The sequence below is a fragment of the Capricornis sumatraensis genome, chromosome 3 (genome assembly GCF_032405125.1).
Source record: "Capricornis sumatraensis isolate serow.1 chromosome 3, serow.2, whole genome shotgun sequence".
NCBI classification, from domain to species: domain Eukaryota; kingdom Metazoa; phylum Chordata; class Mammalia; order Artiodactyla; family Bovidae; genus Capricornis; species Capricornis sumatraensis.
Window position 1 is genome coordinate 110872999 of NC_091071.1, and position 72089 is coordinate 110945087.

Consider the following 72089-nt stretch of genomic DNA (forward strand, 5'->3'; position numbering starts at 1 on the left):
GCTGGAGCCAGATCAAGAAGGATTTTGTTTACACTATCAAAATTCATTATTTACATTTATGATGAGTCAATTAATGGGTTTAAGTAGAAGAGTGTCTCAATATAATCTGTATTCAGAAAGCTCATCCTGGTTACAGGATACACTATGGATAAAAAAGAGGCAAAGCTTGAAAGAAAAGTGTCTTAATTTTTCTTGTGTTGGTTATTTTTCACTATAGTCCTAAATAATAGCTAATAATAAGTTTATATCTGCCAAGAATTTTACAGCAATTCTACTTAATCTTCATAATAATTCTTTAAGGTAGTTAGATCAGTATTGCCCTAAGTACTCTTAAGAAGTTGAAGTAACTTGCCCAAGATTGCATAGGTGGTAAGTATTGCCATCAGAATATGAACTCAGTTTGGACTCTTACCTGCTGGACCACTGCCTCCACCCTAGAGGAGGAAATGGTAGCTGGAAAGCAGATAAGGCCACACATTAGAGAGCCATGAACATACTAGGAAGGGCAAGTCTTGGTGACTGCTTGAAGGTAGAAGATAGGAGGTGGGGTATTGTAAGGGAGACAGTATTAAGAAGTATTAAGGTTGACTCAGGGTCACTAAAAGTTTTGCTCGCAACTTCAGTTGGACCTTCTTCAGTTGGACAATCTTTTCATTGTTTTCTGACCACACCTCTTCTGCATCAAAACAACCATTTCAAGCCTTCTCCATTCTTCTTCAAACACTGAGCTGTTCCATCTTGCCTCATTCTCAGTGGTTGTTTACAATTCCTACTTGTTTCTTGGATCTTTGGCTAAGACTAGGGATAATGTCCTTTTTTTGTCAGATCCAAATTAATTAACTGGTTCTTTATTGAAACGTTCAGAACATAATAAGAGACGGAAGTCAGCAAAAAACAAGATGTCTTTATTTCCTACTAGTAAGCGTATCAAATAAAAGCACCTATTTCTAGCCATGGTTTTTCAGCCTTTTGCCAGAGATGTTTCGTTCTTTTGTTTTGAATATCTGAGCTGATAAGGATTCTAGCCTCAGGAGGGATAGATAGGGGAAAAAAAAGTGCATCCGCAGTAGAATCTTGCAGATATGATGTGGTCACTTCTTTTTTCCAGAAACTGCAAGAGGCTGTTTGAGCTTCTCCTCTATATATTTTAGGTAATTGACAGTAATGACATCTGATAATAACTTTTATTTTCTCTTTTAAGGCCAGAAAGGCTAGCTTTTATTCTTTTCCCAACAGAACTGCTATAAAGTAGCAAACATCATTATTCCAGAGAAAGATGTGGGGGCTTCCAATTCCTTTCATAGGCATAACTTTTGTAAATTATTAAATACATGGATAAAATGGACAATGCCTTGTGGTACCACACTTTAGGAATATTAGTTGATTTAGCCAACCTCTTCTCAGATGCAGGAAGAATTATCATAGGCAAATGCTTAAGCATCACAGAAACAAAGCTAGTGGAGCTGATGGAACTCCAGTTGAGCTATTTCAAATCCTGAAAGATGATGCTGTGAAAGTGCTGCACTCAATATGCCAGCAAATTTGGAAAATTCAGCAGTGGCTACAGGACTGGAAAAAGTCAGTTTTCATTCCAACCCCAAAGAAAGGCAATGCCAAAGAATGCTCAAACTACCTCACAATTGCACTCATCTCACACGCTAGTAAAGTAATGCTCAAAATTCTCCAAGCCAGGTTTCAGCAATATGTGAACTATGAACTCCCTGATGTTCAAGCTGGTTTTAGACAAGGCAGAGGTACCAGAGATCAAATTGCCAACATCTGCTGGATCATGGAAAAATCAAGAGAGTCCCAGAAAAACATCTATTTCTGCTTTATTGACTATGCCAAAGCCTTTGACTGTGTGGATCACAATCAACTGTGGAAAATTCTGAAAGAGATGGGAATACCAGACCACCTGACCTGCCTCTTGAGAAATCTGTATGCAGGTCAGGAAGCAACAGTTAGAACTGGACAGGGAACAACAGACTGGTTCTAAATAGGAAAAGGAGTACGTCAAGACTGTATATTGTCACCCTGTTTATTTAACTTATATGCAGAGTACATCATGAGAAACGCTGGGCTGGAGGAAGCACAACCTGGAATCAAGATTGCCGGGAGAAATATCAATAACCTCAGATATGCAGATGACACCACCCTTATGGCAGAAAGTGAAGAGGAACTAAAAAGCCTCTTGATGAAAGTGAAAGAGGAGAGTGAAAAAGTTGGCTTTAAAGCTCAACATTCAGAAAATGAAGATCATGGCCTCTGGTCCCATCACTTCATGGGAAATAGATGGGGAAACAGTGGAAACAGTGGCTGACTTTATTTTTGGGGGCTCCAAAATCACTGCAGATGGTGACTGCAGCCATGAAATTAAAAGATGCTTACTCCTTGGAAGAAAAGTTATGACCAACCTAGATAGCATATTCAAAAGCAGAGACATTCTTTTGCCAACTAAGGTCCATCTAGTCAAGGCTATAGTTTTTCCTGTGGTCATGTATGGATGTGAGAGTTGCACTGTGAAGAAGGCTTAAGAATTGATGCTTTTGAACTGTGGTGTGGAAAAGACTCTTGAGAGTCCCTTGGACTGCAAGAGGATCCAACTAATCCATTCTGAAGGAGATCAGCCCTGGGATTTCTTTGGAAAGAATGATGCTAAGGCTTAAACTCCAGTACTTTGGCCACCCATGTGAAGAGTTGACTCATTGGAAAGGACTCTGATGCTGGGAGGGATTGGGGGCAGGAGGAGAAGGGGACGACAGAGGATGAGATGGCTGGATGGCATCACTGACTTGATGGACGTGAGTCTGAGTGAACTCCGGGAGATGGTGATTGACAGGGAGGCCTGGTGTGCTGCGATTCATGAGGTCACAAAGAGTCAGACACGACTGAGTGACTGAACTGTACTGAACTGAAGAAGGTCTTCAAAAATATTTAACCTTCCACTTTTTGCTATTATGTGGAACAGATGGAAATACTAATCTTTGTGGCATGGCACATGCATTGCTTTGCTAGAGCTGTCATAATATTATAACAAAATGTCTGTGTGGCTTAAACAACAGGAATATATGTTCTCGATTTGTGGAGGATGGAAGTCCAAGATCAATGTCAGCTGGTATGGTTTTTTCTGTAGCCACTCTCCTTGGCCTGCAGATGGCTGTCTTCTCCTTTTGTTCCCACATGATCTCTTCTTTGTGAACTCCCATTCTTAGTACCTCTGCATCTTCTCATAAGGACAAGAGTCAGATTGGATTAACACCCACCCTAACAGTCTTCCAATATCACAGTAATCCAAGTCTATGACCCAACTAGTATCACTGAAGAAGCTGAAGTTGAACGGTTCTAAAAGACTTACAAGACCTTTTAGAACTAACACCCCAAAAAGATGTCCTTTTCATTATATGGGACTGGAATACAAAAGTAGGAAGTCAAGAAACACCTGGAGTAACAGGCAAATTTGGCCTTGGAATATGGAATGAAGCAGGGAATATGGAATGAAACAGTTTTGCCAAGAGAACACACTGGTCATAGCAAACACCATCTTCTAACAACACAAGAGAAGACTCTACACATGGACATCACCAGATGGTCAACACCGAAATCAGATTGATTATATTCTTTGCAGCCAAAGATGGAGAAGCTCTGTACAGTCAGCAAAAACAAGACTGGGAGCTGACTGTGGTTCAGATCATGAACTCCTTATTGCCAAATTCAGACATAAATTGAAGAAAGTAGGGAAAACCACTAGACTGTCAGGTATGACCTAAACCAAATTCTTTATGATTATAGAGTGGAAGTGAGAAACAGACTTAAGGGACTAGATCTGATAGATAGAGTGCCTGATGAACTATGGATGAAGGTTCGTGACACTGTACAGGAGACAGGGATCAAGACCATCCGCTCGGAAAAGAAATGCAAAAAAGCAAAGTGGCTGTCTGAGGAGGCCTTACAAATAGCTGTGAAAAGAAGAGGTGCAAAAAGCAAAGGAGAAAAGGAAAGATATAAGCATCTGAATGCAGAGTTCCAAAGAATAGCAAGAAGAGATAAGAAAGCCTTCCTCATGGATCAATGCAAAGAAATAAAGGAAAACAACAGAATGGGAAAGACTAGAGATCTCTTCAAGAAAATTAGAATACCAAGGGAACATTTCATGCAAAGATGGGCTTGATAAAGGACAGAAATGGTATGGACCTAACAGAAGCAGAAGATATTAAGAAGAGGTGGCAAGAATACACAGAAGAACTGCACAAAAAGATCTTCATGACCAAGATAAACATGATGGTGTGATCACTCACCTAGAGCCAGACATCCTGGAATGTGAAGTCAGGTGGGCCTTAGAAAGCATCACTATGAACAAGGCTAGTGGAGGTGATGGAATTCCAGTTGAGCTATTTCAAATCCTGAAAGATGATGCTGTGGAAGTGCTGCACTCAATATGCCTGCAAATTTAGAAAACTAAGCAGTGGCCACAGGACTGGAAAAGGTCAGTTTTCATTCCAATCCCAAAGAAAGACAATGCAAAAGAATGCTCAAACTACCACACAATTGCACTCATCTCACATGCTAGTAAAGTAATGCTCAAAATTCTCCAAGCTAGGCTTCAGCAATACGTGAACTGTGAACTTCCTGATGTCCAAGCTGGTTTTAGATAAGGCAGAGGAACCAGAGATCAAATTGCCAACATCCACTGGATCATGGAAAAAGCAAGAGAGTTCCAGAAAAACATCTATTTCTGCTTTATTGACTAGGCCAAAGCCTTTGACTGTGTGGATCACAATAAACTGTGGAAAATTCTGAAAGAGATGGGAATACCAGAGTACGTGACCTGCCTCTTGAGAAACCTATATGCAGGTCAGGAAGCAACAGTTAGAACTGGACATTGAACAACAGACTGGTTCCAAATAGGAAAAGGAGTACGTCAAGACTGTATATTGTCACCTGCTTATTTAACTTCTATGCAGAGTACATCATGAGAAACGCTGGGCTGGAGGAAGCACAACCTGGAATCAAGATTGCCGGGAGAAATATCAATAACCTCAGATATGCAGATGACACCACCCTTATGGCAGAAAGTGAAGAGGAACTAAAAAGCCTCTTGATGACAGTGAAAGAGGAGAGTGAAAAAGTTGGCTTAAAGCTCCATATTCAGAAAACGAAGATCATGGCATCTGGTCCCATCACTTCATGGGAAATAGATGGGGAAACAGTGAAAACAGTGGCTGACTTTATTTTTCGGGGCTCCAAATCACTGCAGATGGTGACTGCAGCCATGAAATTAAAAGACGCTTACTCCTTGGAAGGAAAGTTATGACCAACCTAGATAGCATATTCAAAAGCAGAGACATTACTTTGCCAACTAAGGTCTGTCTAGTCAAGGCTATGGTTTTTCCAGTAGTCATGTATGGATGTGAGAGTTGGACTGTGAAGAAGGCTGAGTGCCGAAGAATTGATGCTTTTGAACTGTAGTTTTGGAGAAGACTCTTGAGAGCCCCTTGGACTGCAAGGAGATCCAACCAGTCCATTCTAAAGGAGATCAGCCCTGGGTGTTCTTTGGAAGGACTAATGCGAAAGCTGAAACTCCAATATTTTGGCCACCTCATGTGAAGAGTTGACTCATTGAAAAAGACTCTGATGGTGGGAGGGATTTGGGGCAGGAGGAGAAGGGGATTACAGAGGATGAGATGGCTGGATGACATCACCGAATTGATGGACTTGAGTTTGGGTGAAGTCCAGGAGCTGGTGATAGACATGGAGGCCTGGCGTGCTGCAATTCATGGGGTCACAAAGAGTCGGACACGACTGAGTGACTGAACTGAACTGAACTAAGAGTCTCATTTTATTTATTTATTTTTTTACTTTGCAATACTGTATTGATTTTACCATACATTGGCATGAATCCACCACAGGTGTACATGAGTTCCCAATCCTGATCCCCCCTCCCACCACCCTTCCCATATCATCTCTCTTGGTCATCCCAGTGCACCAGCCCCAAGCATTTAACTTAAGTGAAAGTGAAGTCGCTCAGTCATGTCTGATTCCTTGCGATCACAAGGAACTGTAGCCTACCAGGCTCCTAGATCCATGGGATTTTCCTGGCAAGAGTACTAGAGTGGATTGCCATTTCCCTCTCCAGAGGATCTTCCCAATCCAGGGATTGAACCCGAGTCTCCACATTGCAGGCAGATGCTTTACCACCTGAGACACCAGGGAAGCCCCATTTTAACTTAGTTACCCCTTTAATGGCCCTATCTCCAAGTAGAGTCACATTGTGAGGTACTAGAGGTTAAGGTTTCAACATACAGATTTTGAAAAGACACAATTCAGTCCATAAATTCCATCATCGTATTTATTTTTATTGTTATCCCCAAAGCAAGGAACCCCTGATGGTTCAGTGTTGAAGAATCTGCCTACAATATAAGAGACCACCTGCAATCAGGAGACACAGGTTTGATCCTTGGGTTGGAAAGATCCTCTAGAGAAGGAAATGGTAACCTACTCCATATTCTTTCCTGTGAAATCCCATGGACAGAGGAGCCTGGTGGGCTACAGTACCCAGATCACAAGATTTGGACATGACTTAGTGACTAACCCACCACCACCATCTAAAAACAGCATGAAAAGAAAGTATGCAGGAAAAACAATTACATATATATATGTACATATATATATATATATATATATGTATATATATATATATAACTATTATGATAATGACATTCAGTTTGATCACATTTCCAAGCTTGGAGTCCAGAGAGTTTTTAGTGCTTGCAAAAGGCAGGGGTGAATTTTTTTCTGGGCTAGCCCTATTTTGGAATCCTTAGAATAAGCAAGGATCCAGAAGTTTCAAGATGCCAAAAAATGTGAAATTCTTTCAATTTTCACTTTCTTCATTCTCTATTCTAGGAGATAATAAACATACTGACTATCATCGATGTGGGTTGCATCCCTCAGCTTATGAGGGGTTTTATTATTATTATTAATGTTCAATCAAATCAGCTTTTCATGAGGGCTACAGAAGATTTTACTTATAAGTAGGCATCATCATCATCATAAAGAAAAATATCCTGGCTGTTTCATAATCTTTCATGACACTTTCCAAGATGAACTCTACAGATATGTGAGTTGCCAAATAAAAATATCTGAATATTTGAGAAAGAAGTACACAAATCCTGCTCAAAGCTACAGTTTGTTAATTATTTATTCATAAGATAGGTAAGAAATCTTTAACTAGAGAGTTTATTAGGGCCTCTTAGGACTCCCAGGTGGCTCAATGGTAAAGAATCCACCTGCCAATGCAGGAACTGCAGGAAATGTGGGTTTGATCCCTGGGTTGGCAAGATTCCCTGGAGGAGGATATGGCAAACCACTCCATTATTCTTGCTTGTATAATCCTATGGACGGAGGAGCCTGGTGAGCTGCAGTTCGTGGAGTTGCAAAGAGTTAAACTGAAGTGACTGAGCATGCATGCATGCGGGACTTTAAAAGGAAGTTTTGTCGATGTTTACCCCACATATATAACTACCTCCCAAAACCTTTCTAGTTCTACCTATATATTTCTTTCTCCACTTCAAGTGTGGGAAGTAACCTCTTTGTCCTTCTCAAGTTTTTTTTCAACTATTCCCCCAACTCCACTGTCTTCTGCTTCCTCTAATATTTTGTATTTTCAACTATCTCCTCTCTAAGTAGCATCACATACATCACTCCACTGGTCTCCTCTTCCTACCTGAAGCATGCTTATGCCTGCTCCAAATTACATAATGCAATAAGTCTATCTACATGTCTGACTAAATTTTGAATATTTCAAGTGCAAATTATATTTTCCTGCGTCTCCACTGCCTAGCATGGTCTTTTATTTTTGCTTCTTAATAAATACCTGATGCATGAATGAATGAACACATGAATGAGTGAATGAATTAATGAGCATTTTATGGGGCAAAACATCCAGGCAAAAGTTGAATACTCAGTTGAACATGTTTTAATGATGCCAATTAATTGGACAGTATTAATATTTAGAAAAATAAAATGAATTTTAATGTCTGATCTCCTGAAGGACAAAGCCTTTAACACCAGAGAAATTTGTAGCTAATTATATTGATAATGAATTTTCCAAAAACAGCCAAGATGATAATTTGAGTCAGGCTTACTTTCCCCTTCATTTCATCTGGGCAGAAGTGGGGACTTAACTGATTTGCAAAGAGCATTCAAGTTTTCTCTTGCTTTTGGCTAACATGATATTAATACATGGTGCAAACTGAGAAAATAAAGCCTAAACATTTTAATGTAGTTTATATATATATTTCTGTTCAGCTAGATTCATGTCATACTTTAGAAGCCGTCTGGCTTTGAGAGACTCTTCCAGAATGTTCAGGATTATATTTAACAATATCCAAGTAGATGAAGGACTTCGTTTGGTGGCTCAGATGGTAAAGAATCCACCTGCAATACAAGAGACCCAAGTTCAATCCTTGGATTGGGAAGATACCTTGGAGAAGGGAATGGCTACCCATTTCAGTATTCTTGCCTGGAGAATTCCATGGACAGATTGCCTGGTGGGCTGAAGTCCATTGGGTCACAAAGAGTCGGACACAACTGAGTGACTTTCACTCTCACTTATAATTTTAGGCTGGATGACTATCTATTGAGTCAATCTTTCAATCATGAAGTGTTTGCTGAGCTCTCACTAAATGCACAGATACTATGTCAAGTATTACAGAGAATATGGAAATGTGTATGAATGTACCTTTCCTAATTGTTTCCATCTTCATTGATTAACAAGAGCAAGAAATGTGAATTAAATTGGAAATAGTAGAAAAGAAATGATTATGGTCTTTAGGAATTGTTTCAGACTGAAATAAATGAAGCAAAAGAGTATTATTTTCTGCCCAAGTGGACTAGGACAGGTGTTTAAAATATGTTAGATGTTAGTTGTTTCCTGCTTATCTAACTCAACTCATTGGCATTTACTCAGACAAGTCTCCACAGAGCAGGGAGAATTCATAAGACCTTGTCGTCACCTAACCTAAATGGAAAGACTTGAGCCGTGATCTCAGCTTGAGAATATGTATAGGCATCTCCTCCATCAGTCTGGTCGCAGAAGACATCTTTCAGTTTAGTACACGTTTTTAAGGAAGGATGCAGTGGTCTGTGAAAATGCTAACATTTCTGCAGTCGAGAGAAATCCGCCTGACAGATAAACATCCCTCCAGCCTTTCTCGATCCCTATTGGTAAAGGAAACTTGATGGAAAAGGAAATCTGTAAGACTTCAAGGAGAAACAGTCGAGAGATAGAATCAATAGGAGTCATCCTTATTCCCATCTCAGGAAATCTGAGATCAGTGTTCTTATTTCAGTAGGCTGCCATCCAAGAAACTCACATGGTTACTGGCAATTACTGAAGCCCCAAAGGACAGCATGGGGCAGTGCTAAAGGCTTGAGACAAGGAATCAGGTGACATGGGTTCTGCTTTCACCTCTATCAAGGACTAGCTTTATGACCTTGGGCAAGATACTTAAGCCTGTGTCCTTAGCTATATGACACAGATTACTTTATTCAGCGGGAAAAGCTTTTGTGAGAATAGAATGACATAAAATATGTAAAAACACTCAACACAGTACTTGGCACATAATAAAAATGAAAACAGCAATCATAACTAAATGCTTTTTCTCATGGATGAGAAGCTGCCTGCCTGGATGGCTGTAAGAAGGCTGGGAAGCCCCTTACCCACTGCTTTCACTCTCGTTGCTATGGTACAGCCCTAAAACACATAGCTTCTCAGCTGATGGCTCAAATGTTTAAATAAGGGTTGTTGTTTAGTCCCTAAGTCATGCCTGACCCTTTGTGACCCCATGGACTGTAGTCTGCCAGGCTCCTCTGTCCATGGAATTCTCCAGGCAAGAATACTGGAGTGGGTGGCCATTCCCTTCTCCAGGGGATCTCCCCGACCCAGAGATCAAACCCAAGTCTCCTGCTTTGACAGGTGGATTCTCTACCACTGAGACAACAGGGAAGCTTCAATAAAGGACAAAGTATTCCACCCCCAGTGGAAAAAGATAGAAAACTGGGGAGAGTATGGTTATATAGCACAGGGTTAAAAGGGGAACTTGAGCAAATGACCTGTGCTACAATCCCTGTTCAATTACTACCTAGCTGTGCAGAATTAGGAGTGAGTTCTTTTTTTTTTTTTTTTTAAATTTATTTGGCTGAGCCCTGCTTTAGTTACAGCAGGTGGGATTCTTAGTGTCTGCATTCAAACTCATAGTCGCAGTGTGTGGGTTGCGGTTCCCTGACCAGGGATGGAATCCTTGTCCCCTGCATCGGGAACAAGGAGTCTTAGCCACCAGACCACCGGGGAAGTCCCAAGTTCACTTTTTCTCAACCTCAGTTTCCTTATCCATAAAATGAAGAGGGTAGAAATGTCAGGTAGATCATTTGAGAAGGACTAAGATGGATAAGGAAAAGGATGGGTAGCTGCCCATTGACCCCTTTTATGGCTGCTATGCCCATGAACCACACTTTCACAACGTCTGATGGGGAGGCATGGACTCATTAATGCTTGTGTTAATTTCCCCGAATCTCTCCGCTAGTCCTTTTTCTCTTCTCTTCAAGTCTGGTCTTTCCTCCACATGTGTAAGATGCTCAGAAACCCAAGAACTCACCCTTGAGGCCCTCAGCTATCCCAACGCAAGGCAGATCTCCTACTTTTATTTTATCCTTACAAATACAGTCTCCTCTCCAACTTATACCCTGTTTAGTTTCCCTGTTTCCTAATTTGAGGTTTTCAGGATCTCAATGTGTCAGCATGATTAAAATATCAAAGTAACTTAATCCTTTGTTGACATCTGATAAATAGTTGTCATGCTATAAAAGTTATGTGTATGTTAAGAAAATGAACATTCATCAAAATAAAGGTATTTTCATAGGAGAAATTCTTTGACAAATTTGGGTGTAAGAGTCTCTTTCCTAACAACCCTTTCTTTCCCTTTTCCACCAGTTCATAAATCCTTTTAAGAATAAGAGTGACACAAATGATTAATTGTACAAATAGCAACTGAAAGTCAAGTCAAATCTCTGTTCTTAAAATGACAGCATAGTATATATCTACCCGTTTTACCTGCCAGGTATTCATTTACCTTCCTCTAGTGAAAATACCTAGGCTTCACTGATGGCTTAGCAGCAAAGAATCCACCTACAAATGTAGAAGATGTGGAATCAATCCTTGGGTAAGGAAGATCCCCTGAAGAAGGAAATGGCAAGCTACTCCAGTATTCTTGCCTGGAAAATCCCAGGGACAGAGGAGCCTAGTGGGCTACATCCGTGGGGTTGCAAAAGAGTCAGATATAACTTAGTGACTAAACAATGCCAACATGGTGAAGAAACTTAGGTTGTCTTTTGGGGATCTTCTCCAGTGCCTGCAGTCTTATTGAGACTGTCAAACTAAGATCCTGCATTCTTTGGATAAGGCATGGGAGGAGCTAACTCAGACTATCTCATTTCAAAATAATATATCTGTCTTGAGCCAAAATGGCACCAGGTTGTTTAATCATTGTGAAGGCTTGGATGTACATCTCTTCTTGATGCCCAGGTATTAAGCCATATCATGTTCCTATCCTTTCTATGATCACATTGTTCAACAGATCCTCTGATTCTGTGGGCTACCTTCTTCCTTCCAGTAAATTTATTTTTCACCCATAAACTCGAATGCACTTCCATTGTTTACAACCAAATAAGTTAAATGATAGATTTAAGGAAATTGCAGCATATTTTTGAAGGCATCATGTTAGAAGCAGGGATAGACTATGTCAATGGGTTTGCCATACATTAACCAGATAATCATGATGATGTGATCACTCACCTAGAGCCAGACATCCTGGAATGTGAAGTCAAGTGGGCCTTAGGAAGCATCACTATGAACAAAGCTAGTGGAGGTGATGGAATTCCAGTTGAGCTATTTCAAATGCTGAAAGATGATGCTGTGAAAATGCTGCACTCAATATGCCAACAAATTTGGAAAACTCAGCAGTGGCCACAGGACTAGAAAAGGTCAAGAAAGGCAACACCAGAGAATGCTCAAACTACTGCACAGTTGCACTCATCTCACATGCTAGTAAGGTAATGCTCAAAATTCTCCAAGCCAGGCTTTAGCAATACATCAACTGTGAACTTCCAGATGTTCAAGCTGGTTTTAGAAAAAGCAGAGGAACCAGAGATCAAATTGCCAACATCTGTTTGATCACGGAAAAAGGAAGATAATTCCAGAAAAACATCTATTTCTGCTTTATTGACTATGCCAAAGCCTTTGACTGTGTGGATCACAATAAACTGTGGAAAATTCTGAAAGAGATGGGAATACCAGGCCACCTGACCTGCCTCTTAAGAAACCTGTATGCAGGTCAGGAAGCAACAGTTAGAACTGGACATGGAACAACAGACTGGTTCCAAATAGTAAAGGAGTACATCAAGGCTGTATATTGTCATCTGCTTATTTAACTTACATGCAGAGTACATCATGAGAAACACTGGGCTGGAGGAAGCACAACCTGGAATCAAGATTTTTGGGAGAAATATCAAGAACCTCAGATATGCAGATGACACCACCCTTATGGCAGAAAGTGAAGAGGAACTAAAAAGCCTCTTGATGAAAGTGAAAGAGGAGAGTGAAAAAATTGGCTTAAAGCTCCACATTCAGAAAATGAAGATCATGTCATCTGTTCCCATCACTTCATGGAAGATAGATGGGGAAACAGTGGAAACAGTGGCTGACTTTATTTTTCTGGGCTCCAAAATCACTGCAGATGGTGACTGCAGCCATGAAATTAAAAGATGCTTACTCCTTGAAAGGAAAGTTATGACCAACCTAGCATATTCAAAAGCAGAGACATTACTTTGCCAACTAAGGTCCGTCTAGTCAAGGCTATGGTTTTTCCAGTAGTCATGTATGGATGTGAGAGTTGGACTGTGAAGAAAGCTGAGTGCTGAAGAATTGATGCTTTTGAACTGTGCTGTTGGAGAAGACTCCTGAGAGTCCCTTGGACTGCAAGGAGATCCAACCAGTCCATTCTAAAGGAGATCAGACCTGGGTGTTCATTCGAAGGACTGATGTTGAAGCTGAAACTCCAAAACTTTGGCCATCTGATGCAAAGTGGTGGCCCATTTGAAAAGACCCTGATGCTGGAAAGATTGGGGGCAGGAGGAGAAGGGGATGACAGAGGATGAGATGGTTGGATGGCATCACTGACTTGATGGACATGAGTTAGGGTGCACTCTGTGGGTTGGTAATGGACAGGGACCCCTGGCATGCCTGTGGTTCATGGGGTCACAAAGAGTCGGACATGACTGAGTGACTGAACTGAACTGAACTGAATTAGGATCTGTATCAAAGGAACAAAAGCTTTTTATCCAAAAATTTGATGCTAGGTCAGCTATTTAAACATAAGGTTCATTTCCTTCATGAGCTAGTTCTGCATATGACTTCATGACACTATGGAATCTGGTCATCTTCCACAATTCAAATTTTAAATAGTTCAGAGTTTCAAAATTAAAAAAAAAAAATTGCTCAGAGTTCCAAATTAAAAGATTAATTTGCCAAGGGATATCTGGACACCAAGTGTTTTATATAGTGGGACATTTTTATCATTACAATAATTCTGTAAGGTGATCTCATCTTTATTTTTATGTTATGAAGAACTTGAAGTTCAAATAGGCAAGAATTATTGAGCTTATAAATAGAGGATTTGGATAGGAATCCAATTTTCTTAGATCATAAAGCCTGCACTTGCCCGTCTAACAGAAGCTACTTCCAGGCATCTGTGGCCTTTTTTACCTGATTATAGTAGAAGAGAGGAGTATCTGCGGTTATCAGAAGAAATAATGATAATCTGAGTCATTTTCCATAATTATTTTTGTAGTCCAGTCCAAGGTGACTTCTGGGCAGTAGCAAAGGCCAGGAGAAAAATGGAGGTAAAGAGCAGGATTGGCATTAAAGGCTATAAGAAACAGTATCAAGGGGAAAGGTCTTGACTAAGGTGTCTTGCTTAAAATTTCTGAAGGACAGTCCAGCCTGTTCCTCACGTTGGCCTATGAGATCAGGAAAAAGTGAGTAGAGATGTCTAAACGTTTCTTTTTTTCTTTTTTTAATGTTTGATTGTACCCTCCCCCCCCCCACCCTGCCAATATATATAAAGAGTTTGTTGAAATCACAATTCCCAATACCTGTGAATGAGACCTTATTGGAAAATAGAGCCTTTGTAGGCACAATCAAGTTCACCTTAATTAGGATGTACCTGAATCAAACATGACTTTTTTCCTTATGGAAAGAGGAGAACATCAGGGTAAGAGAGAGACACATGGGGAGAATATGGCCATGTGAAGACAGAGGCAGAGATGGGAGTTACGCTGCCCCAAGCCAAGGACCACCAGAAAGAGAAAGAGACAAGGAATCACCCACTCCTAGAGGCCTGAGAAGAGCCTGGCCATGCGGACACCTTGATTTTGGACATCTCTCCTCCAGAATCATGAGAGTATAAGTTTCTGCTGTTTTAATCACTTAGTCTATGCTCCTTTGTTACAGCAGCCTTAGGAAACTGATACACTCCTTGTTAGCATTCCTTTCTCATCCATTATTAATTCTGTACCCCTCTCTGTACCTACTGAAGTATTAAAGAAGGGTCCGACATATAAGCAGCCAAGGAGAAAGGGAAAGCAAAGAAAAAGAGATCTAGCCACCCCCAAGGCGTAAGTTTCTTTTGGCTCTTGAAATAATATCTGGAACCCGACTTAGTCCATTCAATGACACACAAATCAAGATAAGCATGCAACTTCTTCAAGCTGATTTTTCTTTTTCAAACTTGCTCTTGCAGTGTCTATGCCAAAGTATGATACATCAAAAATGGATGAGTTAATATTGCCTAAAACCTCAGCATATTTGATTTTAGAAACATGGCCAAACCCAACCAATGTTTATAGGTGGTTTCTAGGATACTTACTAGTGATTCCCTATCCTTCAGAAAAAGAGCAACTACATGTTGTGGGTCTTTAGAAGAACAGAAGAGGACCACAACAAAATGGAATGTGTTTTAATATTTAACAGTATTTTAAATATCTAAACCTACAAATTGGATGAAAATGGGAAAAGTTAATTTGTAAAGTTAAGAATAGGGCTAAAGGAAGGCAAGAGGGGATTTTTAAATCTTGGGGAAAAACTATTTCAGTAATAATCCAGTAGAACACTGTGGAGTATGTTGTAGATTTCATCAATAATTCTATTCCTGTCTCTTTTTTCCTGAACAAATGCATCCAATAGCAAAACATCATAATTTTGAGCAAGGAGATGTCCTAAAAGCATAAATACAATTATTACAGTCTCTATAAGTAAAAAGAAGCAAAATCTATTTCAAATTCCACAAACTGTAAATCCTGTAAAAGTGTATTGAGAGATGGTCCAGTGTAGAAGCTAAGAGCTCAGGCTCCGAAGATTTGGGTGTCAGCCCTAAGATCAACTAGTCATGTGACTCCTCTGTGTCCACTTCCTTATCTATAAAATAAATACTATGCCATCTATTTTGTTTGTGCATTTATAAAAATGTAGCTGTAATGGTTGAATTATTTAATACTTATGTGTTAAACATAAAGTTTGTACTACATAGTATGTGCTTGATAAATATTAGCTTTTGATAGTCATGTCTCCTATAATAGGATTACTGTTCTAGGCCTTGGCAGTGCTTATAATAGAATTTGATCTTGTCCTCAGGTTGTTTAGACTGAAGGTAATAAGTAATCTATGCAAGACACAAAGTTTTAGAATACAGGTGGAGGAAAGTCTGCCTCTGTCCAAGGGGAACCTAAGATGCTTCCTGAAGATTATAGCATTTGAAATGATCATGAAGCAAACTGACATTTAACCAGAATTTAGGATGCATAAATGGACTAACACAATTCATTCACAGAACAGTGTGAAGATTATGGGTTGACTGGTCATAGGATACACAGAGATCAATTGTTGGATGTGCACATAGTTAGACAAGTCTAATGACAGCCATGCCTTGCTTCCAAGTCTGAAGATTATTTCCATAGGCAACAGAGTCATAGGAAATGTTTGGACAGAGTGACAAGATCACCTGCAAAAACGTCGGTAGACTATATTGGAGACATGGGAGGCTACAGAAAGAGAGACCCATGGTTGAAAACAGAGCATCAGTTTTCAACAATCAAAAGAGACAAAATCAGTGAAGACTGAGGTGTAGTTGAATTAGCTGATAGAAGAAGTCATGATTTGCAAGTATCAGTCGTGGAAAGGGCTAAGATGGCAGTGATTAGGAAAGGGACATCCTGTGCAGAAGTGGGAGAAAATGTTCAGGAGAACTATCTACACTGAAAAATAAATTTAGGATAGAAGCAGTTGTGCAGAGAATGCAGGCTAAGAAAAGATTTTTCATGTAGGAAAGGGATCAGCAAACTGGTCTATTTGCCAAATCCTGTCTGATGCCTGTTTCTGTAGAGTTATTTTGGAAGAGTCACTCTCATCATTTTGTCTCTGTCTTTGTACTACAAAGGCAGAGTTGCATAGCTCGGCTCCAAAATCTGAAATAGTCACTCTCTGGACCTTTACAGAAAACATTTGCTGAGCCCTCTTTGAGATTATCTAATATTGAGATAAATTTCAGAAATGGAGTTAGTTCACCTAGCTATTACTTCCTGGGGTGTTTCTAAAATTTCAAAGGCTTGAATTAGAGGCTTAGGAATTTGCACTTTTAAAAGAAAAATGCGGAGGAAGGACACATCTGCTTCCTACCAGCGTTTTCTACTTTCTGGACCAGACTGCCACATAAAAATATGCAATAATGGATTTGGTTTTGTTCTGCTAGGGAGAGGAAAAGGAAAAGAACACATGAAAATATGATTTTAATTCAACCACAGAATGTTTTAATCGAACCTGAACTCTAGTCTGTGTCAGTTCAGTTAAGTTCAGTTCAGTCGCTCAGTCATGTCCGACTCTTTGCGACCCCATGAATCGCAGCACGCCAGGCCTCCCTGTCCATCACCAACTCCCGTGTAGGTGAATACATATAGAATATTTTTTAAAATGCATGGCATGGTGACTGCCCTTTTGTTGTTGTTGTTGTTCAGTCGTTAAGTCATGTCTGACTCTTTGTGACCCCATGGACTGTAGCACACCAGGCTCCTCTGTCCTTCACTATCTCCCAGAGTTTGCTAAACTTCATGTCCATTGAGTCAGTGATGCTATCTAACCATCTCTTCCTCTGCCACCCGCTTTCTCCTTTTGCCTTCAATCTTTCTCAGCATCAGGGTCTTTTCCAGTGAGTCGGGTCTTTGCATCAGGTGGCCAAAGAAGTAGAACTTCAACTTCAGCAACAGGCTGCCCTTCAGGAAATTTAAAATCCCCATAAGTCTATATATGAAAAACAAATGAAAGCAATAGAAGGCAACATTGACTCTATGGTAGGAGAATGAATGTGAGCATTAACTTCTACTTTTCTTTCCTGCTTTCCCTTTTTCGTAGTTAGCAGCAAAACCAAGTGTCCACAGAAACTAAATCATGTTTTGGAAATCAGGGCATTTAAAATCAGAATCCTGAAGTGGGGTTTTTCTTGAACTCTCAGAAGATGTGGCAACACTGGGCTTGCTGACATAGCTGTTCAGGCAGCCCCTTGGAGCCGGTTGGTGGCCATCTCAGCTCTTCACTGCGAAAAATGCTTTTCTGTTCACACAGTTCCTGCCATTCCTTCTTGTCTCTTGCTGAGCCAGCCCCGCTTATTTATATTACCCATTGGTCTGTCAAAGCCAGTGATTGCAATTCTTGGCTAAGAAACACTTTGGATTTCTCACTGGTGACTAGCAGAAGTGAAGGGAGCCCCCACCCCAGCCCCGAAATGTGCTGCTGTCAGGTCTTCACCTCCTTCTGTTCCATCTCCCTCACCCTCCCTTTATTTCTGCTTGTCTTTATTTCTCTCCCTTTTTCTCCACCAGCAAGAAAGTGACCAGAGAGAACTGGACCACTGTGTCTCCTCCCCAGTCTCCATTTTTTTTTTTTCTTTTCTTCTCTCTCATTCTATTTTCTCTTGTTCTGATCCTTACCCAAATGTTTTGTGAAATGTCAATAAAAATAACCATGGTGACAACATAGCTCAATAGACGTCCCAGGGGTTCAAAGAGCAGAGTCCTCTTTGGCTTTATCCACTGGGTTCTTTTTCTGCTGAGCCAGGGATATTGAATTCACTCATTCGTTTGCTCTGACCCCATTATCAGTCTTTCTTTTTTTCCTTTCTTCCTCTGCTCCTTGATCTCTCTCTCTCTGTATAAACATACACACACACACACACACACACACACACACACAAATATATATATATATAGAGAGAGAGATAGATAGATAGATACCTCTCTGGTGGCTCAGCAGTAAAGAATCCATTTGTAATGCAGGAGACGCTGGAGATATGAGTTTGATCCCTGTATCAGGAAGATCTCCTGGAGGAGAGCATGGCCACCCACCCCAGAATTCTTGCCTGGAGAATCCCTATGGACAGAGGGGTCTGGCAGGCTGTAGCCCATGGGGTCACGAAAGAATCGGACATGACTGAGTGACTAAGCAAAAACAGCAACATACACATATATGCTTAACAATTTTAAAAGGGAATTTAAAAGTTAGTCAAAGAAATGAGAGAACTAAAGCCCCAGATAGATAAGTGACCTTCCCATTAATATAGAATTTTGCCATGAACCATCTCTCCTCAGGAGAGAGAAGCCTGTGGAGCCCAGCATGTTTTGTCTGGAGCCCGGGCTGGTTGCTGAGAAGATGACAAATGCTTCCAGAAAGCTGCGGAGGGTGGTCATGAGAGTGACGCTAGAGACACTGGCCAGAGCTTCTTCCAACCTCCTCTGTATTTGAAGAGCAAATCCTGAAGGAGCCAGGAGAGACATTTCTGTTTAGAAATTTAAATAAGGAATCAAAGCAAACTACTTGAGGAGTTTTCCAATGACAAAACAAAAATGGGAATGTGTATGAGATTCCCAAGAAAAGGACCCTTATATTTCTCTAGCTGCTTCATGCCCCTCATCATTTAAGCAGAAAAATGGGTAAAAGTCAGTAAAGAAAAGCTGAACTCACCAATAAAACATTGTTCCTGAAACTCAAGTTGTAACATAAAAGAGACTTCTTAGGCTAATAACAATATGTATGTGCTTATTTTGCAATAAAGAATTCATGATCTGAGCCACAGTCAGTTCCCCGTCTTGTTTTTGCTGACTGTATAGAGCTTCTCTGTCTTTGGCTGCAAAGAATATAATCAATCTGATTTCAGTATTGACCATCTGGTGATGTCCATGTGTAGAGTCTTCTCTTGTGTTGTTGGAAGATGGTGTTTGCTATGACCAGTGTGTTCCCTTGGCAAAACTCTGTTACCCTTTGCCCTGTTTCATTTTGTACTCTAAGGCCAAATTTGCCTGTTACTCCAGGTATCTCTTGACTTCCTACTTTTGCATTCTAGTACCATATGATAAAAAGGACATCTCTTTTGGGTGTTAGTTGTAGAAGGTCTTGGTAGGTCTTCATAGAACCATTCAACTTCTACTTCTTCAGCATTACTGGTTGGGGTATAGGTTTGGATTACTGTGATACTGAATGGATTATCTTGGAAACAAACAGACATCATTCTGTCATTTTTTGAGACTGCACGCAAGTACTGCATTGTGGACTCTTTCATTGACTATGAGGTCTACTCCATTTCTTCTAAAGGATTCTTGCTCTCAGTAATAGATATAATGATCATCTGAATTAAATTCACCCATTCCAGTCCATTTTAGTTCACCGATTCCTAAAATGTCGATGATCACTCTTGCCATGTCCTAACTGCAAAATTCAGACTTAAATTGAAGAAAGGAGGAAAACTACTAGACCATTCAGGTATGACCTAAATCAAATCCCTTATGATTTTACAGTGGAAGTGAGAAATAGATTCAAGGGATTAAAACTGATAGAGTGCTTGAAGAACTATGGATGGAGGTTCATGACATTGTACAGGAGGCAGTGATCAAGACCATCCCCAAGAAAAAGAAATGCAAAAAGGAAAAATGGTTGTCTGAGGAGGGCTTACAAACATCTGAGGAAAGAAGAGAAGCTAAAGGCAAGGGAGAAAAGGAAAGATATACCCATTTGAATGCAGAATTCCAAACAATAGCAAGGAGAAATGAATGCAAAGAAATAGAGGAAACAACAGAATGCAAAAGACTAGAGATCTCTTCAAGAAAATTAGAGATACCAAGGGAACATTTCATGCAAAAATAGGCACAATAAAGGATGGAAACAGTCTGGGCCTAACAAAAGCAGAAGATATTAAGAAGAGGTAGCAAGAATACACAGCAGAATTATACAAAAAAGATCTTCATGACCCAGATAATCATGATGGTGTGACCACTCACCTAGAGCCTGACATCCTGGAATGCAAAGTCAAGTGGGCCTTACGAAGAATCACCACGAATGAAACTAGTAGAGGTGATAGAATTCCAGTTGAGCTATTTCAAATCCTGAAAGATGATGCTGTGAAAGTGCTGCACTCAATATGCCAGCAAATTTGGAAACCTCAGCAGTAGCCACAGGACTGGAAAAGGTCAGTTTTCATTCTAATCTCAAAGAAAGGTGATGTCAAAGAATGTTATAACTATGGCACAATTGCACTCAACTCACACGCAAGCAAATTAATGCTCAAAATTCTCCAAGTCAGGCTTCAACAGTATGTGAACTGTGAACTTTCAGATGTTCAAGCTGTATTTAGAAAAGGTAGAAGAACCAGAGATCAAATTGCCAACATCCGTTGGATAACTGAGAAAGCAAGAGAGTTCCAGAAAAACATTTCTGGAACTATCTCTGCTTTATTGACTATGCCAAAGCCTTTGACTGTGTGGATCACAACAGATTGTGGAAAATTCTTCAAGAAATGGGAGTACCAGACCACCTGACTTGCCTCCTGAGAAATCTACATGCAGGTCAAGGAGCAACTGTTAGAGCCAAACATGGAAAAAGACACTTGTTCCAAATTGGGAAAGGAGTATGTCAAAGCTGTATATTGTCACCCTGTTTATTTAACTTATATGCCAAGTACATCATGCAAAATGACAGGCTGGATGAAGCATAAGCTGGAATCAAGATTGCTGGGAGAAATATTAATAACCTCAGATATGCAGATGACACCACCCTTATGGCAGAAAGTGAAGAAGAACTAAAGAGCCTCTTGATGAAAGTGAAAGAGGAGAGTGAAAAAGCTGGCTTAAAACTCAATATTCCAAAAACAAATATCATGACATCCAGTCCCTTCACTTCATGGCAAATAGATGGGTAAACAGTGGAAAGAGTGGCAGACTTTATTTTCTTGGTTTCCAAAATCACTGCAGATGGTGATTGCAGCCATGAAATTAAAAGATGCTTGCTCCTTGGAAGAAAAGCTATGACAGCATATTAAAAAGCAGAAACATTACTTTGCTGACAAATGTCCTTCTAGTCAGAACTATGTTTTTTTCAGTAGTCAAGTATGGATGTGAGAGTTGGACCATAAAGAGGGCTGAGCACCAAAGAACTGATGCTTTTGAACTGTAGTGTTGGAGAAGACTCTTGAGAGCCCCTTGGACCATAAGGACATCAAACCAATCAATCCTAAAGGGAATAAGTCCAGAATCTTCATTGAAATGATTGAGGCTGAAGCTGAAACTCCAATACTTTGGCCACCTGATGTGAAGAACTGACTTCTTGGTAAAGACCCTGATGCTAGGAAAGATTGAAGGCAGGAGGAGAAGAGGACAACAGAGGATGATATATTTGGATGGTATCACCAACTCAGTAGACATGAATTTGTGCAAGCTCTGGGAGTTGATGATGGACAGTTGCTGCAGTCCATGAGGTTGCAAAGAGTGGACACGACTGAGCAACTAAACTGAGCTGATATGTTTTTATATATGTACCATGTGCTCAGTCCTCTCTGACTCCTTGTGTTGCCGTGGACTGTAGCCCACCAGTCTCCTCTGTCCATGGGATTTTCCAGGCAAGAATAGTGGAGTGGGTTTCCATTTCCTCCTCCAGGGGATGTTCCCAGTCCAGGGACTGAACCCACATCTCCTGTGCATGTATATATATATATATATATATATATATATATATATATATAAACCTGTTTTTTTTTTAATTTGTTGAAGTATAGTTTATTTACAAGATTGTATTACTTTCTGCTATACAGCAAAGTGAATCAGTTGTACATATACATGTATCCACTCTTTTTAAGATTCTTTTCCCATATAATTCATTACAAAGTATTGAGTAGGGTTCCCCATGTTGTACAGTAGGTCCTTATTAGTTATCTACTTTATGAGACTGACATATACACACTACTATATATGAAACAGATAATAGGTGTATATATTCTAAGTGAGAATGCATTATAAATAACATATAGTTAGTTCTAATACCATACAATCCAGGCATTCCTCTTCAGGGTATTTTTCTGAAGGAAACAGAAACATTAATTTGAAAAGATACATGAATTCCTATGTTCATAGCAGCATTATTCATAATAACCAAGATATGGAAGCAACCTAAGTGCCCACTGATATTTGAATGGATAAAGAAGATGTAACACACACACACACACAATGGGATATTGCTTAGCCATGGAAAAGATTAATATCTTAATGTGAGACAAGATGGATGAACCTAGAGGGTATTATGCGAAGTAAAATAAATCACACAAAAAAGGCAAATTCCATATGATGTCATTTATATGTGGAATCTAAAAATCAAAACAAATGAACAAATATAATAGAAACAAACTCATAGATACAGTGAACAGACAAGTAATTGCCAGAGGGGAGGGGCTCAGGACCGAGTGAAATAGTGAGGAACATTAAGAAACAAATAAGTATGAAATGAAAGAGTCACTGAGATGAAATGTACAGCATGGGAAATATAGTCAATAATATTATAAAATCATTATTGCATGGTGACATAGGATAACTAGACTTATGCTGATCATTCTGTGATGTTTAGAAATATCAAACCACTCTGCTGTGCACCTGGAACTACCGATGTTGTAGGTCAACTGTGCTAAACACAGGGACTTCCCTGGCAGTTCAGTGGGTAAGACTCTGTGCTTCCACTGCAGGGGGTATAGGTTCTATCCCTGGTTGGGGAACTAAGATCCCACATGTTGCAAGGTGTGCAAGAATCAATATTTTTTTAAAAGATAATAATTGCTTTCTTAAGTATAAAAAATAAATATTAAATAGTTCTGCATGCTTTGCTATGTCATCATAACGTAAAGGTTAAGTGAAGGAGTGATCCCAATTTCTTTCATTAAACAACTGAGATATAAATACAAGAACAATGGTGGGAGGGTGGTAAGAACATTTTTTACCATCCCTTTTTCCTGGCCTTTGGATGTTAGTCACACACAGCCGGTATTATTCCTTTAAGATGCATCTTACTTGACAACTTTCCTTTAAGAATAATAAACTATGTCCTTTACTAGTAAGAATGCTTCTTTGGCCTGTCTTTGTTTTTATCCATCCTTTATCCTTTGTAAGGGTGATAAGTATGAGATCCTTTATTTAAGGGCTGTTGAAAGGAATTTTAGACAAAAATACTGTACTTTTAAGATGTGAATGTACCAAAGTTACCTACAATGTACATTTTCCATCACTCAGCTGCATTCAGTTGTGTGGATCTAGAAGCACTTGTCATTTGCAGCCTCATAGCAAGTATTAGCATACAGGTTATGTGTAGCATTTTTAATGTGTAGGGTATGTGGACAGAGCTACAAAAAGTATATGAGTGCATTTTAAAAAAATGATTCTAAGGCAAAAGCCTATAAAACCATTGCTAGGTCAAGAAATAGAACATTTTTGGGGAAAATGTAGAATGCTTTATGAGTTTGCATGCATGCTTGTGCAGGTTGGTTCTCTTTTCTCTGGATCACTGCAACCGTCAATCGCACACTTTCCAGCCTCACACGTTTTTAGTTCGGGTCCTGACTAATACTGTTGCACTTGGTTTTTCCACTGTTACCGAAAATACTTACTTTGACTTTGCTTTCCTATTCCAGCTTTTCTAGGAAGCCTTTTTCCCCACTCAAACCCTGGACTATCTCCTTTAGCTAATGCATCTCCTGGAGAATTTGCTCTAAACCAGTGCCACTCAAATTATGGTCCATCAGTGCCGAGCTGTAAACTGTTAGTTACTGCCCTGCTATGAAATTGAGTAGAGAGATTGAGAGTAAGCTTTTAAAATATTTATGTCAGTTTGTCAAAGAAATTTTATGATTCTTGAATCTAGTAATAAAAAAAATGGGCCTTGCATTTTATATGCCATTTTTATTTCATTTTTCTAGAAATTCTTTTTTTATACTATTTTAAAAAAGTATATATCCATGAAAAATTGGAAGTAAAACAAAATGGAACAATCAAAAAGTTGGCCCTTCACCGAGATAGTTCGGGAAGTAGAGCTAGAAAGGGACCAAAAGTGCTTGGAAAACACTTTTCATCTGTGGTATCCTGTGAAAAATGAATATCTTGGGCATTTAAAATTCTCTAGTTTGGACAATGAGAATTTTCCAATCTGAGCAGAAGATCTTGATGTTCAAACCATGTTTTCTTTGAGGACTCAGCTTCCAGAAAGAATGGATTGGCTCGTTTTTACTAGTGTGTTCTGTGCCTCAAGACCACCAACCCATTAGTGATGGTAAAGAACTACAAGATTTTTTTTTAATATAAATTTATTTATTTTAATTGGAGGTTAATTACTTTACAATATTGTATTGGTTTTGCCATACATCAACATGAATCCACCGCAGGTATACACGTGTTCCCCATCCTGAACCCCCCTCCCTCCTCCCTCCCCGTACCATCCCTCTGGGTTGTCTCAGTGCACCAGCCCCAAGCATCCAGTATCATATAAAACTCCTAGATGAGAACATAGGCAAAACACTCTCTGACATAAATCACAGCAGGATCTTCTATGACCCACCTCCCAGAATATTGGAAATAAAAGCAAAAATAAACAAATGGGACCTAATTAAACTTAATAGCTTCTGCACAACAAAGGAAACTATAAGCAAGACGAAAAGACAGCCTTCTGAATGGGAGAAAATAATAGCAAATGAAGCAACTGACAAACAACTAATCTCAAAAATATACAAGCAACTCCTGTAGCTCAATTCCAGAAAAATAAATGACCCAATCAAAAAATGGGCCAAAGAACTAAATAGACATTTCTCCAAAGAAGACATACAGATGGCTAACAAACACATGAAAAGATGCTCAACATCACTCATTATCAGAGAAATGCAAGTCAAAACCACAGTGAGGTACCATTTCACACCAGTCAGAATGGCTGCGATCCAAAAGTCTACAAGCAATAAATGCTGGAGAGGGTGTGGAGAAAAGGGAACCCTCTTACACTGTTGGTGGGAATGCAAACTAGTACAGCCACTATGGAGAACAGTGTGGAGATTCCATTAAAAACTGGAAATAGAACTGCCTTATGACCCAGCAGTCCCACTGTTGGGCATACACACTGAGGAAACCAGAATTGAAAGAGACACATGTACCCCAGTGTTCATCGCAGCACTGTTTATAATAGCCAGGACATGGAAGCAACCTAGATGTCCATCAGCAGATGAATGGATAAGAAAGCTGTGGTACATATACACAATGGAGTACTACTCAGCCATTAAAAAGAATACATTTGAATCAGTTTTAATGAGGTGGATGAAACTGGAGCCTATTATACAGAATGAAGTAAACCAGAAAGAAAAACACCAATACAGTACACTAACGCATATATATGGAATTTAGAAAGAACTACAAGATTTATGCTGATGGATAAACAAGGACACTGATCTCAGCTCTATTTTTAATAGCAAACATAGTAAAGATACGTAAACACCAAAGAATAAGAAATTAATATACTAGACTATGGTAAATAGCAATGATGGCACATCTTCAGCCAAACATACTTGTGGTAAAATAATCCTTATTTGGCATGAATGCTCTCCATATTGTTCTAGGGAAAGAAAATAAGGTACAAAGAAGTATATTTAGTATGACACATTTTAGCAAAGAAAACATATGTAGAGAGAAACATACATAAAATTGTTCTCAATAATTATACTTCATGGTAAAATTATTGTTTTTTCTTTATGCTTTTTTTATTTTGTATCAAAAATGCATTTTTTTTTCCATTTTGGCATAAAGTATTTTAAAGAAATTGGGTGAGTAGAGCCACTCAGTCTTTTCTGACTCTTTGTAACCCCATGGACTTCATCAAGCCAGGTTTCCCTGTCCTTCCCCACTCCCGGAGCTTACTCAACCCATGTCCATCGAGCCGGTGATGCCATCCAGCCATCTCATCCTCTGCCATCCTCTTCTCCTCCTGCCTTCAATTCTTTTTCAAAGAGTTGGCTCTTTTCATCAGGTGGCCAAAGTATTGGAGTTTCAGGTTCAGCATCAGTCCTTCCAACAAATATTCAGGACGGATTTCCTTTAGGTTTAATGTCCTTGCAATCCAAGGGACTCTCGAGTGTTCTCCAGTGTCTCGATTCAAAAGCATCAACTTTTTGACACTCAGCCTTCTTTATGGTCCAACTTGCATCCATACATGATTACTGGAAAAAACATAATTTTGACTATACAGACCTTTGTTGGCAAAGTAATGTCTCTGCTTGTTAATATGCCATCTAGGTTTGTCAGAGATGTTCTTCCAAACAGCAAGATTTTTTTTTTATTTCATGGCTACAGTCACCATCTGCAGTGATTTTGGAGCCCAAGAAAATAAACTCTTGCACTGTTTCCATTGTTTCCCCATTTATATGCCATGAAGTGATGGAACCAGATGCCATGATCTTAGATTTTTGAATGTTGAGTTTTAAACTAGCTTTTTTCCTTCTCTTCTTTCACCTTCATCAAGAGGCTCCTCAGTTCTTCTTTGCTTTCTGCCAAAATTGTGGTGTCATCTTCATATCTGAGGTTATTGATATTTCTCCCAACAATCTTGATTCCAGCTTGTGGTTCACCCAGACCAGCATTTCCCATGATGTACTCTGCATGTAAGTTAAATAAATAGAGTGATAATGTACAGCTTTGATGTACTCTTTTCCCAATGTTGAACAAGTCTGTTGTTCCATGTCTGGTTCTAACTGTTGGTTCTTGACCTGCATACAGGTTTCTCAGGAGGCAGGTAAGGTGGTCTGGTATTCCCATCTCTTCAAGAATTTCCCACAGTTTGTTGTGATCTGCACAGTCAAAGGCTTTAGTGTAGTCAGTGAAGCAGAAGTAATCAACATCCAGTTCCATCACTTCATGGCAAATAGGTGAGGAAACAATGGAAACAGTGACAGACTTTTATTTTCTTGGACTCCAGAATCACTGCAGATGGTTACTGAAGCCATGAAATTAAAAGATGCTTGATCCTTGGAAGACACGCTGTGACAAACCTAGACAGCACATTAAAAAGCAATGACATTACTTTGCTGACAAAGGTCTGTATAGTCAAAGCTATAGCTTTTCTGGTAGTCATGTATGGATGTGAGAGTTGGATCATAAAGAATACTGAGCACTGAAGAACTGATGCTTTTGAACTGTGGTATTGGTGAAGACTCTTGAGAGTCCCTTGGACTACAAGGAGATGAAACCAGTCAATCCTAAAGGAAATCAATCCTGAGTATTCATTGGAAGGACTGATGCTGAAGCTGAAGTTCCAATACTTTGGCCACTGCTGAGAAGAACTGATTTATTAGAAGAGACCTTGATGCTGGGAAAGATTGAAAGCAGGAAGAGAAAGGGAAAAGAGGATGAGATGATTGGATGGCATCACCGACTCAATGGACATGAGTTTGAGTAAGCTCCGGGAGTGGTGAAGGACAGGAATGCCTGGTATGCTGCAGTCCGTGGGATCACAAAGAGTCGGACAAGACTGAGCAACTAAATTGACTGAATGGGAGTAGATAAAAAATCGAATAGTCCAAGATACAGATGTGATGAAGGCAAACTGCTGGGAGGGCTCAATGAAGAAGAGAAAAATAATCTATGCAATGACAGCAGAATTTTGGAAACTTTCTAAAAAAGAAAAAGATTGGGCTCCACCTCAGACCAGATGAATAAGTATTTTAGAGGGAGAGCCAGGCATTAATATTTTTAATACCTTCCCAGGTGATTCCAATGAGCCATCAGGTTTCACAGCTGTTAGGGCCAAGGCCAGTTTACCAGTTCCATCAAATTAGTCTATGATGGCCTGCTGCTTTTCAGGAATAGAAGGTGTATTATTCCAGAGCACAAATTTCGCTGTGAATAAGGGATTTCTTTCCCACAAAAGCACTTTCTCCCCTCAGTGCTAATACCATAAGGCTGAGGATTATTTGTGTGTGATGACAAGTTTTGGAAACACGAGTTGAAATAATCTTGACATTCTGTTAAAAGCTAATTATTTAATGAGATAAAGCTATGATCTGGAAGTTGAATGAAGTGATTGCTTTGGGGTCCACAGAGCTGCATCTAAGTCAATCCTCCTGAAAATGTTAATTAGCACCAAACAAAGAACAATGGAGGATGTTTGCTCTCTCCCTTGGAGACCAAGAATAGGACAAGTCATTTTGCATGTGAGCAGAATGTGGGAATGGCCAAGAGATTTAAATAAGGGATTTTAATAGGTTTCCTCCCACTGGGAGAGACACTTCTGATTATCTATGACCTATACCAATTATCATGATTCTCCCTACTGGCCGACCATAATTTTAATAACTAATCAAATGCAGCCTGCAGGTTATGTGAAATGCCACATATGAACAAGCACTTTTGCTCATTACAAAGCTAGTACTTGCTATCTGACCTTTTCCCCATTTCTCTGACTACTTAGTCACACTCCAGCCACATGCTTAAATGCTCAACGTTGATTTGGTCCTTATTGATCCTAGGCTGCCACCTGTTTGGGCTGAGAAATGACCTTCTGTGGACATCTAGGGAGGTCTGCCCTGTTGTGAAAAGAATTCCAAAAGAAGCTGGGTTGAAAATTTAATTCAAATCCTAAAAAGTGGCTAGTGGAGGTTCATGCAGTGGATTAAGACACAGTAATTCCCTGGTGGTGTTCTAGGCCAAAGCAAGGGCCTAACACAGCAGGGTTGAGTGATGAGCCAGCAGGAGGTAGAGAGAACAACCAGATAGAAACAGGTGCCCCATGATCCCAGCCTTATGCCAGCCTTACTCCTTAGTTTGTAGCTTCAATATTTGCACTTAGGCCAAAAACCACATTAAAATCCCGATCACTTCTCCTGTTCCATGATTTGGCATTTGCATCCTGGATTTTATGCCATTGCTTCTAAAACCTTCATGCACTTTCCAGTCATCTAGAGGTTCGCTTGAAATGCAGAGGATTGGTAGGTCAGGAGGTCTGGCATGGGGCTTGAGATTTGAATTTCTAACAAGCTTTCAGATGATGCCTGTACCATTGTTCCAGGCCATGCCAGGAGGAGTGAGGCCCCAGCAGTGGTTCTCAAACATGAGCATGCGTTTAAACTATTATACATGGCAGGTTTGTTAAAACTCAGGCTGCTGTATCCTACTTCCAGAATTTGTGATTCAGTAGTCCAGGGTAGGGCCAGGGATTTACCTTTTTAAGACATTCCCAAAGGATGTTAATATTTGGGATGCTCAGGTGGAAACCAGTACCTTAGCCTGTGCTGCTCACAGCTGAATTCAGCTGTGACTGAAGGCTGGGTGGCCACGCCTTTCCCAGTAGGTGTGCTGGTCCCCCCTCCTCTGTTAGCAGTTTCAGAGATGTCAATGGACAAATAAGAATCTTCTTACTGTTCAGCTATCTGTAATGTGAGATGAGCAAAACTGTACTATAGTTTGAACATTCATTGGCATTGCCCTTCTTTGGGATTGAAATGAAAACTGACCTTTTCCAGTCTTGTGGTCATTACTTAGTTTTCCAAATTTACTGATGGATTGAGTGCAGCACTTTAACAGCATCATCTTTTAGGATTTGAAATGGCTCAGCTGTAATTCCATCACCTCCACTAGCTTGTTCACAGTAATGCTTCCTAAGGCCCATTTGACTTCACACTCTAGGATGTCTGGCTCTAGGTGAGTGACCACACCACCGTGGTTATCTGGGTCATTAAGACTTTTTAGGTACAGTTCTTCTGTGTATTCTTGCCACCTCTTCTTTATCTCTTCTGCAATGTAGAAGGAAAAAGGAAAGCCTTCCAGGCTTTTAGATACAGAAAGAGGGAAGAAAACAAAAACCAAGCAAAGCAATATAAAATCATGCATCCACTCTGATTAGAACGTGGATGAAAAAACTGATGGATGGCATGTCCCTGGCTCCAATCAGCTCTCAGTCTTTACCACCAGTTCCCACGCTACAGTCATCCTTATGCCCACTTGTACCTGCCTCCAGGTGCGTGCACCAGGTGCATAGATTTCTTACTTACCATAAACAGAGCCTAAAGAGACAGGACTCAAGAGTCTGTCCATAGCAGGGCTTTTCATCCTTTTTCAGGCCTCACAATCCTCTAGAGCACTGGTTCCCAACTTTTTTGACACCAGGGACCAGTTTCATGGAAGACAGTTTTCCACAGACTAGGGTGCAGGTGGGAGATGGTTTGGGAATGATTCAGGTGCATTACATTTGTTGTTCACTTTATTTCTAATTGAATGCCACTGCTGGTCTGACAGGAGGTATGGGTCCATGGCTGGAGAAGTTTGGGGACCCCTGCTCTATAGGGATGTTAAAGCATAGACTGTTGGTCTGAGGTGGGGACTGAGAGCTTGCAGTTTTACAAAGTTCCCCAGTGTTACAATAGCTGCTGATCCCCAACCACACCTGGACAACCACTGTTTTAAGGGATAAAATTAAAGGGCATCCTTATTTTACTTGTTTTCATTTCCTATCAATTAAGAAAAGACAGAGTCTATGCCTCGCCGCCAGCGGCACCAAGTTGCTTCAGTCATGTTCGACTCTGTGTGACCCCATAGGTGGCAGCCCACCAGGCTCCACCATCCCTGGGATTCTCCAGGTAAGAACACTGGAGTGGGTTGCCATTTCCTTCTCCAATGCATGAAAGTGAAAAGTGAAAGTGAAGTCACTCAGTCGTGTTTGACTCTTAGTGACCCCATGGACTGAAGCCTACTAGGTTTTTCTGTCCTTGGGATTTTCCAGGCAAGAGTAGTGGAGTGGGGTGCCATTGCCTTCTCCGAGTCTATGCCCATACCACCCTAAATGTGCCCAATCTCATCTATCTCAGAAGAAAAGACAGGAAAGAAAATTAGAATATCACTTTTACTGGTGAAACTGATATTGAAGGATATGATATAGGTGTCAGTCAGCTATGGTTTTCTTAAGGTTTTCTGATCCCCAGAATTAGACAGATGTGTGCACTCATTCACAGGCTATGTTAAACTCCAGGAACATCCCCTGATGGGGACGTGCCTCTAGAGAACTGATCCCATGGAGAAGCAGAGTAGAATGCATGTTCCCTACAGACAACTAGCTTCTGAAGAAGATGAAAGGAGAGTGAGGGCTAAGTCAGCTCAGTTTCTTCTGTCAAGCCCATCAATCAGGTAAATCAGTCTTCACTCCCAAGGAAATCAGGATATGAGGACATTGAAAAGAACCAGGGATGATGAGCTAATTAGATGTTGTTCCTGCTGTTTAGTCATTAAGTTGTGTCCAACTCTTTGTGACCCCCATGGACTGCAGCCTGCAAGGCTTCTCTGTCCATGGGCTTTCCCAGGCAAGAACCCTGAACTGGGTTGACATTTTCTTCTCCAGGGGATCTTCCCTACCCAGGGATTGAACACATGTTTCTTGCATTGGCAGGCAGATTCTTTACCACTGAGCCACGATGGAAGCCCCATTAATTAGTAATCCTCCTTAAAAAGATAGTAAGGCTTACATTTGCCAACCCACTCTCACCTCAAACCCGAGGCTAACATTCCCCTCACTGTGAGTGACTAATTAAATGACTGCTGCTGCTGCTGCTGCTGCTGCTGCTGCTAAGTCGCTTCAGTCGTGTCTGACTCTGCGAGCCCATAGATGGCAGCCCACCAGGCTCCCCCATCCCTGGGATTCTCCAGGCAAGAACACTGGAGTGGGTTGCCATTGCTTTCTCCAATGCATGAAAGTGAAAAGTGAAAGTGAAGTCGCTCAGTCGTGTCCGACTCTTAGTGACCCCATGGACTTCAGCCCACCAGGCTCCTCCATCCATGGGATTTTCCAGGCAAGAGTACTGGAGTGGGGGTGCCATTGCCTTCTCTAATTAAATGACTAAATTGAGTCAAATTCTTTCCTACTTTAGGCTACTTAGGTAACCTCTCTGAGCCTCAGTTTTACAGCTTCATGGGGAAAAAATAAATCAAATCTCCAAAGATGATCATAAAAATTAAATAAGATATTACTTTACATCGAATAAGGACTCTCTCAGAGCAATTTTCCTTCTCTTCCTTCCTTTTTCATCCCTTAGCCTTGTGACATAATACAATGAAATATTGGGTTGGCAACAAAAAATTATTTGGCTTTTTCCATAGGATATTACAGAAAAACTGAAATGAACGTTTTGATCAACCAGTATTTCATATTGTACTTGGTTGGCCTTGAAGAACTTGTAATCTTGAGGAAAAGGGCATAAATATGAAAACGTTAAATACAGTATAAAGCAATATATAGATGGGCTAAAAAGATATTATTATCTTTTTAGACTACAGGAAGTATGAACTGAAAATTATAACATAGCACATTAGTTTCTCAGTTCAAGATTTTTAAAAAATGTTTACTTGCTCACACAATTATATGTGCTATGTGAAGTCAAGTGGGCCTTAGAAAGCATCACTATGAACAAAGCTAGTGGAGTTGATGGAATTCCAGTTTAGAGAGTTGACTCATTGGAAAAGACTCTGATGCTGGGAGGGATTGGGGGCAGGAGGAGAAGGGGACAACAGAGGATGAGATGGCTGGATGGCATCGCTGACTCGATGGACATGAGTCTGGTGAACTCCGGGAGTTGGTGATGGACAGGGAGGCCTGGTGTGCTGCGATTCATGGGGTCGCAAAGAGTCGGACACGACTGAGACACTGAACTGAACTGATGGTTTGCTTATTGATTGTAATTCAAAATGTTAAAGCATGCTGGGATTCTAATTGTTGGAAATATGAATATCTTCTGTCTTCATCTTTCTAATTAAACATGCTATATATTGGTTTGGCTAATAGCTTACAGAAACCATGAACTAACTCTTTGGTCAACCCAATACTTAGAGGGAATGAGTTCTAAGAGTTCATATTAATAATATTTAGAGAATGAAGACTTATCAAGCCTTTTCTGCCTGCTAGAACTTTCATTCTACCTGAAACTCACCCAGTGTAAGCTCAGCTCAAGTAACATTATAGGGAGACTGGTATGAAGAAGGAAGGTTTCTTGAGCAATAACTTCTAGGCTTAGCTCCTAGAGGCATATACTCCTGGTATATGCCACTTACTACTAATCTTCTTTGGACATGTTGTGGATTTTAGGTGCTGCATGTATAAAAGTGGGACTATAATAATACACAGATTATACAGTTACTCTGAAGACTAAGCATGATGCTGCATATATAGTGTCTGCCCACTAGTCATGTCTCTATTCATGCTATTAGCTTATTATTGTATCTTACACAATCAAGGGTGAGGATCAGGACCCAGACTGACTGAATTCAAATTCCACCTCTCTTACTTACTGGTTGTGTTACTTTAGTTAAGTCACTTGGCCTATCTAAGCTTCAGATTTCTCATCCCTGAAATGGAAATAATAGCAGTAACTATTATAAAGGAATGAAGACAGAATTAAATTATATAATATGAAGAGTTTGAAACAGGATCTGGACCATAATTAATAGAAGATAGATTTAAGAGATAGGTTAGCATTACAGCAAAGAAGTAGTTGCATTTCATGCTTCAGGAAAATAAGCTATGCTCTGTAGGGCTTCTGCTATATTTTTAAAATTCTCTAGTATTACTGATGTTATTTGTGTGTATGCATGTATGCATAGTCGTTCAGTTGCATCTGACTCTCTGTGATCCTATGGACTGTAGCCCGCCAAGCCCAGCCAAGAATACTGGAGTGGGTTTTCATTTCTTTCTCCAAGGGATCTTCCCAGCCCAGGGAATGAATCTGTGTCTCCTGCATTGGCAGGTGGCTTCTTTACCACTGAGCCACCTGAGAATTCTGTTACTGATATTACTTGGTTATTACTATTGCTAATTCATTTACAGCCCATTGATGAACATCTCAATGAACTTAGCATATACCACTATTTGCAATCATGATAAACATAGTCATATTTTGCTTCATATTATTCTCTAAATTTTAAAACTATGTTCAGTATTTTATAAACATATTTTAAATTTTCTTATAAAAAATGTAAGCTGGTATTAGGGTACAAATTTATTTTTCTTAAAATTATTTGAGTATAACACAATTTCCCCAAACCTCCTATCTCTTTATTCAATTTATTTCTCTAATAAGGAAGCATGCCTTGAAATTGCTTTCTCTCATTTTTCCCTATCAGAAGTTCAAATATGTTGCTCTTTAACAAACATGGTAATAAAAGCAAAGCCTCAAGGCTCCACTTACCATTATGCAAAGATTGGTTATAGAATGCAATTCTTGAAGAACATTTGCTTGCCTGGAAACTATTCAGGGCACAGGTAAGAGTGTCAATTTCATCACACTTGTCTCTCGATCATTGTAAAGTATGAACTTCTTGAGGACAGAAATTCTAGTTAATCATCCTTGGAACTCTCATTCCTGGCACAGAATATGACCCACAGTGGGTGTGTTTAATGAATAAATATAAATACTTGATACTTTTTAGTCACTGAATTACTGATGTTCAATTTTCTTTTGTTTTTTGTGGGTTTTTTTTTTTGTGTGTGTGTGTGTGCACTGGCAGATAACTATTTAAAGAACAAGCAATAAAAAATGGGGATTGGATCTGTATGAATCACTCTATGAGTTATTTGTATATGGATTTCAGTACATCTTATAGCTAGGCTTTTGTAGTGATTTTCAAGGGACCTTGGTAAGTTCAAATCCCTAAAATCAGATTGCAAGTCTGTATCGCTTTTTTATGGAAATGCAAAGGTCTTAGAAATGTGCTAAGAATGCAAATGCTTGCTTTGGTTTCCAATTATACTTTGCAAGATAAAGGACATTAATTTAAGACCTGTTATGCTTAGCTCCTTTGGGGAGAGGGTGCGGAAAGAACTAATGTTTATTGATCCTGCATTAAGTGCAAAATCCATTACATATGTTCATTTAGGGAAAAAAAATCAGGTTTATTGAGCTATAATTTACATAAAGTAAAAGACCATGATGAGTTCTGACAAACGTGTACAGTTCTGCAACCACCATGACAACTGAGACAGACAACAAATATATCACTGCCAACTTTTGCTTGTCTCCTTACTACGAACCTCCTATCTATACTGTCAGTCACTGGCAACCATCCACCTGATCTGTGCCTAAGGTTTTGCCTTGTCAGGAATGTCACATTCTTGAAGAAATTATACAGTATACAGTCTTCTGTCTGGCTTCTTTCACCATATGTTCTAAGTATTACTAGAATTCTATGAGATAGGTGTCATTAATCTCATTGTATAGTTAAGAACATGGAGGCTTAGAGAGTTTAAGCAACTTACCCAGGTATTGATCTCTTACCTAAAGTTCTGATTGTCACTGTTGTTTAGTTGCTAAGTCATGTCCAACTCTTTTGTTATGCCATCGATTATAACCTGCCAGGCTCCTCTGTCCATGGGATTTCCCAGGCAAGAATAACTGGGGTGGGTTGCCATTTTCTTCTCCAAGGGGATCTTCCTGACCTAGGGACTGAACATGTCTCCTGCACTAACAGGTGGATTCTTTACCACTGACTTACCAGGGAAGCCCAAAGTTCTGATACAACAATCAGGTTCCATCATTTAGGTATTTGCTCACATTCAGTTGATGTTGGTATATGCGAACGTACATAAAAAGACGAGTAGATCCACCTTGTTCTAGCATCTTAGAGTTTGTATGCAAGACAGGAAAAAAGACACAGCTGTGTATAACGGACTTTTGGACTCAGAGAGAGAGGGAGAGGGCGGGATGATTTGGGAGAATGGCATTCTATCATGTATACTATCATGTAAGAATTGAATCGCCAGTCTATGTCTGACGCAGGATACAGCATGCTTGGGGCTGGTGCATGGGGATCACCCACAGAGATGTTATGGGGAGGGAGGTGGGAGGGGGTTTCATGTTTGGGAACACATGTAAGAATTAAAGATTTTAAAATTTAATAAAAAAAAAAAAAACACACACACACAAAAATAAATAAATAAAAAAAAAAAAAAAAAAAAAAGAATTGATGAGGAAATTCCCTGGCGGTCCAGTAGTTAGGACTCAGTGCTTCACTGCAGAGACCAGGGTTTGATTCCTGGTCAAGGAACTAAAATCCCCACAAGCTGTGTAGCATAACCAAAAAAAGAAAATAAAAAACTAACTGAAGGGTAATTGCTGTACAATATTGTGATATCATGTTGGTTTCTGCTATACATTTTTTTCATCAAAAAAATTAATGAGGAAAGCAATGCATGATTAGCCACCTTGAGATGTTCCTAAAGCTTTGGTCTACCCTGACTCTTAAAGTGAGATTGAACCAGAACAATAAGGTTTGATTTCACTTAAAATAAGATGGAAAACTCAAGAAACACACACATAGATAGTAAAATTAATCTACAGGGTGGAATATTTACAGGGAAACCTCTAATTATGTCAATGAGAATGACATAATTGTTTACCAGCCAGGATATATGAATTCCTCTGTCTGATAAAAGCCTAAGTAAAATATTAAAATACTTAAAAATATTAAAGAAAACATAATAAATGAGAACTAGAGACAAATATTTTGGGGTAACATATTAATACTATAATGTTTCTATGGTCCTCCACTCTAAAAGATAATTTTACCTCCCAGCAAAGAAAATTAGAAAAATCTTGATGTAATGTGAGAATTGGGGAGAAAAAAAAAAAAAAAGCTATACCAGGAGAAATTTCCAAGGAAGCAGATTACTTCCTACAGTACTTTCATCCCCAGGCCACTACAGAAGGTCAATGATAGTCATCAAGTAAGATTAACTATTCAGACCTCAGGAGGAAGAGTTCTCTTCAAGAGTTAATTTTACTTGAACATGATCATTAACCCTTCTATAGTGGCCTGAGGATGAGGCTATTATAAAAAGTAATCTGCTTCCTTGGAAATATCGCAAGTATTTCTTATGTACTATATGCTTAGACCATGGGACTTACATATTTTTTTAATTAGACATGTTTAATATTTTATTAGCCTTAAATAAAATTAAAAGTATGCATGTCTATGGAATTATGCAATTCTTAGAAATATTCGAGGGATTAAAAATCACATGCTCTACTTTCTATTTCAACTGAGAAGGTCAAGTGGCAGGCATTAAACAAGTGGGATTCCCCCTGTGCTAGGAAGCTGTCCCCTTTCCTTTACTGACATGTGGATGCTGTTATTAAATACATATGGAGATCCTTTCAGAAATACCTTTTTTTTTTTTAAATTCAAGATAGCATCTTCACGAATTCTATTGCATCCTTTGAAACAGCAGCCACATATTGACCTTGTGTTTCTTAAGTCATTTATTCTCATGAGGATGAACACTCTGGTGACCCTCGGTGTTGAATGAGGAAGAAGACAATGAACAAGACAGATAAGACAATGAAGTGTATTCAGGTGGTTCAGTCCAGATGAGCAAGGATTTGCTTCTGGGGAGGGACTGATGCGTATCTGAACATGGCTTGAATCAGCACTCTGCACACTCCTGCAGTTGGATTAATGTGCCCCACAGCCAAAATCTTCATTGCAACAAGTTCTGGTTGTAACAAGTTGTCAACTTCCCCTTGGTTAACATCTAAGGCATGAGGAGCCAATTCTCTGACAAAAGTTCAAGTTTGATTTTGTCAATTATTGATGCTCATAGATTTTTTTTTCTCAACATATTCCAGATGAATTAGCTCTGAAATGACACAAGCCACAATTACAACATCTTCCGTAAGTGATTAGAAGACTACATAAATGAAACTTAACATTGATATCCAAAGTTCTCTAGTATACCTGACACTAAAACAGTTTCCCCTTCGCAGTGATTTTTTTTTTCATTTGATTTTATAACTTTTTCTTGCTAAATCCCATCAAGGAGACAAAGCGGAGACAGAATTTTTCTTTCAGATTTTTTTGATATGTGAATAGTTCTTTGAAACCCGATTATAACATGTAGAAAAATGATCTACAAGTGGGAAGACAAACAAACCAACAAACAGAAAAACTTCTATAAGCATGACTCAGGTTGCAAAAGAAATTCAGAGCAAAAGATGGCATTGCTATTTAAGGCCCAAATTAAACTTTAATGAAAATATTTTCCTATCTTGTCTAATGTACAGACTCTCTCCTCTCAACTACACAAACTTGCAAATACTATCCATCTGCTAATGCAGGACAGTCAGGAGACTCAGGTTCAATACCTGGGTCAGGAAGATCCCCTGGAGATGGGAACAGGAACCCACTCCAGTATTTTTGCCTGGAAAATCCAACGGACAGAGGAGTCTGGCAGAATACGGTCCAGGGTTGCAAAGAGTCAGGCATGACTTTGGGACTGAGCATGCACTCAGGCAAGTATTATGTCTTTCTTTAATGTTTACTTGTTAGATGTAAATTACATTCCTTTACATTAAATTACTAAATCAAGGGGAAACCTTTTTTGTTGTTGTTGGTTTCAAATATATGGCTAATTTTCTTCTGCACAAATTGGAATCAATCCATACTCATCAACATTGTGTAAACAATGTGCCTCATATCTCTTATCTGTCCGTGAATCATTACTACTAGCCTTTATGTACAGTCTTATTCTAATTCAAAATGTAAGGTCATCCCTAAAAATAAATTAACACTGTCATACAATAATATTGTTGAGATTTTTTCCTTCCATAATCTATATCACCTCCCTTTTCTCTATTATAAGAGAACCTCCTAGAAGTGTGAGACCCCCTCAGCTAAAACCACTGCACCAGAGTCACTCTGGCTCTTTTTCTCTCTTCCCTCTCACTCACTCCTCCCCAGGGAAGGAAAATTGCTTTCCATAGGACTTGCTGACTTTAGGGGAAGAAACTTGGCTTGGGTGTTTAGATATTTTTGCACTCTACCTTTTAGAAGTAAGATGCTAACAGACAGGCCACTGTTCCCTAAGTGTGGTGAAAGGCTTTGCTCCTCTTAGAGAGAACTGCAATTTTCTAGCATCACCCACCATTGAGATCAGATGGTTGTTTGGGTCTAATTCAAAGGTCTGTGTCTGTCTGTGCATGTGCCCATTCATGTCAGACTCTGCCACCCCATGGATTGTAACCTGCTGGGCTCTAGTGAGCTAACTTCTTAGGCTGAAGATCTAAAGCCTTATTTTCCGATTGGTTCATCAGAAGAACTCTTGACATTTTAATCTCAATCAGTTTCTCTTTTCCAATCTCTTAATTGCATGTAGAGTTGGAAGATCAAGAGTTTATGTTTCCTTAACCTGCTATGTGTGTATGCATGCATGCTGATGCATATATTTTCATATGAGAAAATATGCATTCTTTTACATAGGTATTTATATTTCTATTGGTTACTATTCAAATGAATCATACTCTAGTAATGGGAACACATTTGAGCTACTGAAAATTATTAGTAACATAAAATTTGACCTATGTTCTGTTCTTGGGATCCTACAAGTAATACTAATTTTCTCTGAGAGCAAAAGCATCAAAATAAAGCTTAGCAACTTGTGCCTACCATGCTTTCTCTTGCAGAATACCTCCTTTTCAACTTGAGCCTTAAAACAATTTTATAGAGGGATGAGCAATATTAGTTTCCCTGTTTAAAAGACGAGGCGTTTTAGGGAAACCTGCTATATTTTTGGTGGGGATAATGTAAGTTGGTGCAGCTAATGTGGGAAAAAGTATGGTGGTTCCTTAGAAAACTTAAAATAAAATTTCCATACGATCCAGAAGTCCTACTCTTAGACATATATCCAGATAAAAGTATACTTCAAAAATATACATGCAGCCCAATGTTCATAGCAACACTATTCACAATAGCAAAGACATTGAGGCAACCTTAAATATACATCAATAGATGAATGGATAAAGATGATATATACACACGCTGCTGCTGCTACTGCTAAGTCGCTTCAGTGGTGTCCAACTCTGTGCAACCCCATAGCAATGGACTACTACTCAGCCACATAAAAGAACAAAATGATGCCATTTGCGGCAACATGGATGCAACTTGAGAATATCATACTAAATGAAGTAAATCAGAAATAGACAAATACCATATGATATCACTTATACATGAAACCTAAAATATGACACAAATCTATCTATGAAACAGAAATAGGATCATGGATGTTCAGAGAAGACTCATGGTGGCCAAGGTGGAAGAGGGTTGGGAGAAATATGCAGCAGGACGTTGGCATTAGAGTGTATGTGTGCTCAGTCGCTCAGTTGTATCTCACTCTTTGCAACCCCCTGGTCTGTATGTAAGCTTTCATATATAGAATGGATAAATAACAAGGTCCTACTGTGTAGCACAGAGAACTATACTCAATATCCTACGATAAATCATAATGGAAAATAACGTACACATATACAAGTTTAATCCATGGAAATCTATATATGTTGTTTATTACTGTAAGTCTTTCAGTTGTGGTGGTTTATATCTTCAGTGTTTATTACTTTGCTTTATGCTGTGAACTCAGATTTGGTTAAATCTAATCTGTGATTCCTGAGAGCCAAAAATAGAGATTTCTTCCAGGAGGGACTGGGATTGCTCCTGCAGGCCACCACAGGGCCCTGACCTGTGATCACATTAGCCCTCTTTGAGGGTTTGAAATAAAGGCAGCTGCCTCAGTTTCACCTCCAGCATTATAAGTGAGACTCCCATGCTAGTTTACTAAACTCAACACTTATAAATACCACAAAGTAAACTAGAGTTTCTAAGCTTCTTAACATTATTATTATTTTTAAGTTTTAACTGATTATTGTTGGTATGGGCATGTTTAGGCCACTGGAGAATTCCATTTTTCTCTTGAAATTTTTGAAATTTAGTAACACATATGTTTGTCAAATTAAGCTAAGATTTTTATTAGCTCTAATAGAGGATGTTTCAGAAGCATATGGCCTTGACTCTATCTCTCATATTTGTTACCATTCTTCCTTAGTAGTGCTTTGTTATTCACATAACATGTACTTAAAAAATGAACAAAGGAGTGAGTAAGTTAATAAAAATGTATATAAATGACTCAATTCATAACTTCTTGGTTTGTATCAGGATCACATTTAAACAGTTTAGAAAACTTTCCTTCAAAAAACTGAGTGAAGCCATAATTATTTAACATCAAAATTCCATACATACTCCCCAACACACATATCTCCATTATTTTACCATAACAACAATAAAATTATTATATGATAAAAATAGATCAAAACTGTAAAATATCATTTTTTAGAAGCTGATGGTAGTCAGAGGTTAACTTACCTGTGAAACAATAAAAATCAAAAGAAAAAATTGAAAATGTGCCATGTTATAGGCCACTAACTTTTTTTTATGTATAGAGTTGGTGATTCCTGATTGAAATATTGACCCAATATAGACCAATCATTTGAAACTATGTTCATTCAACAGCTAGAATTATATCTCTGCAATCTAGACAGAGTATTTGTTACATACTAAAGCCTAAACCCCTCAAGGTCACAGAAGATAGCTTATTTTTTCTTTCAATATTCTTGCTTATTTATTCAGTATAATGAAGTCTGTTCTTCTCTAGAATTATACACATAAATTGAAAATTTAAGTAAAAGAATTGCATTGATAATTTTCAGATTGGAATACTCTCCAACTTGATCTAATTGATGATTTATTTAATTGTTGTTTCCTTTCTTAATATACCAAAATGTTATTCAGAATATGTGGCAACAATAGATTTTAAGGCAAAGTAAATATAATCTTCTTTATATTTATTTTAGTAACTTTAACGCATGATTGGCCTTTCTGGGGACAAATAGCATTAATTAAATAAACCTTCACATCATAAACAGAAATGCAAGTACTTGTGATCTACTGATCTGTACACATCATTTGAGTGACAAGTTTAAGCAGTGTTATAGACTCAGTCCTATAAAAGGTCTGGAAAAGTTTTTTCCTCACTAGGAACAAACTTTACATTTTTTAATTGTATGGTTGAATCTCAATGCTAGTAAAATTCAGATCAACACTATGTCTTCTTTTTCCCTTGGAGTAACTCAACTAGAAAGAAATCTGAATGTAATAGAACCATGATAAAAAAAAAAAAAAAGGAGCAATTTAAGAGGCTGGAGATTACAAGAAAATGAAAAACACAGATATGTCAAGCACAGTAGTATAAATAATATCAAAATACGCAGTTTTTCAGATTAAATGAAAACTGTCCTTCCAGTTTTTGATGTTGACTGCAATACCATTTAGTAATACAGTTTGAGACATCCAAGTGACTATTTTAGTATTTACCAAAAGGACCTACATAAAGATGCAGGTCTTTGATCCTCACAAACAGTTTTTAGTATCTGATGTGCTCTGCGGAGTGTTCCAGATTTAAAAAATATATATTCATGTCTTTCTGCAAAGAGTCAGGTCTATGGAGATGACATAAAGTACACTGGACTCAAATTGCAGGATCCAAGGTCTTATCAGAGAAGTGACAATGCAGAGACACCTGGAAAAATAATCTACAGGAGATAGAGAATGAAGGAAGGAGCTACCAGCGCTGCATACTCCAGCTGGGCTGAAATTCACTACTTTGCCTAAGGCTGAAGTTTACATATGCCAAATTCTTAGGTATCAGCCTTCTCTTTCCCAAGCCCATTGTCACTGGGATTTGTGGCATATAAATGTGCCAATTAAAAACAATCCTTTAGTTTTCAAGATTATTTATTAACACTACCAAATTTCTCCTGATTGAAACATGTTAGCATATGTAATTGATCACGATGTCTTCTTTCATTAGTTTTTTAACATCTCTGTAAAATATAAAACTATGATCTTTACTTCTAGAAACATAATTCAAATATGGAGAAAAACATGAATTAGATCAGGATATAGAAACGATAGGCTTCCCTGGTGGCTCAGTGGTAATAGAATCCACTGGCCAATGCAGAGACGCAGGTTCAATTCCTGGGTCAGGAAGATCCCCCAGAGGAGGAAATAGCAACTCACTCCAGCATTCTTACCTGAAAAATCCCATGGACAGAGTAGCCTGGAAGGCTACAGTACATGGGGCCGCAAAGAGCTGGACACGATTTAGCAATGAAACAACAAACGACAACAGACACAGTACATCCAGAAAAGAGTTCATCTAACTTTAGAACTTATTTTATCGGAATTGCATACTTTGACCTATAAATTCTGAATTGGCCTTTCAACTAACCAGAGTTAGAGCCCCTTGAAGGCCAAAAGAAAGTGGGCGGGAGTGGGGGAGGGAGGAGAAAAAGAACGAGAGAGACCGTACAGCCTGACTGTAAATCATGTCAGTGGTTTCTTCTTCACTCTCAGGAAGAAATCCAAGTCCCTTAGCATCACACAAAAGACCTTTCATGGTTTTGCCTCTTCCTGATCTCCAGATCCATTTCTCAATCTGTCCTCATATGTTTTCAATACTTCAGACTGATCAGCTTGCAGTAACTCCAAAAGCAACAGCCCTTTCATAGCCTGGTGCCCTTGAACTTACCACTTCATCTTCCTAGAACCTCTATGCTCTGAATTTTTTTACTTTGGAAAATTTCTATTAATCCAGAAAGGCTCACATCAGAACTCAGCCCATATCTGAGTGAATTGCCTTTTCCCCTGATCTCCCAATAGCACACTCTTATATTGATTTAATAACCCTTACTAAACAGTATTTTCTAAACTACTCTACTCATATGTTTCCTCCTCTGGATTTTGGAAAAGTTTATGTCTCACATCTCAGCATCTCTAGTATATATCAGACCATCAGACACATCAGAGATGCTCAATAAAGGAAAATATTTTGCAGAGTTCTTCTACTATTCTATCCAGGTCAGAAATAATCTCTTGCACCTGGTAACATTTTTATTCAGACAATAGTTTAGGCTCCACTCAGAATGTTGTGTTGTGGATCTATTTGGATGCTGCCTCATAGCATCTAATTGTTCGATTTGTCTGTCTGGTTATTGGCAGCCTGCAGGGTGTTAGGAGGGAAACTCACAGCTATTTTAAGAGCTACTTATTGAGTCAGCCCTGAAAGTTTTGTTTATCATTTTTATTCTGCTTCCTTTTATATTCCTTGGGACTGCTCAAAAGCATTTAAAGCCATCTTCCAATTTATTTTTCCAATGTACATTTCCAGCTGAGTTCTTTTTTATTACTTGATAGTTCCTCTTGCAGAATTCTCAGACGGGCTTTGAGAAGAGCTCACATCACATTATTTCAGCTTCTTAGTTGTTTACCCCATTATACTGAGGAATGCAACAAGAGCAGAAGAAAGTCAGATTTTCTTTTGGAGGTTAGCTAGGACTGCATAGCAATTAGAGTACACAGAAGAAAAGATGTAGAAGCAGAGACGTGCAGGTGGATTCTTGCTCTAATGTTTAGGGTTTCCTCTCGAGCTGCTGTTCAAGAGGAGAAAACTCTCTGTTATGAATTTATCCTTACTTCAAGAGTGTGCCAAGCCATGTAATTAAAGCTGGGAAGGTGGCTGATATGGGAAAAGCAAATGAAAGCAGTGACTCAGAGAAGGCGTAGCATCTGCCACATGAATGCTTCTGTTTGCACTTGGAAAGAGGAGAATCAGCCTTCGAGGGAGACAGAGAAAGTGGCGGATAGCACAGTGTTTTTTCTGAGCCTGAAACCAGCTCTATTAACTGCTGTTCTGTTGCTGCAAGGTTGCCAACAGGTGAGAGAGGAAAACTCATCCCAATAGGGAAAATAGAAAATGAATGCGTCTCTTTGTTAGACTTCTTGTGTGCTCAGACACTCAGTCCTGTCCAACTCTTTGCTACTCGTAGACTGTAGCCCACCAGGCTTCTCCATCCAAGGGATTTCCCAGGCAAGAATCCTGGAGTGGGTTGCCATTTCCTTCTCCAGGGTATCTTCCTGACCCAGGGATGAAACCTGCATCTCCTGCAGTGGCAGGCAGATTCTTTCCCATTGAGGTACGTGGGAAGCCCCCCCACCCTTTTTTTTTTTTTTTTTTTTGGCTTATGAGTTTCTGTGGGGGATTGCCAAGTGGTCACACAGTTCCAAAGCAGCAGTCTGGTGAGAAGCTGCTGGGTAGACCTGTAGACTTCCTCAGACTTGGTGAGTAAGGAAACAACAAGCGCAAATGGATGAGACAGTTTAGTATTCCCATCACAGCAGGCACATGATGTCCATGCTTTCCTCAGCTCCCCTAGGCTCTTAAGTTCCGTGGATAACAGGTACATGGAGGGCCCATGAATCTGTGTCACACCTATGGAAAATTGAGCTCAGGAAATCCCGTGTTCTAAGACGGCAGTTGACAAACTCATCTATCTCCCCTACTGAGAGAGGAATTATCTTTATTACTCAGGAATACAAGCAAATCTCTCCAGAGAGTGGAGGGAAGCACTTCTGCTTTACTATCCTGGGATGTCTCCTTATATAAACATTCTTCAATTTACATTCTTAAATTCTTAAAATGCTTTGGCTCAGAGGACTGTATAAAAACATGAGCAATTCAGGGAGAATTGTCTCCCAACAGGGTTGTAATGTGTAATATTTTTCAAATCCACTTAAATCACTAAAATTCCCCACCTTCTTTGTTTTTTTTTTTTTTTTTTCCTGCCCAATTACTCCTCCTTAAACTTCCCTTCAATATACGTCAGTGGCTATCACAGCAATCTATACAGGCATGCATGCTCAGTCACTCAACTGTTGTGTCTGACTCTTTGAGACCCCATGGACTGTAGTTCACCAGGCTCCTCTCTCCATGGAATTTTTCAGGTAAGAACACTGGAGTGGATTGCTATTTCCTTCTACAGGGAATTACATTGGTTCAGTTCAGTTCAGTCGCTCAGTCGTATCCGACTCTTTGCGACCCCATGAATTGCAGCACGCCAGGCCTCCCTGTCTATCACCAACTCCCGGAGTCTACACAAACCCATGTCCATTGAGTCCGTGATGCCATCCAACCATCTCATCCTCTGTCATCCCCTTCTCCTCCTGCCCCCAATCTTTCCCAGCATCAGGGTCTTTTCAAATGAGTCAGCTCTTCACATCAGGTGGCCAAAGTATTGGAGTTTCAGCTTCAGCATCAGTCCTTCCGATGAACACCCAGGCCTGATCTTTAGGATGAACTGGTTGGATCTCCTTGCAGTCCAACGGACTCTCAAGAGTCTTCTCCAACACCACAGTTCAAAAGCATCAATTCTTACATTGGTGGAGGATCAGAAAAAAAGGCCTGGAATCAGATACCTTGGTCAAAAGACAACTTACTAGTTAAATGATCTAGCTAAACATGCTAGTTAAGTGATCTTCAGCAAGTTTCTAATGTCATATGAGCCTCAATGTTTTCAGCTGCAGCACAGGGAAACCAATAACAGAAAAGAGGAAATACTATGACTATTTATGCATGTGAATACCGAATTAAGTCAAAGTAGCCAACAAGAATTGTTACTTCCCCTGCTTTACCTCTTAAAAAATTGTTCTCCAAATATCTTCTTTTTGTCAGTTTTATGTACTTGTTTATTTTCAGAGAGTTCCTCACATGTTTTCCAAATACACACAGTAAGAAGCAAGGTAATATTCCACCTATATGAAGTCAGAAATTGGGCTGTGTCCATTTTTCCTTTTTAATACAAATTGCGTTCATTTTAATGATATGAAATGAGAAGAAATATGAAATTTCTCCTCTCCAAAGTGAAATTAAAAATACAATTTTGCAAACCATGGCATTATTTCAAGTTAAACAGCTTTATGTATTTACTTGTGCTTTACGTATTTACTTGTGCTGTCGGTGTATCTCATCAATACTTCAGGTTTCCCAGAAGCAGAGAATGAGAAAGAGTGACTTGAGTAAATGGGAGAGAGCCCAGAAAAAAAAAAAAAAAAAAGCCTATAAGGAATTGAGGAAACTGGAATACTGCCCGATTAGAAACTCAAGGAAGACTTGACCCACTAGAGTGTGCATAGCATTACAGCTTTATCTCACCTCAAGGCAAGGGAGCTGGCCTCTTGTATGTGTCAAGTAGATATTGGTTATAGGGTACACTCAGACGGGAGGTGCCCTTGTCCAGGCATTTCCCTATATGCTGAGGACCATTCTTAGGGAAAGGGTGCTTGGCAGATGCTCACAGCTGTTGGGGGTGGGCACAAAAGCCTGGTACAGAGAATCTGAGTGGGCCAACAACAGCATCTCCTGCACAGGGACACCAGTTAGAGAGACTTAGGTAGTGGGAGACTTTAGGGAAGAGATCCATAGCTCAGGTTAGAGGTGGTGGTGGTGAGAAGTGGGTGGATGCAGGATTTAAAAATAATGAATGCTGAAGCTAACATTATAACAAATGCTTCTCTGTTGGTGTCCTTTTCTTTATATCTGGTTTCAAATATTGTTTCTCCTGTTCAAACTTTTCCATCTGTTTCCATTTCCATAAATCTCCTACTTGCTAACTATTTTGCCTGGCACTTTGACTTTTCACTTTGTCCTGACCCTCCAGTTCTTGGCAATTCCCCAGGTGCTGTCTAATTTTCCATCCTTTTGAGATCTCATTTTGTGCTCTTGATCTCAACTCATTTCTCTGGCCTCTGACACTCCTACCTAAACACATATACATCTGTGCTCTGCCTTTCTGGCCCAAATTACTTGCCTTGTCCCCACAACCTTCTCACTATGAAGCGGGACAAGCAGAGCCACTTTCTCAAATAACTCTATAGAAAGGCTTACTGCAGACAATAGTGGACTCTGAGATAGCAGGAAGCAAAGATTAAACAGCTTTCTATGTGTGTGGGTTTTTTTTTTCCTGAATATTTAAAGACAACTATTCCACCAATGGAGAAGGCAATGGCAACCCACTCCAGTACTCTTGCCTGGAAATCCCATGGACTGAGGAGCCTGGTAGGCTGCAGTCCATGGGGTCACTAAAAGTCAGACACGATTGATTGACTTCACTTTCACTTTTCACTTTCATGCATTGGAGAAGGAAATGGCAACCCACTCAAGCATTCTTGCTTGGAGAATCCCAGGGATGGGGTAGCCTGGTGGGCTGCTGTCTATGGGGTCACACAGAGTCGGACATGACTGAAGCAAATTAGCAGCAGCAGCATTCCAGCACTATTTGGTGTAGAAACAAAGAAATACTGAGTTTTACTGTCTGAGGATGAGAATGTTTTATAGCCTAATTTCTACAATTTAACTGTGCTCTTATGAGTGATATCAATGCCATTAGGAATATCTGAAGACTGGCATTGTCCTGTTTAATCAGACGACAAACAGTTTGATCACAACCAAAATGTTTAATATACAGATGTTTAGGTTCTTAATATGGAAAGCATCAATTATATGTAAATTTCACTCTTCTGGGCAGCTTCCTCTTTCCCTTAAATATGATCAATATGTGCAGTTACTGTAATAAAAGTAGATTAAATACAGCACTTGGAAAGTAGTCTTTTTGATAACTTCAAAATTAACCCGATTTGTCTCAATAGTGCTGGTGAAAATCCTCTGAAAATGCGTTCGTCCATTTCTTGTCCTGCAAATGGAGCCTTTGAAAATAACTTACTTTTTGTTTTATAACTCAAAATCTTGCAGGACCACAAGGTTATCTAAATATCAATTTTCACTTAACTAGACTATGAATATGGAAGCCATAGGTTACTTTAAATGTTTTTTGAATTTTTAAAAATTTTTCACGATGACATTTTTTTTTTCTATCCTTAATATCATTTTCTGACAAGCTAAGTGCAGACAGCATGCAGTTAATTGAGGTTCCTGCTATTTTCCACTGTGATTAATCAAGGTTTTGCTATAAAATAATCTATTTTTCATGCATAGAGACATCTCTAATTTAGCCTTATTTTTTTTTTTTACAGGGTTGGAGGGAAAATGTGAGCTCATACATTTATTTGAAATACAATTAGAATAATGGAAACATCTATATCTTGTTAGCATTAAAGACTGTAGAATGGACAATTAAAAGCTATCCTAGATTAATACTATTAAAACGTCATGAGTAATATAGGTCTGGCCATCTGATTTATCATTCATCATTACTATATAACTTACTCAGAAGCTATGTAATGAGGAGGGAAGCTAAATTAACACAGCTATGAATTCTCAAGTAGAGGAGGAAAGAAACTCTCAGATTAGATTGCTTCTCAGAATAAGGACTTCAGCTGTTTCATATGTGATTTATCGGAATGGTAGCTTGAGGATCTGCTCAGCATAGACTGTGTCTAGCACCTGCAGAAGTGTGAATGGCCAGTCTTGAAGGTTACAATACCATGAAGAAATTGTTTGGTAGCAAGTGTTCAGAGTTGCTTTTGGACCTGCTTGTATAGAAGACTGCCAGTTGTTGCTCTTTCTCTCTGGGAACACTGGCTCTTAAAAAGCAGCGTCCATTAAGAAGTGAGATTCTTCAACCCACTGCACCTTGAGAAACCCAAATCATATTGAGAGTCTATGGATAATGAAACTCAATGTTTGGTGAGAGACAAGACGTACAGAGGCTGCGGGTATGTAAGTAAAACCACCATGGAAGAGGTTTCTCTAGCCTGTGCTGCTCCAGAGGAGCCCCCAGGGATCAGAGAGGAACCCAGACAAGACCTTTGCACACACCTGACCCACCAACACACGAGAGACCAACAGGCCCTGTGGCTCCTGGATTCATCCGGAAGAAGACATTTCAGTTGCATCCTGAAACAAATTGAGAATTGAATATACTCCCTTCTAGGATGTGAAATCATGAAGACATGTGCAGAAGATCAATACATGACAAGATGAGAAGAATATGGATCCCTGTGTCACTAACTGGAAGAGAGTGATCAAAAAACTACCTATCCATAAATATCTACATTGGGTTTTGTTATGATCAATAGATACATATTTTATTAAGCCCCTAAAAAATAAAGTGTTCAGGGTTGAACTTGCTGCACATATCCAACTGGTAACTGCTTTACCTGTTTTTTTTTGTTTGTTTGTTTTCTTTTTAAGACAAAAGTTCTGGGAATTATTGTATACATTGATCTGTGAACTGGCAAAACTCTGGATCTAAAACCAATCAATAGAAATGAATCCTTTTATACTTCAAAAGGATTCATTCATACAGAGAACCATGAGAATTCTGGAACCAAAGAACCCTAAGAGTTGTGTTTAACATAGATGGCCACCTAAACCTTTGAGGCAAACTTGTTAGATTTTATTTTATGAGAACCTGGGGACCCCAGACAGAGGGTCTCCACAGAACGGTACTGAGGGTATTTGGCTTGGCTAGGGATTCGAGGTTGTCATGGATTGTCATATACTGGCCATTCATGTTTCAATCAAAATAATTCCACTTGTATCTATGCCAGTGGTTCTGAGCACACAACAGCAACATCAGGAAAAGCTTGTGCTGGGTGTCAGTTCAAGGTCTGCTGATATAATAGATTTGGGGTTTTTGGGGGGAGAATTTGCCTATTGATCAAGTTCCTAGATGCTGTGGATCTGGGGACCACACTTTGAAAGCCACGCAATTCTATCCTATATCTTAGGTCATCTAGTAAGAGTTTATTTGAAGAAAGCATTCGAAATCCAAGGACACCAAGCTATAAATTAAAATGTTGAAAGCACTCATACTATTATAAATAAATAGTAAAGTCTCTTTTTTTCCCTTTCTCTGAAGTTACTGGTACTTGAACACCTCTGGTTGCCAAAGACACCGCGGTGTGCAAACAAGTTTCAGTTCAGTCGTTCAGTCGTGTGCGACTCTTTGCCACCCCATGGACCGCAGCACACCAGGCTTCCCTGCCCATCACAAACTCCCAACTCCTGGAGCTTGCTCAAACTCATGTCCTTAGAGTCGGTGACACCATCCAACCATCTCATCCTCTGTCATCTCCTTCTCCTCCTGCCTTTAATCTTTCCCAGCACCAGGGTCTTATGAGTCTGTTCTTTGCATCAGGTGGCCAAAGTATTACGGAGTTTCAGATTCCGCATCAGTCCTTCCAATGAATATTCAGGACTGACTTCCTTCAGTATTGATTGGTTTGATGTCCTTGCAGTCCAAGGGACTCTCAAGAGTCTTTTCCAAACCACAGTTCAAAAGCATCAATTCTTCGGTGCTCATCTTTCTTTATAGTCCAACTCTCATAGCCATACATGACTACTGGAAAAACCATAGCTTTGACTAGACAGAACTTTGTTGGCAAGGTAATGTCTCTCCTTTTTAATATGCTGTCTAGGTTTGTCAGAGCTTTTCTTCCAAGGAGCAAGCATCTTTTGATTTCATGGCTGCAGTCACCATCTGCAGTGATTTTGGAGCCCAAGAAAATAAATTCTCCCACTGTTTCCATTGTTTCCCCATCTATTTGCCATGAAGTGATGGTATAAGATGCCATGATCTTTGTTTTTTGAATGTTGAGTTTTAAGCCAACTTTTTCAAACTGTGCAAACTAATTTACACATTCTCATTTACTCATGTCCTTCTCCTCTCCTCCCTTTTCCCCTTCCTTTTTCCTTCCTCTTTGTAGTCAAGACTTAATATACTGTGGACACCAGGCCAGGTGCTAGACATTTTAATACGACTAAGCCCTTGAGAAGTTATAATCTGAAATGTAAAATCAGCACATGATGGCCAGTGTGAGAGGTACTTCAATAGAAGTTTCTTCGTACTGTTTGCCAAGGAATAATTAATTTTTCCTAGGAGTATGAGTAAATGTTTCACTTAAGAAATAATATTTGAATTGATTCTTAAAGGATGAGTAGAATTTTTTTTTTTCCAGTCAGGAAAAAAAAAATGGTGTTTCATGCAAGGAAAATGATTTCAGGAGAATATGCTTAGAAATTTCTGAACATCTGAGGATTAAAGATAGAAGTTGTTAAGGAAAAGTTTGCGGGAGACATTGTGTTCTTGCTATTATTGACACAGTGGGTTGACACTTTAGGAAGACTGAACCCTTGTGAGGTCAGGGATGGTGATTCTTATTTTTTTTTTCCTTTGTTAGTATCTTAAAGTCTCTATTGAGTGTGTTACAATATTGATACTGTTTTATGTTTTGGTTTATTTGGCCACAAGGCATATGAGATAGCTCCCTGACCAGGGATCGAACCTGCACGCCCTGCATTTGAAGTCAAAGTCTCAACCACTGGGCTGTTGGGGAAGTCACCATAATCTTTTTTAAATATCCAGGGTCTTCCCTGAGCCCACCCCATAGAAATTTACATTTATAAGACTGTGTTCCTGGATCTTAGCCCCAGGGCTTTGATGAATCCCCTCAAGTTACTCTAACATGCAGCAGAGCTGAGCACCACTATGAAATCTCTCTTGACTGTAAACTATTTTAGAAGCTCTCACATTGGGTGACACATATGGAGAGCTGAACTGAGTTGGTTCTCCAATTTTCTTAATTTTTTTTTCAAATTAAATGCTTCTCCCCTTCAATGTCAACTGTTGCTAACCAGACAACCTTGGATCATGACTGAGATTTCCCAGAGTCTCCAAGGCCCTTTTCATAGATGACAGATGCCTTTCTAATTCTCCAGATCCCCAAGTACTGCTAGACACCTTTCTTTGCTTTTTTTCTGAACCAACATACCTTCATTTTGTATATGTAATGCCTCTCCTATATCATAATTTTTTTAACTACCAATTTTTTTCTTTCCTCCTTGCATCTTCACAACCTATCTTAACTCCTGCCACATGGAAAATACTCAAGAATATAAATGTCAAGCAGTGCTAGAAGGTGGGGAAAAGCACACAAAACACTTAAATAATACAGCTGGAAAATATAAGAAATATTACTGATGCATGTTTGGGACGTGTATTTCTTCAGACCCTTGGGCATCCTAAGTTATTCCTTGCTCATCACCCTCCGCTTCACAGCTCCCCTTGTCTGACAGTTGTCTCCACCTCGCCTTGCCATCTTGGCTCACAAGAGTAAAGAGGACATTGAAATTCTATCACCCTGGGGATTCCCCTCCTCCAACACATACAGTTTTCTCCAGCCACTAAATATTATTTGTTTACTTCATTGCATTTACTGGAAACTACCATTTGTTTTCTTATTTTTTTAATCTTTTTTTCCATTAGATTATAAGTATCAAGAGGTCAGAAGCCAAATCACAAATATTAAAATCATTTCCTAACCCAATGTTAGGTACCCCACAGGAGGGGATTCAATCAGTATTTGTGGAATGAATGAATGAGTAAAGAAGTGAATGAATGGAAGAAAAGAGCCTGGACACTAATACAGATTCATTTTCCAGTCCTGCTAACTCAAATAAGCTCTCTCCAGTATATTTATTTAAACAATGTAATGCCTGCAGGAGGAGAAGGGGACAGCAGAGGATGAGGTGGCTGGATGGCATCACCAACTCGATGGACATGAGTTTGGGTGAACTCCGGGAGTTGGTGATGGACAGAAAGGCCTGGCATGCTGCGATTCATGAGGTCGCAAAGAGTCGGACACGACTGAGCGACTGAACTGAACTGGACTGAACTGAATGCTTTAGCAACAAAAATATGCAATTAGTGAGCTACTTAACGTTTACAAAAAGCTCAATCTGCATTAAATGACCCAATCCATACTCAAATAGTCAAATCGATGTTTCTAAGTTTTTTTTTTTTTTCTGTATACCTAATCCCTTTTTTTGCAAAATAACTTGTATAATTTGCTAACATGAAATTTAGCCATTCATTTAAATATAAAGTCACTTAGTTTGTTAAACCATTTATTTTGCTCTCAAATCAGAATCCCAGTTTATATTCGAAAAACATTCTTTCATTTGTTACTTTATTTTATTATCCATAAAGATATTGTTCTTATTTATAGGATGCAGACAGTCTGGTTAATTGCTGTTAATTGTTTCAAAATCAGTCCCGAGAAAAATCAATGAGAGGCCTCAAGCAGACTTTTCTAATACAGGCTGCAAATTTGAATCATCTAGGGAGCTTTTTTAAAAAAAAATACAGATTTCAGGCTCCATCTTCTGAGATTTGAATTTCATTGATTTGGGGTAAAGCCAAGGGATTTCTATTATTTGGAATGCTTCTGGGTGATTTTTCTGTGTAGCCAAGGTTGAGAATCAATGATTTAAAGAAAGAAAATAACTATGCTCAAGCCGAGAATGGACTGTTTCCTCTCCAGACTTTAAGAGTTGCCCTGACATTCAAATCAACCAAGCCATTATATATGAAAGGCTGAGAAATTACTGCTACTTGTACTCTAGATGCTGGCAACCTGAAGGGACAATGTATATAAAAAAACACTTGAGATGGGGGCCTGTTAAGTCTGGTGACTGATTCAGGACTGGAATGGGTTGTGAACAGAACAAATGTTCACCCATCCAAGTCTGGCCGCCCGTCTCACTGGTCCTTGACCCTTTCTGCTAAGCCTCTGCCCATGTTCTTCTCCATCCATAAAAATGTCCTTCCCCTCTCCACCTATTCACTACCTGTCTTTCCTTCTGGAGCCAACCAAATGCACGATGCTCCAGTGGAACCACTACCGGAAGCTCTACTTCCTTCCCCTTTCTATAGTGGCACTAGTGGTAAAGAACCCGCCTGCCAACACAAGAGACAAGAGACATAGGCTTGATCCCTGGGTCAGGAAGATCATCTGGGGAAGGGCATGACAACCCACTCCAGTATTCTTGCTGGGAGAATCCCATGGATGGAGAAGTCTGGTGGGCTGAGGTCCATGTGGTTACAGAGTTGGACATGACTGAAACAACTTCAGTTCAGTTCAGTTCAGTTCACTCCAGTCACTCAGTCATGTTTGATTCTTTGCGACCCCATGAATTGCAGCACGTCAGGCCTCCCTGTCCATTACCAACTCCCAGAGTTCACCCAAATTCATGTCCATCGTGTTGGTGATGCCATCCAGCCATATCATCCTCTGTCGTCCCCTTCTCCTCCTGCCCCCAATCCCTCTCAGCATCAGAGTCTTTTCCAATGAGTCAACTCTTTGCATGAAGTGGCCAAAGTACTGGAGTTTCAGCTTTAGCATCAGTACTTCCAAAGAACAGTCAGGAATGATCTCCTTTAGAATGGACTGGTTGGGTCTCCCTGAAGTCCAAGGGACTTTCAAGAGTCTTCTCCAACAACACAGTTCAAAAGCGTCAATTCTTCAGTGCTCAGCTTTCTTTATAGTCCAACTTTCACATCCATACATGACCATTGGAAAAAACATAGCCTTGACTAGATGGACCTTTGTTGGCAAAGTAATATCTCTGCTTTTGAATATGCTATCTAGATTGGTCATAACTTTCCTTCCAAGGAGTAAGCATCATGGCTGCAATCACCATCTGCAGTGATTTTGGAGCAGAGAAAAATAAAGTCTGACACTGTTTCCCCGTCTATTTCCCATGGAGTAATGGGACCAGATGCCATGATCTTAGTTTTATGAATGTTGAGTTTTAAGCCAACTTTTTCACTCTCCTCTTTCATTTTCATCAAGAGTTCTATTAGTTCCTCTTCACTTTCTGCCATAAGGGTGGTGTCATCCGCATATCTGAGGTTATTGATGTTTCTTCTGGCAATCTTGATTACAACTTGAGTTTCCTCCAGACCAGCATTTCTCATGATGTACTCTGTATATAAGTTAAATAAGCAGGGTGACAATATACAGCCTTGACATACTCCTTTTCCTATTTGGAACCAGTCTGTTGTTCCATGTCCCATTCTAACCGTTGCTTCCTGACCTGCATACAGGTTTCTCAAGAGGCAGGTCAAGTGGCCTGGTATTCCCATCTCTTTCAGAATTTTCCATGGTTTCTTGTGATCCACACAGTCAAAGGCTTTGGCATAGTCAATGAAGCAGAAATAGATGTTTTTCTGGAACTCTCTTCCATTTTCTGTGATTCAACAGATGTTGGCAATTTGATCTCTGGTTCCTCTGCCTTGTCTAAAACCAGCTTGAACATCTGGAAGTTCATGGTTCACATATTGCTGAAGCCTGGCTTGGAGAATTTTGAGCATTACTTTACTAGCATGTGAGATGAGTGCAATTGTGCGGTAGTTTAAGCATTCTTTGGCATTGACTTTCTTTGGGATTGGAATGAAAACTGACCTTTTCCAGTCCTGTGGCCACTGCTGAGTTTTACAAATTTGCAGGCATATTGAGTGCAGAACTTTCACAGCATCATCTTTCAGGATTTGCAACAGCTCAACTGGAATTCCATCACCTCCACTAGCTTTGTTCATAGTGATGCTTTCTAAGGCCCACTTGACTTCACATTCCAGGATGTCTGGCTCTAGGTGAGTGATCACACCATCGTGATTATCTGGGTCATGAAGATCTTTTTTGTACAGTTCTGTGTATTCTTGCCACCTCTTCTTAATATCTTCTGCTTCTGTTAGGTCCATACCATTTCTGTCCTTTATCATGCCCATCTTTGCATGAAATGTTCCCTTGGTATCTCTAATTTTCTTGAACAGATCTCTAGTCTTTCCCAATCTGTTGTTTTCCTCTATTTCTTTGAACTGATCACTGAGGAAGGCTTTCTTATCTCGCCTTGATATTCTTTGGAACTCTGCATTCAGATGCTTATATCTTTCCTTTTCTCCTTTGCTTTTCGCTTCTCTTCTTTTCACAGCTATTTGTAAGGCTTCCCCAGACAGCCACTTTGCTTTTTTGCATTTCTTTTCCATGGGGATGGTCTTGATCCCTGTCTCCTGTACAGTGTCACAAACCTTCATCCATAGTTCATCAGGCACTCTATCTATCAGATCTAGCCCCTTAAATCTATTTCTCACTTCCACTGTATAATCATAAGGGATTTGGTTTAGGTCATACCTGAATGGTCTAGTGATTTTCCTTACTTTCTTCAATTTATGTCTGAATTTGGCAATAAGGAGTTCATGATCTGAGCCACAGTCTACTACAGTGGACAGGAATCCCTTAGAAGTAATGGAGTAGCCATCATGGTCAACAAAAGAGTCCGAAATGCAGTACTTGGATGCAGTCTCAAAAACGACAGAATGATCTCTGTTTGTTTCCAGGGGAAACCATTCAATATCACAGTTATCCAAGTCTATGCCCCAACCAGTAATGCTGAAGAAGCTGAAGTTGAATGGTTCTATGAAGACCTATAAGATCTTTTAGAACTAATACCTAAAAAAGATATCCTTTTCATTATAGGGGACTGGAATGCAAAAGTAGGAAGTCAAGAAACACCTGGAGTAACAGGCAAATTTGGCCTTGGAATATAGAATGAAGCAGGGCAAAGGCTAACAGAGTTTTGCCAAGAAAATGCACTGGTCATAGCAAACACCCTCTTCCAACAACACAAGAGAAGACTCTACACATAGACATCACCAGATGGTCAACACCAAAATCAGATTGATTATATTCTTTGCAGCCAAAGATGGAAAAGCTCTATACAGTCAACAAAAGCAAGACCAGGAGCTGACTGTGGCTCAGATCATGAACTCCTTATTGCCAAATTCAGACTTAAATTGAAGCATACCATCAGTTCAATACAATTCATAAATATTGGGGACCTCCAATCTATCAAGCGCTGTTCTAGGCTCTGGCAACAAAAATGAAAAAAGGCACCCTAGATCTCAAGGAATTACCACTTTGGATAAAAAACAGAGGCAGCTATGCAAATAAATGCACATTGTTGGTAATAAATGCACAAAGACATATGGAAATGACCCTAAGGAAATAATATTCCCTGGGATTGGATGCATGATACAGGAAAGAATGGGCATTAGAGGAGAAGTGATGAGGAATGTTTTCCCAGAGGGGTTGACAGATGAGATGAGTTGTAACGATATGAAGGCAAACACACTGACTTTAGATATGGTTGTAAATATAGATAAAGAGTTAAAGTTTCAGAGCAAAAATTAGCTGCAGATATATCTTAGTTGTCACAGAGTTCATCTAATGGAGTGAATGTCTAGATAGTTTGAGAGAGCTTGGAAAGTCCTCTGTGACCTGATGCCTGGCTTACTTCTCCTTATTTGGAAACTCTTCCTGTTGCACCCTGGGTAAACATTCACACCATGCAGGTCACATTTTGAGCACACCACTTCTGCTTGAATGATCTTTGCTGCTTATGTGGAAGAAGGAAAAAAAAAAAACCCACTCTCAACTTAAAAGTGGGAGAACTTCAGGTATCTTGTCAAAGAAAATTTTCTTGACTTTCATCCCTCCAATAATTGATCATTCTTTCCCTTGTGATGGCTCTGTTCCTAGTACACACTTTCCTTACAGCAATCATTACCCAATCTTATGTAACTTTCTTAAATTGAATGCTTGTCTTCCTTAATTCCTTGGGAACTGGCACTGGATCTGAATTAGCACTGCCAGTGGTGTGACGGAGTTGGCATATATAAACTTGGGAGAACTGATTGTTATATATACAAGAATTCTGTGAGCTATTTTTAAAATCTTTTTCAGCTTGAAATCATCTATGGTGGGAGTATTTATATCTCAGAAACTGGCAAACACTACAAACACAACCTTTTTTTTTTTTACTAGAGCTTCAGTATACTAGCAATCAATAACTATTTCATGGGTCTTACCTGTGATGATAAAAAGGAAAATGTTCTATAATGTTTGTTGGGTAAATAAAATACTTTATATTAGAGCAAGTGATACATTCAAGTTTCAATGATTTATATTAAGCAAAGTTAGCGCAAAAATGTAAGACTGATGAGTAGTTGAGAGGCATATGTGTGGAGAAACCTCTCTGAGCACAGTGAGTTCTGAAAAAGAAATTTAAGTCATCAGAGAGGAGACAGAATGATAATTATAGAAGACACTGAGGTAGCCAAAAAGAATCTTTAAAGATCAGATTTCACATAACTTTTAAAAAGCTAGGTGTAATATCTTCTACCATCAAAATTTTGTGAAGCAAAATATTACATATATATATACACAATGTTTTATAAATTGTAGTATATAACTATACTGTATTATTGGATCAAAAACAATTAATACAGGTCATAAAATATGTTAAGATGTTCTTTGTTTCAGAAGCAAAAGGAACACACTGTCTGGGAATTGGGTAAATTGTATTGTTTCTGATGACCATATTCTCATCTACTTTTTGAAATACTTCTTAATGTTAACAATCAACAAGTCATGTTTAAGCCCTGTAATTCTATGCCATAGTCAGCACTGTGCTAGAAATGGCTGCACTCACCCTGTCCCAGCTCTCACTAGGACTTCTTATGGGTTTGCATCATACAAATCATGGCTATTAGAAACAGACATCTCTAATAATACTTCTGTCTTAGCTATTCAGGCTGCTATAATTAAAATAACATAGACCAGGTGGCTTAAACAGCATTTATTTCATAGCTCTGATGCCTGGGAAGTCATGATCAAGGTGCTAGTAGATTGTGTGTCTAGCGAGAGCCCGCTTCTTCCTGATGTATAGACAACTGTCTTCTCACTGTGTGTTCACATGGAAGATAGAGTGAGAGAGTTTCCTGGGGTTTCTTTATAAGGGTGCTTGCTAATTCTTTTCCAAGCTCCACCCTCACTTCCTAAACATCTCCCCAAAGCCCAACCTCCAAATATTATCACAGGTTTCTACACCAGAATTTAGGTAGAGGAGGTGGTGAAGAGACAAATATTCAGTCTGCAGCATTCTACCTTTCTTGGAGGCTCAGTGGTAAAGAATCCTCCTGGCAATGCAAGGGACATGGGTTCAATTCCTGGTCCAGGAAGATCCTGCATGCCGTGGAGTAACTAAGTAGTTGTGCCACAACTACGAGTCTGTGCTCTAGAGCCCAGGAGCTGCAACTATTGAGCCCACGTACCACAACTACTAGCAAATCAGAGAAAGCTAATCAGAATGATCACATGGAACACAGCCTTGACTAACTCAAAGAAACTGTGGGCCATGCTGTGTAGAGTCACCCAAAATGGATGCTCACAGGGGAAAGTTCTGACAAAATGTGGTCCACTGGAGAAGGGAATGGCAAACCACTTCAGTATTCTTGCCTTGAGACCCCCATGAACAGTATGAAAAGGCAAAAAGATATGACACTGAAAGATGAACTCCCCAGGTCTGTAGGTGCCCAATGTGCTACTGGAAAACAGTAGAGAAATAACTCCAGAAAGAATGAAGAGATGAAGCCAAAGCAAAAGTAATGCCCAGCTGTGGATGTAACTGGTGATGGAAGTAAAGTCTGATGCTGTAAAGAACAATATTGCACAGGAACCTGGAATGTTAGGTCCATGAATCAAGGTAAATTGGAAGCGGTCAAACAGGAGATGGCAAGAGTGAACATCAACATTTTAGGAATCAATGAAATAAAATGGACTGGAATGGGCTAATTTTATTCAGATGACCATTATGTCTACTACTGTGGGTAAGAAGCCCTTAGAAGAAATGGAGTAGCCCAAACAGTCAACAAAAGAATCCGAAATGCAGTCAGTCAGTTCAGTTCAGTTCAATTGCTCAGTCATGTTTGACTCTTTGCGACCCCATGAATTGCCAGGCCTCCCTCTTCATCACCATCGCCCGGAGTTCACTCAGACTCACGTCCATCGAGTCCGTGATGCCATCCAGCCATCTCATCCTCTGTCGTCCCCTTCTTCTCCTGACCCCAATCCCTCCCAGCATCAGAGTTTTTTTCCAGTGAGTCAACTCTTCTCATGAGGTGGCCCAGTACTGAAGTTTCAGCTTTAGCATCATTCCTTCCAAAGAAATCCCAGGGTTGATCTCCTTCAGAATGGACTGGTTGGATCTCCTTGCAGTCCAAGGGACTCTCAAGAGTCTTCTCCAACACCACAGTTCAAAAGCATCAATTCTTCGGCGCTCAGCCTTCTTCACAGTCCAACTCTCACATCCATACATGATCACAGGAAAAACCATAGCCTTGACTAGACGGACTTTAGTCAGCAAAGTAAAGTCTCCGCTTTTGAATATGCTATCTAGGTTGGTCATAACTTTTCTTCCAAGGAGTAAGCGTCTTTTAATTTCATGGCTGAAGTCACCATCTGCAGTGATTCTGGAGCCCAAAAAAATAAAGTCTGACACTGTTTCCACTGTTTCCCCATCTATTTCCCGTGAAGTGATGGGACCGGATGCCATGATCTTCATTTCCTGAATGTTGAGCTTTAGGCCAACTTTTTCACTCTCCTCTTTCACTTTCATCAAGAGGCTTTTTAGTTCCTCTTCACTTTCTACCATAAAGGTGGTGTCATCTGCATATCTGAGGTTATTGATATTTCTCCCGGCAATCTTGATTCCAGCTTGTGCTTCTTCCAGCCCAGTGTTTCTCATGATGTACTCTGCATATAAGTTAAATAAGCAGGGTGACAAGATACAGCCTTGGCCTACTCCTTTTCCTATTTGGAACCAGTCTGTTGTTCCATGTCCAGTTCTAACTGTTGCTCCCTGACCTGCATACAGGTTTCTCAAGAGGCTGGTCAGGTGGTCTGGTATTCCCATCTCTTTCAGAATTTTCCACAGTTTCTTGTGATCCACACAGTCAAAGGCTTTGGCCTAGTCAATAAAACAGAAATAGATGTTTTCTGGAACTCTCTTCCTTTTTCCATGATCCAGCAGATGTTGGAAGTTTGATCTCTGGTTCCTCTGCCTTTTCTAAAACCAGCTTGAACATCAGGGAGTTCACAGTTCACGTATTGCTGAAGCCTAGCTTGGAGAATTTTGAGCATTACTTTACTAGCATGTGAGATGAGTGCAATTGTGTGGTAGTTTGAGCATTCTTTGGCATTGCCTTTCTTTGGGATTGGAATGAAAACTGACCTTTTCCAGTCCTGTTGCCACTGCTGAGTTTTCCAAATTTGCTGGCATATTGAGTGCAGCACTTTCACAGCATCATCTTTCAGGATTTGAAACAGTTCAATTGGAATTCCATCACCTCCACTAGCTTTGTTCATAGTGATGCTTTCTAAGGCCCACTTGACTTCACATTCCAGCATGTCTGGCTCTAGATTAGTGATCACATCATCATAATTATCTGGGTCATGAAGATCTTTTTTGTACAGTTCTTCCGTGTATTCTTGCCACCTCTTCTTAATATCTTCTGCTTCTGTTAGGTCCATACCATTTCTGTGCTTTATCGAGCCCATCTTTGCATGAAATGTTCCCTTGGTATCTCTAATTTTCTTGAAGAGATCTCTAGTCTTTCCCATTCTGTTGTTTTCCTCTATTTCTTTGCATTGATCACTGAAGAAGGCTTTCTTATCTCTTCTTGCTATTCTTTGGAACTCTGCATTTATATGCCTATATCTTTTTCTCCTTTACTTTTCACCTCTCTTCTCTTCACAGCTATTTGTAAGGCCTCCCCAGATAGCCATTTTGCTTTTTTGCATTTCTTTTCCATGGGGATGGTCTTGATCCCTGTCTCCTGCACAATGTCATGAACTTCATTCCATAGTTCATCAGGCACTCTATCTATCAGATCTAGGCCCTTAAATCTATTTCTCACTTCCACTGTATAATCATAAGGGATTTAGTTTAGGTCATACCTGAATGGTCTAGCGGTTTTCCCTACTTTCTTCATTTTAAGTCTGAATTTGGCAATAAGGAGTTCATGATCTGAGCCACAGTCATATCCTGGTTTTGTTTTTGGTGAACTGTATAGAGCTTCTCCATCTTTGGCTGCATAGAATATAATCCATCTGATTTTGGTGTTGACCATCTGCTGATGTCCATGTGTAGTCTTCTCTTGTGTAGTTGGAAGAGGGTGTTTGCTATGACCAGTGCATACTAGAGATCAGAGGAGAAATAACTACAGAAAGAATGAAGGGATGGAGCCAAAATGCAGTACTAGGGTGCAATCTCAAAAAGGACATAATGATCTCTGTTTGTTTCCAAGGCAAATCATTCAATATCACAATAATCCAAATCTATGCCCCGACCAGTAACAATGAAGAAGCTGAAGTTGAAAGGTTCAGTGAAGACCTACAAAGACCTTCTAGAACTAACAACCAAAAAAGATGTCCTTTTCATCATAGGGGACTAGAATGCAAAAGGAGGAAGTCAAGAGATACCTGGAGTAACAGGCAAGTTTGGCTTTTGAGTACAAAATGAAGCAGGGCAAAGGCTAACAGATTTTTGCCAAGAAAACTCACTGGTCATAGCAAACGCCTTCTTCCAAAAACACAAGAGATAACTCTACATGTAGACATCAGCAGATGGTCAATACCAAAATCAGATTGATTATATTCTTTGCAGTCAAAGATAGAGAAGCTCTGTACAGTCAGCAAAAACAAGACCGAGAGCTGACTGTGTCTCAGATCATAAACTCCTTATTGAAAAATTCAGACTTAAATTGAAGAAAGGAGGGGAAACCACTAGACCATTTAGGTATGACCTAAATCAAATCCCTTATGATTATACAGTGGAAGTGACAAATAGATTCAAGGGATTAGATCTGATAGAGTGCCTGAAGAACTATGGATGGAGGTTTGTGACATTATACAGGAGCAGTGATCAAGACCATCCCCAAGAAAAAGAATTTCAAAATGGCAAAATGGTTGTCTGAGGAGGACTTACAAATAGCTGAGAAAAGAGAAACAAAAGGCAAAGAAGAAAAGGAAAGATAAATGTATTTGAATGCAGTGTTCCAAAGAATAGCAAGGAGAGATAAGAAAGCCTTCTTCAGTGATCCGTGCAAAGAAATAGAGGAAAACAATAGAATGGGAAAGACTAGAGGTCTCTTCAAGAAAATTAGAGATACCAAGGGAACATTTCATGCAAAGATGGGCACACTTAAGGACAGAAATAGTATGGACCTAGCAGAAGCAGAGATATTAAGAGGTGGCAAGAATACACAGAAGATTATTTAAAAAAAGATCTTCATGGCCTAGATAACCGTGATAATGTGATCACTCACCTAGAGCCAGATATTCTGGAATGCAAAGTCAAGTGGGCCTTAGGAAGCATCACTACAAACAAAGCTAGTGGAGGTGATGGAATTCCAATTGAGCTGTTTCAAATCCTGAAAGATGACGCTGTGAAAGTGCTGCTCTGCATATGCCTGCAAATTTGGAAGACTCAGCAGTGGCCACAGGACTGGAAAGGACAGTTTCATCCCAATCCCAAAGAAAGGCAATCCAAAGAATGTTCAAACTACTGCACAACTGCACTCATCTCACATGCTAGTAAAGTAATGCTCAAAATTCTCCAAGCCAGGCTTCAACAGTATGTGAACTGAGAACTTCCAGATGTTCAAGCTGGAAACGGCAGAGAAACCAGAGATCAAATTGCCAACATCTGCTGGATCATGGAAAAAGCAAGAGTTCCAGAAAACCATCTACTTCTGCTTTATTGACTATGCCAAAGCCTTTGACTGTGGGGATCACAACAGACTGTGGAAAATTCTTCAAGAGATAGGAATATCTTAAGACAGGTAAGATAGCCTTACCTGTCTCCTCAGAAATATGTATGCAGGTCATGAAGCAACAGACATGGAACAACAGACTGGTTGTGAATTGGGAAAGGAGTAGGTCAAAGCTATATATTGTCACTCTGTTTATTTAACTTACATGCAGTGTACATCATGTGAAATGCCAGGCTGGATGAAGCACAAACTGGAATTAAGATGGTTTGGAGAAATATCAATAACCTCAGATACGCAGATGACACCACTCTAGTTGCAGAAATCAAAGAGGAACTAAAAAGCCTCTTGATGAAAGTGAATGAGAAGTGTGAAAAAGTTGGCTCAAAACTCAACATCAGAAAATGAAGATCATGGTGTCTGGTCCCATCACTTCATGACAAATAGATGGGGCAACAGTGGAAACAGTGATAGATATTTTTTTCTTGGGCTCCAAAATCACTGCACAGATGGTGACTTCATTCATGATATTAAAAGGCACTTGGTCCTTGGAAGAAAAGCTATGACAAACCTAGACAGCATATTAAAAAGCAGAGACATTACTTTGCCAACAAAGGTCCGTCTAGTCAAGGCTATGCTTTTTCCAGTAGTCATGTATGGATGTGAGAGTTGGACTATAAAGAAGGATGAGTGCCGTAGAATTGATGATTTTGAACTGTTGTGCTGCAGAAGACTCTTGAGAGTCCCTGGCACTTCAAGGAGATTAGACTAGTCAATCCTGAAGAAAATCAACCCTGAATATTCATTGGAAGGACTGATGCTGAAGCTCCAATTATTTGGCTACCTGATGCAAAGTACTGACTCATTGGAAAATACGCTGATGCTGGGAAAGACTGAAGGCAGGAGGAGAAGGGGACGACAAGGATGAGATGGTTTTATAGCTTCACTGACTTGATGGACATGAGTTTGTGTAAGCTCCTGGAGTTGGTGATGGACAGGGAAGCCTGGCATGCTGCAGTCCATGGGCTCACAAAGAGTCCAACACGACTGAGCAACTGAACTGAACTGACCATTGTAGTCCTGGTTTCTAAAAATTCATATTCTTCTCACATGCAAAATATATCATTCCAACTTAATAGACCCAAAGTCACTTCCTATTCTAGCATCAACTTTAAAGTGTAATCTTGGGACTTCCCTGGAAGTCCAGTGGTTAAGAGTCCAAACTTCCAATGCAGGGCTTTCAGGCTTGATCCCTCCTTGGTTGAGGAGCTAATATCCCACATGTCCTGCTGCACAGACAAAAGATAAAATAAAATAAATTCTAAGCTCAGAGTTTCATCCAAGGACTTACCTGCTGGCTCAGTGGTAAAGAATCCACCTTCCAGTGCAGGAGACACTGGGTTTGATATCTGGTCCAGAAAGATCCCACATGCCGTGGAATAACTGAGCCCATGCACCACAACTGTTGAGCCTGTGCTTTGGAGCCCAGGAACCACAACTCTAGAGTCCACACATCACAACTACTGAAGCCTGTGCATCCTAGAGCCCATGCTCTGCAACAAGAGAAACCACCACAATGAGAAACCTGCGCACCACAACTGGACAGTAGCCCCCTCTCACTGCAACTAGGGAAGAGTCTGCACAGCAGTGAAGACCAACACAGTCGAAACTTAATTAATTTAAAAATCATATTAAAAGTTTCATGTAAACCTCATTTAAATCAGATATGGATGAAACTCAATGTATAATTCATCCCAAGGCTAATTCATCTCTAACTGTGAATTTCTAAAACCACATGAGTTATGCGGTTCTAAAATATAATTTATATATTATAAAGTACAATAGTGGGAGACGCATAGCATACACACTTCCATTCCAAAAGAGAAAAGAAACAGCAAAAGGGGCAAAGGGCTCGAAACTGAAAACCTAAGAGGGCAAACAAAATTTAATCCTAATGCTCCAGAGAAACTCTTTTGACCTGATGCCCTGAGCACCAAAAAATTGATGCTTTCAAATTGTGGTGCTGGAGAAGACTCTTGAGAATCCTTTTCAACAGCAGAGATCAAACCAGTCAATCCTCAAGGAAATCAACCCTGAATATTCGTTGGAAGGACTGATGCTGAAACTCAAGCTCCAATACTTTGACCACCAATTTGAAGAGCTGACTCACTGGAAAATATCCTGATGCTGGGAAACACTGACAGCAGGAGAATGGGGTGACTGAGCATAATATGGTTGGATGACATCATCGACTCAATGAACATGAGTTTGAGGAAACTCTGGGAGATGGTGAAGGACAGGGAAGCCTGGCATGCTGTAGTCCATGGAGGTGCAAATAGCTGGACACAACTTGGTGACTAAACAGGAAGGTTTAAGTCCTAATTTCAAATCTACTGTCAGTAATAAATAAGAGGCCAAAAGCAGTAAATATTTAAATGACAACTTTACATCTCTTAAATGCAGTTTAATATCCTGGCTATATGGCTGTTATTGTTGTTTACTTGCTGAGTCACGTCCAACTCTTGCAGCCCCATGGACTATATGTAACCCGTCAGGCTCCTCTGGGGTTTTCCAGGCAAGAACACCAGAGTGGGTTGCCATTTCCTTCTCCAGGGGATCGTCCCAATACAGGAATTGAACCTGCATTTTCTGCATTGGCAGGCAGATTCTTTACTGCTGAGCCAGCAAGGAAGTCCAGGTTATATGGTGCTGCTGCTGCTGCTAAGTCACTTCAGTTGTGTCTGACTCTGTGTGACCCCAAGGTGGACATCATTAAACAAAAATGCTTTATCTTCAGTTTCAACATGTTTTATAGTAACGTCTGTCAAGTGACATACACACAAAGAGCTCCCTGCCCTTTAAGTAGACTCAGGCACACCCACATATTGGTAACAGTTTCTGCCTAATTTTTTTTTTTTTTTTTGGCTGCATTGGGTCTTAGTTGAGATGTGTGGAATCTAGTTCCTTGACCAGGTATTGAACCCAGGCTTCTTCACTGGGAGCACAGAGTTTTGGCCACTGAACTACCAGGAAAATCCCCTGCCTAAAAAAATACAGAGTAATGGTAAACCTTGGACTTTAGGGTTAATAATCTGAAGATCTGAATTTGAATTTTTTCTTTTATTATTCATATTTTCTGGGGTTTTTTTAGGAATAATAGTGTCTATCCTGAGTATGTTTGAGAGTAAGATTATTTAAGTAAATACATTACTTATAAAGATGATAAATTCAATAAGATATTATTCATATCATCATAATATTTAATATTCAGGGACTATGTTTGCAACTGTGGACTGTCTTATTCTTGGGTTCAGCAGATCACAGTGGATTTGCTAAATGCAAAATATTAAAGTGTATTATATATTTTAAAAGTTCAGCTTATTAAAATATAAATGTCACTAATCATGAATGAAAACTCTACATTGATATAATTGGATCAGATAAATCATTTTCAAAATTATCCAGTTACACAACCTTAGTTGCAGTGGATAAATCTATAACAACCCCAAGTTTTGGTGTCTTAATGCAGTAAAGATTTATTTCCTATTCATGTTATAGTGAATTTATGTTGAATAGAGAGGGAGGTTGTTTCTGCTCCACACAGTTATTCAGGGTTCCAGGCTTATTTTGTTTATGACTTTGTTAAGCTTTAGAGTCTTGGAATGTTCCTCTGAACCTGCGTTAATCAAATTGGGAGGTGAAAAGAGAAATCTTGAAAGATGGCATGGGAGAACACATTAGCCCAAGTCTGGAGGAGGTATATTACACTTGCATGAAAATTCCATTTCTCTAAACAAGATCACATGCCAGCATTTAATCCCAAAGGAGAGTGGAACAAACAGCTCACCTGCAGGTGAAGGATAAAATGAAATATGAGTCTTGCCATTTTCTGCCTCATTGTTCTAGCATATTAAAACCAATCATGACTTTAATTGAATAAAAGACAATGCACAATTTAATAACATCACACTCAAGGTATTTATAAAAATAATGTATAATCTATTCTTCCCTTTCTTAGAAATGTTACTGTAAAAATTAGCAGCACCTTGCTTAATTCAGTGGCAGACAGCAGCTGTCTTGGAATCCATGCATATGCCTGGCCTCTATCTTCAGTCCAGTGGAATTAATACTTTAGGGCTTGGGACACACAGTATTGCAGAATCCAGATTTCCTATTGTAACCAGGATAATGGTCTTCTAATTAGTATAAACCTCTGTGGAATTTCTAGGCAAGACTTGGCCTTCTCTCCTGAATGTGCAAGTGACACCTAAATATTTTTCATGTAAATCCAGGAATAAGATAAAGCTAAGTACTCACAAGAAAAGTCGACAACCAGACTCTTATGAAGATCACTCTCTATGTAAAGATACAAACATGGACATATGATGTTCCATGATCCATGACTTTGAGTTAAAGTAAGAGCCTTTCCCTGGAAGCTGTCCAAGGTTCTAAACAGCTTCTAATTAGTTATACCATGTCTAAGGTACCAGATGGCTCTTTTTTTTTTTTTTTAATAATCTATTGCTTTCATATTTTATAAAATTTAAATTCATAACTGGATCCTTATAAACTTATTGCTAAGTTTGACACTGTTCAATCTGATATCAGTTCTCTCTATATATCCCATCATAAACCTAACTTGACCTTTCCTTCCATTTGATTCCACGGCCTGTTCCTGATATGCAATGACCTGTGACAACTCCTCCCTTATTATATTCTGACACTAAGGATGCCCAGAGTTGCACTTAATCATCTGATAGAACTTTGAGAGTCTTCCAGTACCGTTATCTCATCAGGAGCCATTCATATCATAGTTATCAAGAATTCCCAAACTGTTTTTTCATGAGGATAACATGAGAAAGAGGAAAGAAGGAAGGACAGAAGGAGAGGGGGAAGAAAGATCATCCTTGCCTAACTCACATATATAATGCATATATGACTCATACAAATCTGATGATACTATTGTGATAATGTAGAGTGTTTTTGTCATTTAACTCCATTAATGATTACTATGGCTTTGCTTTGAGAAAACAGCTAAGTGATGAATTATACCTTATTTTTCCCCCCTCAGAAATTTTTTATGTGTGAACTCTATGTTCTTTGGAAAATTAAAAAAAAACAAACAAACTAGTCAGTCAAAATTAGCAGTAACCCAAGTACTAATCTAATTTCAGAAGTTTGAACCATTTTTTAATGCCTTAGGGCAGTTGTCCCCAACCTTTTTGGCACCAGGTTCCATAGAGCAGGGGGTGGTTTGGGGATGATTCAAGTGCATTACATTTATTGTTCCCTTTATTTCTATTATTTTGCATCAGCTCCACCTCAGATCCTCACATCATCAGTTCATCAGGGACCCTGGAGGTTGGGGACCCCAGCATTAGGGTACAGGAGAGAATCTGGATTTAAAATATACTAAAAGATATTATGTTTATATATTAAAACAAAATTTAGCCAGTCATACTTACCATTAAATTTTCAATATTCAACTACTGTTACCTTAACACACCATTACATTATAAATATATTTATTTAGATTCTACATTCTTCAAGAAAGATGCTTTCAAACGGCATTATTGAAATTTCTGTTAAATTGTATTTACATAGGATGTCTCAAATGTTTGCAGAACTTCTTGGTTAAGTTACTGACATAAGATAGTTTAAATTAGTAGACTATCTAATTAAATTATTTTAGTAAACTTTTATTTTGATGTTATTGTGAATGAAAATTTTGCATATGTTTAGAATGGATATTAGACTTTCTAAGTCAAGAATATTTCAGTTCTTAGATTCTCACAATGTGTTATATATTAGTAGTTAAAATACAGCTGACTAAAATGAAAAAAAACATGAATAAATAAGAAATAACATTTTACAGAGAGGGCATCATAATGCCAAAAGGCTTCCATTTAACCAGAGTAACCTCGCTACACATAGAGTTTAGAGGCAAAACATTCTGTTTTTTCTAAATCTCCTTGTCACCTCGCTGTTTATCTATTTGCCACATAGACCATCAGAAAAGCTCAACAGAGGCAGGTTGTTTTTAGCTGTGAATTTCCAAGTACTTGAACATTTCCACCTGAATTCAAAATGCTGTTAAAATTGTCAGTAAGTGATTATCCATAGATTGTAGGATTCATGATTTAATAGTTAATTTCTGCATTTCTTCATTATTTTTGTGCAAAGGGACATAGATACAACCCATTCTTTGTGACATAGTGCAGGCATATGAAAAGATTCATTGATAGCAATTTCAGAGCAGATGATACAGAAGCTCATATTGTTTTTCCATCAAGAGATATGCTGGACCCAGAGGAGCTTTGGCATGCTAGGAAAAGCACCTGGGTAGAGAGAACCCCATCACTGTGATAGTCAACATATCTAGAAACAGGGAAGTAGGCATAGGTCAGTAAATATATAATAATGAGAGAATTCTGATAGAGAAATTAATCTTGTTTACAAAGGGTTAGATCTCAAGGGCTCAGCCTCTGACATCTGATTGCTCATCCATTGACTTATCTCAGATTGACAGAGCCAGCTAATCCAAGATGCGTGTCCAGGGAGAGCCATCCACATTTACTCTCCTTACCTGTCTCTTCCATAATCCCATGCCACTTTCTTAATAAGAATATATATGTGTTCTATATATTGTATATTGTTTTTACAAGGCACATTTAATTTCCTCGGGCTTCTCTGATAACTCAGTTTGTGAAGAATACACCTGCAATGCGGGAGACCCCGGATCAATTCACGTGTTGGGAAGATTCCCTGGAGAAGGGATAGGCCACCTACCTCAGTATTCTTGGGCTTGCCTTTTGGCTCAGCTGGTAAAGAAATTGCCTGCAATGTGGGAGACCTGGATTCGATCCCTGGGTTGGGAAGATCCCATGGAGAAGGGAAAGGCTGCCCACTCCAGTATTCTGGCCTGGAGAATTCCATGGACTGTATAGTCCATGGGGTCGCAAAGAATCAGACATGATTGAGCCATTTTCACTTTCACTATAATTTCCTATGATACTTTTTATTCTTGAATCCCTTTCACAGATGCATCATTGTATGTTATTTTTAGAGTATTCCACTAAAAGTAGTCCAAAATAGGCATTACCCTGCTGTAACTGAGGAAAGAAAATAAAGTGACCCCAAATCATTCAGTTTTTCAAAGTCAACTTATGAAGCTGAGCTTGCAGTACAGTGTGTATATGTATGTGTTGGAGAGGGAAATGGCAACCCACTCCAGTATGCTTGCCTGAAAAAATCCTATGGACAGAGGAGCTTGGCAGGCTACAGTCCATAAGGTCGCAGAGTCAGATATGTCTGAAGCGACTTAGCATGCATGCGTGCATATGTGTGTGTGTGTTCTACACTTTCCATGGAGTTTAATACTAATTATGAGCATTACTAGTATTCTCTTTTTGTTTTATAGATGAGAAGAGATGAAAGTCAAAATGTATATCTGTGTGTATATAGTTATATACACTTACCTTTGGTTTATATTTTCAT